We start from the raw sequence: 70,357 nt of genomic DNA, 5'->3' as shown, positions 1-70,357 counted from the left end.
ATAGCATCAATTTACATTTCTGCAAATTTCCTTAATGTTTGGCCTTCAGAAGCGGCTGGATTCTCGTCTCTGCTTTTGCGCTCAGCTCCGCGCGCCTGCAGGACGGCTCTGTGCGCTCGTGACTCAACCGCGCTGTGACCCATGTCACGTTACTCACACGCGTGTGCTCGTCTGGACCCCACGGACCAGGGAAACGGCCTCACGTGCCCCAGCGGACCCCACCTGGAGACGGAGAACGGCTGATTTACACGAAAGAGGCAGCAAAGAAAAAGAAAATAAGCCCAAAAGAGCGGAAGCCACGTGAACCAAACAGAACGCAAGCAGCGGAACTCCTGCCGGATCCGTCGGGATTCATAATAAACGTAAACGGGCCAGACTCTCCCGCGGCCCCGCTGGCCCTCCGTGGAACTGGGGAGCCGGGCGCCCGGGGGCCTGGTTGGGAGAGGGCCCCCCGATGCGCTCACCTCACGTATTCGCTGAGCCCGATGCTCTTGGCCCTGGGGACACACCGGACGGTTCCAACGCATCTCTGCCCCCCGATGCACCCTCTCTGGACAGTTGCCTGCTGGGCTCAGAGACCCTCTTCCTCCAAGTGTCCGCCAGCGTTTACTGGGTGCCTCCTGCACCCAGGGCCTGGGCTGGGCTCGCTGGGGCTGCTTCAATGAGCCTTCGATGAGCCCCGAATCCAGCAGAGGTGGATCTTAGGGTCCATCAGAATGTCCCACATGCTCCTTTTACTGATGGAAAACTGAGGCCCAGGGGTGGGGGTGAGAAGACCCCAAACAGAGACGCCGAACCCAGACCTGTGCTGGCCGAGGACACCGACCGGTCCCACATGTGAGCCCTGGGGATGCTGTTTTCAAAAACCATGTTAAGAGGGGGCGACGCTCCAGATTCGGCGCCTGAAGACCTGGTGGGACCCCCGAGAGCCGGCCTCCGAGGGGCATGGCCGAGCAACGGGAATATGTCACCTGCCATGTGACACCGAGAGGCTCCCGGGAGATGAGTGGGGCCAGCAAGGCGGGCAGGCCAGCACGTGAGGGTGGGGCCCCAAGACCCCTGTACCCGGAGGACAGGTCAGGGCTGGAGGCCCCGGGGCATTCTGGGCAGAGGACAAAGTGGACGTTTTGTGACAAAGCCCAGGTCCTGTGTGACGGCAGGATGCATTTCAACTGAGGCCCGGCCTCTCCTGAAACCAGAGATGCCCACCCAGCCTGGGGCTTCAGCCTGCTGACTCCAGGTTGGCCCGGGGTTCCCAGGTCAAATCCCAGGGTCTCTGATGTGCCGCCAGGGGGGCTGGGCGAGCCAGGAGCTGACGGGGAGGGGTGCTGCCCCACTCCCTCCTCCCTTCTGCGTCCGTCCTTCAATGTGCCAGCTCCCCTCTGGGGCTCAGACCTTGGTCCCAATTTCCTCTACGCTTTTTTATCACACACAGGGGATGGGTTGTCAAGGGCTCACCCGTGAAGGGCTCCTGAGCTCGGACCAGCTCAAGGTGCCCCCCATCCACCCTCAGACGCCAGGAGCCTCTAACTCAGGACCGGCAGGACCCAGCCGCATGGCGGTGGGGCTGTTCACCGTTCCTTACAAGACTCCTGGGTCGGGGTCCCCAGCTCCCTGCAGGCCGGAGCCACGTGTGTGCGTCCCCTTGAGCATCAGGACGTGCGCCATCCCGGTCCTCAGGCCCCGTGAGAGTGGCACCTGCGTGGAGTTTCTCCAGAGATGTCTGTGGCATCAAGGGCTGACCCGGCATCTCTGAGGGTCTGCATGCGCCCGTCTTTCTGGCTGAAGCAGACACAAACCACAGACGGAATGTCGTGTGGGCACCTGGTCTAGCAGAAAGCCACGATGCCCTTGAGAAGAGGCGCGGGGCTAGAACAATTTCAGGACGGGCTCGGCGGGTGGGGCCGGGCCTGGGGGAGCCGCCCGCCTGCGGGGCTGTGTGGCAGAGCAGAAGAAGCCAGGGCAAACCACGTCCTGGGGGATGCGGCCGTCTGAACCCGTTGCTGGAGCCGGTGTAGGACCCCAGAGCCGGTTGTCAAACATTCGGGAACTTTGCAGGCCGCTGTAAGACTGCTGGTGCGTCGACGTTGACCGCAGCGGGAGCATTTGAGGCGGAAACGGGCAGATCCTTCACATCAGGGCTTCTATTTGAGCGAAGGTTGCCGGCCCTCCGCGCCTTCCCGCCACGCCGGGAGCAAAAAGACGGAGCGGTCTTATGTGGTGTGGACTCAGCTGAGCTGCGGCCGCACCTGCTGTCTGTGGGGTCCTGGCTTGGACGCGGCCCCCAGGGAGGCCCGTGTGAGGCTGGAGGTGGAGGGGCCGTGGCCGTGCTCCCAGAAGGCCGTGTCCCCAGCTCTGGTGGCTCCTCGGCTCGTGGCAGCTGCACCCCCAATGCGCGGCGTCCTCCCCATGTGCGGGTCCGTGTCCCGTTTCTCCTCTTTGTAAGAACACCGGTCGTGCAGGGTCAGGGCACCCCAGTGACCTCATTTAACCTGGTGACCTCTGTAAAGACCCCGTCCCCACATAAGGTCACATTCTGAGGGTCTGGGGGTCAGGACTCCAACAGATCTCTTTGTGGGGGGTCACAGTTCAACTCCTGACAGCGGCTGGTGACTTTCTGGGACCCCAGCTCCCCTTCCTGGATCTTTGCCCCCCATCCCAATGGCTTGAGGTCTTACTCCCGCCACGGGGTCCCCATCCCTCGTACCCACAGCAGTTCCACTTCTCTGACTCGGCCCCCGCGGACAGAGCAGGCTTCCGCCCCCGCGTGCCAGCTGTGTGACTAAGGGAAAGCGAGGCAGCCTCTCTGAGCCCCGGTCTTCCCAGCTGGGAAGTGGGGCTGGACCCTGGGCTGGGGCCAGGAACGAAGAGAAGCGCTCAGTGCACAGAGCCCTGATCGGCACGTGTCCCCAGTCCCAGGAGGAGGGACACTTGTCACTCCAGAGTCCTTGCTAATTCCCCCGGGGTCTCTGGACTTGCAGATGCTCAGACGCGCTGTGTGGCCCCGATTGCACAAGTCGCTGGCTCTCGCCGCGTGGTGACAAAGTGCCGAGGTGGCTCCGGGTCACCTTGGTCGTGGGGAGGGTGTGATCAGCGTCTTTCTCGCCCACAGGAGGGAGGATCCTGCGGGGCCACTGAGAAGGGGGGTGGGCGCCTGTCTCGGGGCTGCTGTGGGGGGTCCCCGAGCCACCGGAGCCTCCGCCACGGGGCAAACGCACGACGACAGCCATGACGGCCAGCGCCTTCGGGACGGGACTCTGCCGGCCTCGTGCGTGGGATGTGGCCGTGACCAGCACCCGCACTTCACAGGTGGGGAAACTGAGGTCCATAGTTTTTGCAACTTGCCTGCCGTCACCCAGGACGTGAAGCCTGTCTGACCCCACGCTGGGACTCGCACCTGCGCACCGTGCGCCCCCCTACACCCACTGGGCTCTGATCCCGCAGAGAATCAGGCCGGCAGGCCCCCGCCATCCCGGGGTGCGGGACGTGCGACCTACCCAGAGGGGACGGATGCAGCCCCACTCCCCTCAGACACCCAGGATGCAGGCACGTCTCTCTAGTTGCCGCGGCTCCTGGCATACAGTCGGTGCTCCATAAGTGCTGATGGGAGTGAACTAAAGGGGGCAGAGGGCCTGGGGGGCGATGGAGGCCGGAGGGTGGGCTGGTCCTCTGGGGCTTGCGTGCGCCCCCGAGGTGGCCGTGGTTTGGCCCAGAGTAGCCACCCTGGCTCCCGGGTGCCCGTCTCCTCTGGCCGGGAAGGGCCCAATGCTGGGGGGCTGTGGATCCCACGTGAGATGTGTGAGATGAGGTCTGGGTGGGCTTCCGAGGCCTCTGGTGCACGGGGACAGGGATGAGCCCCGGGGAGCCCGTCTCAGCACCCCCCAGTGTGGCTTTGTGGATGCAGGCTGCACCCAACGAGGCTGCTGGGCCTTCCTCCCACCCCGTGGAGGTCCACCTGGCCCCCATCCCCAGGCTCCCTCGCAGATTCTCATGGCACCATGCTCCGGGCCCCCTCCCGCTGCCTCCCTGGCCCCCACACCCCCCCAGGGAGCTTCCTGCCCCTCCGACCTCTTCCAGGCACCTGCCTCTCGGAGCACCCGCCCTCGCACTCAGCTCCGGATGGCCTCTGTCCTGCGCTCTGCGTGGCTTCAGGTGGGAGGCGGGTGATGGAGGGGTCTCGGGGCGAGAGCCTCCTGGTGTCTCTCACATCCCAACCCTGGGGTCTGCTCCCAGCCCCCCGCAGGGTCAGGGCCTGTGGTCCAGGGAGACGGGGAGAGAGGCCCAGCACCGTGGAGAGGTCCCCCGGGCTCCCCCTCTGAGGAGACCGTCAGCTGGCAGCCCCGGCAAAGCAGGCCTTGGGGACGTCCCCTCTCCCTGCGGTCACAGGCACGGGTGACCCAGGCCCGTGGGGGCTCCCCGCTGACCCCTATGTCTGGACCTCGGCCGGTTCCCGGGCACTGAGGAGGCCGGGGGCTCGGGTGGGGTCTGCTGGACTCTGGACACTCTGCCTGGGCCTCCAGGGGGACCAGCCTGGGCCGGGTGGCTCCCATGGGGGGCGGGGGGCACCAGGGCCTCTCCGGTCTCTTGGTCCCTGGCCTAGCTCCTCTTGGCCCCAGAGGGATGCGCACGGAGAATGTCCCATCGACACAGGTGGGTGAAAATAACCCCAGAGCCCCATGGGAATTGGGGCCACACCTGGTCCTTGGACAATTATCCTAAAAGTCTGGCCCCAGTGTCCCCAAAATCCTGTGAACGCCCTTCCACCCAGGAGTTCACTCCCGTAGGAGCTGGCGGGGGGCAGAGGGGCTGAGGTGAGTGGACAAGGAGGAGGCATCTTCACTGTTTCTGCCTCGATCTGTCTGTCCGTCTGTCTGCCTGTCCGCCCTGCCTGCTGTAACAGAGACCACAGACAGGGCGGCTCACACAGCAGATACTCGTTTCTCATGGTCCTGGCGGCTGGACATCCAGGATCAGGGTGCCAGCCGACGCCGGGTCTGGCCAGAACCCCACTCCTGCCTCACAGATGGCTTCTCACTGTGTCCTCATGTGGCCGAGAGCAGAGAGCGAGCGAGCCCTCTGGGGTCCCTCACCAGGGCGCTGACCGCATCGCACGTGCCACCCCGTGCCCTTATCACCCTGGAGCCCCATCTCCCAGCACCATCACACGGGGTTAGGATTCGACGCGTGAATTCTGGGGACACGACAAGGTCTTTCCAAACAGGGAGTCTGGGGGAGGGGGCTCCTGGTTGTCCCCCTTCCCAGTCCTGTCCCCCAGACTCTCTGGGCAACTGTCAGCTTAGCGAGTGTCTGACTCCTGTTTAAATACGTCCTTGTTGACACCTGGCTGACCCAGAAAAAGAGAGGTCGGCGGCCGATCTGGGATGTGCGTGAACAGACGGAAGAAGAGAGAGGAAAAACGCAAGGCAGCAGCTCGAATTCCCATGAAAACTATTTTAAAAAGCCCTGGGTCTTCTGAATATTTCCCCAAACCCCAGCTATATTCTGGGGCTGGCAAGAGCTGTTCGGGTCTCATTAAGAGCGGCTAAGGGAAAATTCGGTCTAAAAGCTCCAGCCCGTGGCGGGCCGGGCTGTGTTCTCACTGAGCTTGGTCAGTCGGCGGACATGGGACCTCAGGGGTCTGTGACCCGCTGCAGCCCGCTTGTCCACAGGCGTGTGGTGTGGCCTGGTGTTCCGTGGCGCGTCGTGGTGAGCAGTGCTGAGCCGTGCCTGGCGTGGTGCTGCCTCAGGAGCCTTGCTGAGCCTCCGTTTTATCAGCTGAGGGCTTTGTCCAAAGGGTCTCTCGTTCTCTGATTCTAAAACTCCCTGCACCCCCGCCCCCAGCAGAATTTGACCGTTTAACCAAGCGTTGCCTCCTGGGCTGCAGTGTGGATGGAGTTGGCTCTCTGGCTTGTGCGCCTCCCCCCAGAGCACCCTCAGCCTCCTTTCCCAGAACCCCCACCACATGGTGGGGTTTCAAATACCTGTTTAATTGTCTGTTCTCCCCCTGTGCCCACCAAGACCCGCCCCAGCTCGGAAGCTGGTCCCCGGGAGCCTGCGCCGGGCCGGCCCGGTACCCCTGGGTGGATGGACCCCAGCTGGGGAGCCGGTCAGCCCTTCAGCTCTGCCAAGGAGCCTGAGCAGACCCACAGCCGGGGGCCGGGCGCTCTAGTCCTGTGGGCGAGCTCTGCGGGCTGGGCCTTTGCAGCAACGTGTGGCGTGGAGCCAGGACGGGGGCTCCCTTCCCAGCCACCGACGCCATGATGACGATGGCTCGGCCCGTCCCCAGAGCAGAGCCCCGGACACCCAGTGGGGTCTGCCGTACGGAGGGGTTCTGTGGGCCGGCCCCCTGGCCTGTCTCTAGGAGCCGTGTGGACCTTTCCCAGTTGGCCGGCACAGCACCGGGCCGTTCCGTCCGCAGCCGTGGCGTCCTTGTCTCACCTGCTCTCTGAGGCCTGTTGCTGGCCCCTGGGCTCCACCTCTGTGATGGTGCTGCTGCTGGGGGCGGGGTGGGCAATGGCCCCTTTGAGGTTCACCATCTGTGGACAGATGGACTGGCCTCTCCCCCGCGGCAGCTGCAGCCACACTGAAGGCCTGTGGCCGGCTGAGATCCCTTGACTGGCTGGCTCTGTGCACCGACCCTTGCACCAACCTGCCCAGGGTGGGGGGGGGGTGCCCCTGCTTGGGGCGTGGCCCAGTTGAGCCCCATATGATTCCACCCCAAATAAGTTACAATCGTCTCGTCACTCAATCAGGAGGCTGCCATCCTCCCGGCCTGGTGTAAAGCGGGGATCGAGGCGTCATTGGAAACCGCGGCCATTTTTTATTAATCAGTAACAGATACTTTCCGTCTACAAATCCCTGCACGGACCCTCCTGTGCCTGCAGCCACGCCCCTCAGGCCTCGATGTCTTCATTTGTCAGGGTGTCACCGCCGCCCCCCCAGCTGCCCACATGCAGACCTCCTGGCCTGGCGGAGCCCCCACACTGCGTTCCATCACCTGGACTCGAAAAGGAGGCAGGGCCAGGCTGGGGAGGCCAACTGTGCTGGGCGGCAGAGTGGCTGGTCATCAAGTGGCCCTGAGTGCGCAGACCCAGGGCAAAGGCCACCCCCACCGAGCTTCCCTGGGCTGCGTGGGTGGACACAGGTCGCCTAGCTGCCCATCACGCACAGGACACACGGGGACACGGACACACACACGCATGAACACACCAGGCTTGGGGTGATGACGTGGGCCACCCCACCCCCACCCGGCCCATCCTGACGTCCAGAAGTCGGGCTGGTGGCTCTCCGTGCCCATCCTGGCCTGCCAGCCTCCCCGGCTGTCTCCCTGGGGCTCCCGTGGGCTGAGACGGAGCCTGCGGCCCCGGCCTGGGTGCCCAGGAGTCCTGGAGGAGGCGCTGGCCTGTGTACGGGTTGGTCCTCAGGCTTCCGTCTGTCTGTCTGTCCTGGTGAGGAGAGCGAGCCATGCCCTGGCGCTGACCAGGAATTCATACTTCCGACGGCCGGGGCAGCTCCTACGGGAGAAGTGGGGCACGCCCGGCTCACGATGAATCCCAGGTGCGTTCCACCAAAACCTGCCTTGAAAACTCCTAATGGGGAGGATTAAACCCAGCCCCAGTGGACGCAGGGAGGGGCCCAGCTGGGCCAGCCTCACTCCTGGGGGCAGCGAGGGGAACCCCAGGCCTCCTTGCCTGTCACTCACCCTCCTGGGACCCTCCTCTCGCCCTCCAGACTCGAGCCTCAAAAATCTTAGCCAAAGTCAGTCAAGTGTTAAACGGGTCAGGAGACGGAGGAGGGAGGCAGTCCCCGTCTTATCTGATGCTGAAGAGGAGACCGCCTGACAGCGTGGGGCTCACACACCAGCTCGGAGAGCCTGGCTCCTTCGTGCACGAGGCAGAGGGAGGCGGGAGGAGCCAGCACAGGGTCCCCAGCCTGAGGGCCGGGGGGCGGGTGGGGCTTGCAGACCCTCCCTGTGGGGGGGGGGGCGAGTGGGCCACAGCGAGGAGCTAGCTGGGCTCCACGGGCTGCTGGCTAATCCCTGATAATTACCAGCCGGGACCTTCTCCCTTTTCTTCGCGCTTTGCAGTGGGACAGTCTTGAAAGCACCTCAGTGAGGCCTTCAAAGGTCCCGAGCGCATTCCGGGCCCTGGGAAACCCCATGGGCCCCTAATTGCCCAGCGGGGATTAGCAGGGCCCTGGGGGCCTCCTCCAGGTGAACACTCCTGCACCTGCCGGGACCGCCCGCCCGAGTGCTGGGCCGACTCTGAGCCTGGATTAGTCCAGGCCAATAGGTTAGTCTCTGGGGGCCTCAGAGGTGAGGATAATAGGGGCCTCACCGCCCCCCCCAGTGCCCAGACAGACAGACTCCAGACCAGACAGGGGGGTTAGGGTCTTCCGTGGGGTTGCTCCCCTCCCTTGTCCCCACCCATGGGCCTTTCCAGGGCCTGTGGTGCATCCTCTGGTCCCCGCTCACCTGTGTGCTGTCCCCCAGCCCTGCCTCACCCCCGCCTGCGCTCTCAGCCACAGGGCCTCCTACCCCTCCTCCGACTCGTCCCCTCCTCCCAGCTTCACCAGCTCAGGCTACAGGTTCGCAGCTCAGAGCCTCCCCCTCAACCCCCACAGCAGCCTGTTGTTCAGGAAGTGGCTCCAGGTCCCTGTCTGGAGGGGCCTCCCCACCAGCACTGCTGTCCCCACCTTCCCCATTACCTCACCCTGTTTTGCTTTGGAAAAACAATTGCAGGTGATCTTACCAGTCTGCTTGTTATTGTTTGTGCTATCTAGCACCTCTTTCTCTCTCTCTCTCTCTCCCTCGACTGGTTCCTGAGCTCCAGGAAGGCAGGAACTTGTCTGCCTCATCTTCTCTACCCCCCCTGCACCTGGAACAGCATCCAGCACGGAATAATCACTTGATGAATATTTGTTGGATGGATGGATGTTGGATGGTGGATGGATGAGTGGATGGATGGATGGTGGATGGATGGATGGATGGACGATGGAAGGATGGAGATGGGTGTGTGGATAGATGGATGGTGGGTGGATGGGTGGATGGATGGATGGATGGATGGATGGGTTGATGGATGGGTGGATGGATGGATGGACGATGGAAGGATGGAGATGGGTGTGTGGATAGATGGATGGTGGGTGGATGGGTGGATGGATGGATGGTGGATGGATGGGTGGAGGGATGGATGGACGATGGAAGGATGGAGATGGGTGGGTGGATAGAGATGGGTGGGTGGGTGGGAACTTGTCAGCTTTCCTGAGACTCCGGGCAGCAGAACTGAGACAGGGTGTGTGGGAGGAACCTTGAACTCTACCTTTGACTGTGAACACCACGAAAACTTCACCTTATTTTTGTGACCGGTGGAGCCCTTTGCAGTGGATTCAGGTTTCAGGATGAAGGAGAAGTAGAAATTCTCTCTTTTTTTAAAGAAATATTTAATTGTAGTAAAAAAAAAAATCTAACATAAAATATACCATCTTAACCATTTTATGTGTACGGTCAGTAGTTTAACTCTATGCACATTGCTGTGGGACACATCTCCAGAACGTTTCCATCTTGCAAGCATGAAACTCTGTCCCCATTGACCATTGACTCCGTCCGCGCCCCCAGCCTTTGGACCCACCATTCTACTTTCTTTCTCTATGAATTTGACTCCTCTAGGGACCTCATACACGTGGAATCCTGTAGTATTTGTCCTTTTGTGACTGGCTTATTTCACTTAACATAATGTCTCAACGTTCATCCACCTTGTAGCAGGGGTCCGAATTTCCTTCCTTTTCCGGGTTGAATAATATTCCACTGTATGGATGGACCCACACATTCATCAGTCGACGGGCACTTGGGTTGCTCGTGCCTCTTGGTTATCGTGAATAACGCTGCCATGAACAGGGTGTGCAAATATCTCTTTGGGATCCTGTCTGCAATTCTTCTGGGTATATACCCAGACGTGAGATTACTGGACCATAGGGTAATCCTACTTTTAATTTTCGAGGACCCTCCACCCTGTCGTCCACGGCGGCTGCACCGTTTTGCATTCCCACCAGCGGCGTGCAGGGTCCCGATCTCTCCACATCCTCATCAACACTTGTTATTTTCCCTTTTTTCCGTCACAGCCACCCTAACCTCACTGTGTTTTGATTGGAGTTTCTCTTGTGATCGGCGATGTGGAGCATCGTTTCGTGTGCCTGTCGGCCATCTGTGTGTCATCCTTGGAGAGCTGCGTCCTCCGGTCCTTGGCCTACTTCTCAACTGGGTTATCTGGTTTTTGCTGCTATCGGGTGGCAAGAGTTCTCTGTGTATTCCGGATATTAACTCCTTCGTAGATTTGCGGATGCGTTCTGCCGGCTGCCTTTTTGCTCTGTTGACTGTCACCTTCGCCGTGCAGAGTGTTTAAAGTTTGCTGTCTCCCCGTTTGTCTATTTTTGTTTCTGTTGCCTGTGGTTTTGGTGCGAGAAACCCTCTGCCTTTTATCCAGGGCGGCTGAGGATCCTGGCGGTCTCCCTCCTTCCTCTGGGAGGGTTCTTGTTAATAAGCAGACACTTAATTAGTTGGCACATTCCGTGTTTCCAAAATACCTTTCTTTCTTTTTTTTTTTTTCTTTTTTTGATCTTTGGAAAACCTTGGTAGTCAATGTGGGCCTTCGCCGCCTGCTCTCTCTGAAGACCCCCTGGGAGGATGTTTTGGCCCCACCAGAGACGGGGGGACGAGGTGTCGGGGGCCGGTTCCTCCTGGGGAAGAGGGATCAGGCCCAGGGCCAGTGGTGTGGAAACCCCCGTCCCCGGAGCTGTCGGGCACGGGCAGGTGGGGCGAATGCTGGGTGGTCTGGAGGTGGGAGGGAGAGTGGGCGAGGAGGCCCCAAGCCCAGGGGGTTCCAGGGTGAGGGGGTGGCCTGGCTGCCGGCCCAGCCCCCACCCTAACCCAGAGCTGCATCCTTTCAAAACACTAGCTGGTCGTCCACCCCTTTCCCCCTCTCCTGCCGGGTTCCAGAAGCTCAGACAGCTGGTTCTTGCCCCGTCGTGGGTCCTGGCACAGAGGGGGGCACTGGGGCTTCAAAGAACTCTAGGCTCCTGCTTCCTGGGGGCACAGGCACAGCCAGGGAGACAGGTGATCGGGGTGGGGCGGGCACAGCCCTGAAGGAGTGCGACCCCCTGTGCAGGTCGGGGATGTCGCAGGCCGAATGCCAGATTGTGAGAAGAGGAGGGGAAGCCAAGGCAGGTCTTGGAGCTCCTGCCGCATCCGCCGTGTTTGGTGTCAACCGGCCCTTGGATCCACCTTGTTTCCCTCCCCGCCGGCACTCGCTCCACCACCATTTGGGGAGCCCCAGGTAGATGCTGGCGGGGTCCCAGGTCCTGGGGTGGTGCCTGGAGGTGACGGCAGCTTCGGGAGGGTCCTGGACGTAAGTGGGTCCCAGGCCGTCTCGGGCGAGACCCGCTTTCGAACTTTACGAATTCTTTATCAAAGCGCCACGTGCAGATAAGCACACATCCTGTGGGTGCAGCGCCATCCTCTTTTTTCTTTTTTTAAACAAAATGAGCGCATCTGAGGAGCCAGCACCAGGTCAAGAAACAGCGTGACCCGCTGACCGGCGCCCAGAAAGAAGCCCCTGCAGCCCCCTCCCCTCGGAAGAGCATCTCCTGACCCCTCGTGAATCTTGGGAGGCCGAATTTCTTCCACTTGCTTGGGAGTCTTTTCTTGACGTGCAGTCGAGATGCAGCAAAACGCTCCCATCTCGGGAACCGTCGGACGGACCTTAAGAAACACGCGTGAACGCAGAGCATGCACGTCGCCCCCGAAGTTCCCTGGTGGCCTTCCCGGCCGCCACCGTCCCAAAGCGACCCTGAGCCGGTTTCCACGTTAGGAGTTCTTTTGGCCTCGGGGCCGTGCGCCTGGCCCCTTTCGAGCTTCCAATTCGTGCACCTGCTGCGTGCGTCCCAGCTTCTCTCTCGCCCTTGAGTCCCGATCCTCCGTGCGAATGGGTCCCGATGACCAACTCATCCCCTGTTTGGCGTCTCTGCTCAGCCCCGATTCTGCAAACGAAGCTGGTGCTGCGAACGCTCTCGTGCAAGCTTGTTGGCGGCTGCGCGTCCTCGTTTCTCCTGGTCACACACCTGGGCCTGGAAGGCAGGGATAAGAGGGGAAATGAGACTAACCACCTTTTTAAGGAAGCGCCAAGCAGTGTCTCCAAGTGGCTGCAGCGTTTTGCCCGCCTGATTCCCTCCATAAGTATTCCTGGACCTCACACCCCGGGGGGTGGGCCCTGGGTACAGGGTCCCGTCTTCTTGGAGTCAGCACCGTCCGTCCCCATGTCTGCTTCTTTCCGAGGCACTGTTATTTCTGAGCGTTTTGGGGTCTTCTTGCCCCACCGTGGCCACCACCGTGTTTTCAAACCACCCAGAGGTTTCAAAGTCGACATTCTGTAGTCCCTCGGTCGGGGTAGGGGGGGGGTGGTGTGCCTGGGGTCCTAAGGTCACAGTTTGAGGCTTTAGAGAGCACGGTCCACAATCCTGCCCACTCTTGTCTGCCCTGCAGGACCCCCGGTGTCCCTTGTCATCTGCAGCGTCCCCTGTGAGCTGCATGGGACCACCTCACCATCAATCTTCTACAAAGGGGTAAACTGAGGCCCAGAGAGGCTGCAAGACTTGCTCCAGGCCATCAAAGTGACGTCACGGATGTGCATCCGTCTGCCCTGTGCACATTCTGGGGGAGCCCCAGCTGCCTCTCTCCACCATCCCTCGGCTCAATCTGTGTGGGTTTCTTTGTGGGGGTGGCATCTTATTTTTGGGTCTGGCCATCCTCCCTTCCATATCGCTGGCTACACAATTGGTTCCGGGTGAGCCACTGGCCAGACTGATCTGCGACCTTCCAGGGACTTTCAGAGCCTCTGGAAAGATGTTGTCCCTGCCTCTGGGGTGGCGGGTAAGCCTGGACCTGAAGATGACAAGCTGCTCCCACCACAGGGAGAATTGGCCTGAGGATTAAGCCACCATTGGAGAAAAGCAAGCTGAGACCTGGAAAGAGACAGGGAGAAACCCATGGCACCACTTGGGCCCCTGGATCCAGCTGTGCCTGAAGCCCCACCTCCTGCAGGGATTCCCAGTTATGTCAGCCGATGGAGTCTTCTCCAGGTCAGCCTGTTGGAGCCGGTTTCTGGACTCGGCAGCTGGAAGCTCCTGATGAGCCAGCATGTCTGCAGCCGGGCGAGCGGCCCGAGTCCCTGGCTCACGCCTCGTCTCTTACTATCGTCTACGGCAGACGGGCCAGTCGGGCCAGCCCAGTGGTCTCTGGACACCAAGGCTTCTGGGTGGGCTGTGGTCCAGGGGAGTCAGAAGGGTGTGGAACTTCCTGTCCGCTCTGGGCTTGGGGCTCCCCTCCTCCTGTGGCCTCATTGTGACGATTCTGACACAGGGTTGGTGCACTTTATGTGAGTTTTGCTCCACTGAAAAGGAGGAAAAAAACAGCAGCGGTACCATAGTTTTCGTCTATCTCAACTTTGCTAAACTCATCATCTGTGGCTGGTTTACAGACATGTTGTCGGAGCGTGTCACACGTGTAAAGGGCTCATGCACAGGCCGCTGCACGGTGGACCACACGTGACCATCTGTCCAGGGCTTCTGCTCAGCGTTGCACACGTTCCCGTGTTGCTTGAATTGTTTCAAAATATATTAAACAGAATTCAATAAAATACTTAAACACATGACAAATGGGGAAATCCCAAAGGAAAAGGCCACCTCCGTTTAGATGGGGCTTGGTTTTCAGGTCTGAAAACCGAAATCTGGGCAGATAGCCCCGTCTTCCCGTAGACGACGCCCCGCAATTGGACACAAGCCTTCATCCACGTCAGCAGCCGTCTGAGGTGGGGAAACAGAAGCAAGAAATCCCAGGAACTAGGCTAGTCCCTTCGTGGTCAAGCACAGGCACGTATATGTGTGGACATGTGTGGACACACGCACATGTGTGTATGTGCGCGAGTGTCAAGATGGATGGCCGCCTCCAGCTTATCCTGAAAGGCTGGGAAGCAGAGCAGGGCCTTGCTTGTCCCACACCTCTGGTGTGCGCCATATATGGGGCCACTTTCCCCAAATTTGGAATGCAGACAGTGCGTTTGTCCCCGAGTGCCTGCACGAGGATCTTCCATGATGTTTCTCCCAAGATGCACAGGGTGTTCTGGGGGTCGGGGGGTCTCTGAAGCTCATCTTCATCCTCGGTGTGTGGCCACAGGGCCAACAGGCTTCAGTCCCAGCTTCTGGGTCTCCAGATCCCACAGTGACCTCTTCCTTCAGCCTGCCCTGTGTGGACTGGGCGTGCCAGCCCCTGATGTGGGGTCTGTGTGGGCAAACCACAGCCACAGCTTTGCTCTCTGCCAGAATGTTCTCTGCCAGTATGGTATATAGTTCCATGATTTCTTCCAGCAACGGTGTGCATTGATCAATAAAGTGATTAAAACCAATTTAGTCAAATTATGTCGCAAAATACTGATTCAAGTCCAATTCTCGTCTTGCTTCACCTTATGAAAAGTTTAGCAGTTTTTAAATACTATTGCAGAAAGATTAATTATTTAACGTTATGATGAAACTTTTCAGATATCAGCTTCAACGTGCACAAGGCACTATTAAAAATCTTTATAGACGATGTCCACCAAGAAATCTTACAGATGATGAGTACTGGATTTAAGAGCACAACAGCTCCTTGCCGTCAGAGTAACGTCCTCTTTCTTCAGAGGGGGACCTGAGAATGTCTGTGATCTGGCTCAGGGCTCTCCTTTTGTCCATTTCACTCATCCATCCATCCCCCCATCCATCTATCCCCCTATCCACCCATCCATCCATCCACCATCCATCCACCCATCCACCCATCCATCCATCCACCATCCATCCATCCATCCATCCACCCATCCATCCATCCACCATCCACCCATCCACCATCCATCATCCGTCCATCCATCCATCTATCCATTCATCCACCCTTCCTTTCTTCCCTATCTATCCATCCGTTCAGAAAACATTTACTGAGGACCTACTACATTTCAAGCTCTGGGCACAGAGGGTACATTTATATAAATTTCAAAGACAGGGAGCCACTGTCCATTTTCTGGGTATCAGAACAGGGGTTTCCTCCAGGGGGAGGGTCCTGAGGGGGAGAGGCACAAAGGGGCTCCTGGCTCCGGAAATGTCCCACCTCTTGATCTGGGTGGTGGTTACATGACTGTACTTATACGTAAAAGTCACTGAAATATACAGTTGAGATTTGTGCACTTTAAGTTACGCTTCAAATAAAACAAAATGAAAAGTATTCATAGACATGCTGTTCAGATGCTGTGAACTGCATGAGGCTGAAGCATATGAGATTCCAGCATTCACCCATTTTGCTGTGCAAACATGGCAATTTGCTATGGCTCAGCCAACAGCTCTTGCACAGGGCAGCCCTCTGAGGTCTCGGGCCGTGGTGTGTGCGTTTCCTCCGCTCCTTTCTCTCCTGGTGCCCCCTCCCCACCCCCAGCTAAGTCCTCCTCATCCTCCCAGGCTTGGAGTCCTCTGGGAAGACCCACCAAACCTGGGAGGGGTTTAGTTTCTTCCTTCCGGGTCCCCCCTCCCAGGGCCCATGAACATGGGGACATCGGTGACCTCTCCAGGGTGTCCCACTCTGGCCTGAGAGTGAGACCCCCATTTCTATCCTAAGCCCCCCTGCACCGAGCCGTCTTGTCTCCTCATGTTGTCCTTTCCCTGAGGGCAGGGCCCTGACCCCTCTGAGTCCACACATTCCCCGAGGGGCTGCCCGTTACACGTGATGCCAAGAGAGAAGGAAGGGAATTAAGTCAGGAAAACTACCTCCAATCTCAAGCCTCACACAGTGGGATGATCGTTTATTGAGCACCTACTGTGTGCCAGGTACAGATCTGAGTGCTGGGAAGATGGAAGAAAACACAGCTGACGAGGACCTCCCGCTCTGAGACCGCTCAGCTCCAGGGAAATGGAGGAACCACATTTCTTCTGCACAGTTAAATACATGTGTGAGGACTTCTGGCCAAGATGGATTGGAGAAGGGGCCAGGCTTAATCTCCTACCTAAAAACAGACAAAAGATATAAAACGATGGTTTTTAAGAACCTGGGCATGTGGTTGTGAAGGACAGTGATCTCTGAGAGACGGGGAGCTCATGGGGTGAGCCCACAAATGCCCAGCTGACTGTCTGGAGAGACTCTGGCCCATGGTGCAGGGGGAGAGAACTGAGCTGGAGAGATGGAGCAGAGGGCTTGGGGACATCGAGGTGGCTAGAGTTCTCGGGACATAGCACGCACCCAGAGAAGACTCTAGAAGTTTGCAGAGTCCTCCTTGAGTATTTGGGAGGTTGGGGCCTGTGACAAAACCACCCAAGGCAAGGAAAAGAAAAGCCTGAGTCAAGAATGAGCCTGTCTCCACCAGTCAGACTGGAACACCTCAGGATTCACGGTGCTGGGGGAAGCACGCAGAGGTCTGGCCCCGAGAGTGGAAAATATTACCAACAAGGGAAAGTGTACAACGTCTGGCACCCAACAAGAAGTCAGCAGCCATGCAAAGAAGAAGAAAAATGTAACTCGTAGGGAAGAGAAAAAAAAACAACCAATTGAAAGTGACACAGAGCTAACACGGGCGTTAGAAGTAGCAGACCAGGACGTTAAAGTAGCTATTAACGTTTATTCCGTGTGTGCAAAAAGTTAAATAGAGACACAGAAGAGACAGAAAGAGACCTAAAGTGAAACTTTTAGAAACAAAAAAGTACAATGTCTGAGATGAAAAATTCATTGGAGAGGAAAAATAAGGCAGATTAGACTTTGTAGAAGAAAAGGTTAGTGAACTTGAAGACACAGCAATAGAAACTATCCACAACGAAATATGCAGAAGAAAGAAATGCAAACGCACAACGTGTCAGTGAGCTTTGGGCCAATATACGTGTGACCCACTATATATCTGTCACTAGAGTCCCCGAAGGAGAGGAGAAAGCAGAAAAGGAGGGCAGACAAAATAGTTGAATAAATAACGGCTGAAAAATGTCCAAACTTGATGAAAGATATAAATAAATCTACAGCTCCAGGAAGCTCAGTGAGTCATAACCACGAGAAACGGGATGAAAAACCACACCCGGGCACAGAATGAACTGCTCAGAATTGGAGATGAATGAGAATCTTAAAAGCGACAAGAGGAGAAAAGACGCATTGTGTGCAGAGAAACAAATACAAGGGTGACCGCGGATTCTCGCTCGAAACACTGCGGCATCCTTAAATTATTGAGAGAAGAGACCTGGGAACCTGGAATTCCTTACTCAGTGAAAAACACCTTTTTTAAACAGGCAAAATAAAGGTTATTCAGACATAGAGAAGCTGAAAGATTCATCGCCAGCCGGCCCGTACTGCACGAAACGTTAAAGAGAGCCTTCCAGGCAGAAGGAAAATGGCATCAGATATAATACGGATCAAAAGAAAGGAATGAAAAGAATCATGCATTTACCAACGAAACAGGAAACACAGGGGTAAGTATATAAGCTTTATTGCTACTTAAATTTCCTTAAGGGGTGGCCCCGTGGCCGAGTGGTTAAGTCCGCACACTCCACTTCAGCGGCCCAGGGTTTCCCCGGTTTGGATCCTGGGCACGAACACGGCACCGCTCATCAGGCCACGCTGAGGCAGCGTCCCACACGCCACAACTAGAAGGACCCACAACTAAAATATACAGCTATGTACTGGGGGGCTTTGGGGAGAAGAAGAAGAAAAAAAAGAAGAAGAAGATTGGCAACAGATGTTAGCTCAGGTGCCAATCTTTAAAACAAAAAGAAAGAAAAAGTAATTGAGTTTTGGGAACAGCAGTGCGAGGAGTTTGGCAAAACCTTTTCCCAAGACAAACGTCTAATTAAATTGGCCAAAATGAGCAAAGACAATCAATCAAAGTTTCTGGCGACGGACCAAAGGGCTGACGGAAAATTGAGAGACAATTATTCCACAAAATCGATGGAACTTGGCACGCGCAGTGAGAGGCCGTGACGTCCGGGGTACGGGTTGCGCCCGGCCCCCCGTGGCCCTGAGCCACAGGAGAGCCCTTCCAGGGGGCTTGGTGGCTGAGTGGAAGCTCCCTGAGATGGAGGAGCCATTCCGTGTGGATCCAGCAGCCGGGAGCATCCGTGCATCCTGCCTCCCAGCCGGGAGCTGCAGGGGAGCTAAACCAAGCAGGGGTGGCAGCTGGCGGGGGCCCCTTCTCCCACCCCAGCGACGGCTCTGCAGGGAGGGGTCAGCAGGGAGGCTGGTGAAGGGCTGTCCTTGGGCTCAGCGGCAGAGCGGCAGCTCCGTAGCGTGCAAGAGCCATCCGGGGCGTCTTCAGTGCCCACTGCACATCGGCAGGTCCCATCCTGCTCAGCTCTGTGCTGTCGATGACCAGTCCTGGGCGGTGGGACCAGCCAGGGAGCCTGTTACTGCCCCCGCCTTGCCCGTAGCTCCTGCTCCCAGGGAGGGTCGGGGAGGGTGGCCAGTGAAGACTGAGTCCCTCCACCACCCAGATCCTGCCTGGGGGAGGGTCACAGCAAGCCTCAAAGGCTGCCAACCCCTTTCCCTCGCTGCCATTTGGATCAACTGATGCTCCAGGGCACGGTTGAAAACAATGCAGCAAGGAGCCAGCAACAAATTGGTGCGATACCAAGAGAGGCAGACAAGCCAGGAGTTTAATGGGGAGATTATAGAAAAAGACAATCAAAGAGTGCTCGGAGGAAACTCGCCTCGGCCTTGGTGGTCCGTGAGACAGTGTGCGGGCCCAGACCACACCCTCTGGGGGACGACAGACAGTGAACTGCCTTCAAGGGGGCTCAGACGTGGCACTTAGCAGACAGACTTTAGGGAAATCATCACAAATATGTTCAAGGAACTAAAGGAAACCATGTTGAAAGATTTAAAGGAAGGCGTGATGATAATGACTCGTAAAACAGAGACTATCGGTAAAGAGACAGAAATTACAAAAAGAACCAAATGGAAATTCTGGAGTTGAAAGTGTGATCATCAAAATGGGAAACTCACTAAGAGGCCTCACAGCAGGTCTGAGCTGGCAGAAGAAGGACTCAAGGAGCTCAAAGATGACCCACAGAGATTGTGTAACCTGAAGGAAAGAAAGAAGAAAGAATAAAGAAAACGAACAGAGCCAAGGAGAAACGGGGGACGCCATGAATCACAATATGCACACAGTGGGAGCGCTAGAAGGAGAGAAGAAAAATATCTGAAGAAATAATGGCTGAAAACTTCCCAAATTTGGTGAAAAACAGTAATCTATACCCAAGAAGCTTGACGGACTCCAAGTAGGATAAATGCAAAGAGATCTACAGCCAGACACATCAGGGGGCTGGCCCGGTGTCACAGCGGTTAAGTGCACATGTTCCACTTCCACAGCCCAGGATTCACTGGTTTGGATCCCGGGTGTGGACGTGGCACCGCTTGGCAAGCCATGCTGTGGCAGGCATCCTACATATAAAGTAGAGGAAGATGGGCATGCATGTTAGCTCAGGGCCACTCTTCCTCAGCAAAAAGAGGAGGATTGACAGTAGTTAGCTCAGGGCTAATCTTCCTCAAAAAAAAAAGGACAGTGTGACATTGGCGTCAAGAGAGACAGACGGAGGGAACAGAGTGGGGTTCAGAAGTAGACGCACACATGTGGACATGGGTCACCAGCAATGACGCAGACAATTCCGTGGAGAAAGGAGTCTTTTTAAACAATGGTGCTGGAGCAGCTGGATGTTTATATCTGTCTGTCTGTCTGTCTCTCTATATATCACCTATCCATCTATAATCTATCATCTATCTATCTAAAGAACTTTGGTCTATACATTACAGTATATACAAAAATCAACTCAAAATAGATCATAGACCTAAACGTAAAACTAAAAACTAGAAAACCTCTCAGAGAACACATGGAAGGAAAAGCTTTGTGACCTCTTTTAGATATGACCCCAAATCACAATCCACAAAAATAAAAAGTTGACAAATTGACTTCATCAAAAGTAAAAACCTTCTGCTCTTCAAAAGACGCTGCCAAGAGGATGAAGACAGTTACAGCCTGGATGAAATCTTTAAAAATCACCTACCCAACAGAGGACTTGTGTTCAGAATATATAAGATCATGGGGCCGGCCCGTGGCCTAGTGGTTAAGTTCGTGCGCTCCACTTCGGCGGCCCAGGGTTTTGCCGGTCCGGATCCTGGGCGTGGACATGGCACCGCTCATCAGGCCATGCTGAGGCGATGTCCCACATACCCCAACCAGAAGGATCCACAACCAAAATATACCACTATGTACTGGTGGGATTTGGGGAGAAGGAAAAAAAAAAAAAAAAAAGATTGGCATCAGATGTCAGATCAGGGCCAATCTTTAAAAAAAAGACAAAGAATATATAAAGTCTCTCAAAACTCGATAATAAACGCACAAACGACAAAAAAAAAAAAAAAAAGAAAAGACGATATACAGAAATGAGATAACCAGATGGCAAATAAGCACATGAAAACATGCCCGACAGCACTGGCCATCAGGGAAATAAAAATGAAGCCCACGAGACACCACCTCACGTTGATTGGTTGGTTAACGTTCAAGACGGACCCTAGGGAGTGTCAACGAGGATGCGGATAAACTGGATCTCTCATACACTGTTGGTGGGAATATTTAAAAAAACTCTTTCGAAAGCAGTCTGGCAGTTTTGTAAAAACTTACACATACACCTGCCGTGTGATCCAGCTGCTCCTCGATATTCACCCACAAGACAGGAAAACGCACATTCCTACAAAGACTTGTGCAAATGTTCTCAGCAGCTCTGTTCGGAATAGTCCAGAATTGGGAGTAACCCCAATACCTATCGACAGGTGAATGGATCACCACGTTCTGCTATGGTCACGTAGTGGAATAGTACTCAGCCATGAAAAGGAACAAAGCTGCCACATGGATGAATCTCAAAACAATTACGTTAAGTGGAAGAAGCCAGACAGAAAAGACTTTGCGTTACATGATTGCGTTTGTATAAAACTCTAGGAAGCAGAAACTAAAGTAACCTGGGGCGACAGATATGTTCATTATTTTATGGTGGTGATGGTTTCACAGGAAAATACATGCAAAAATAATAGATATACACCCATATGTCACGTATCAGTTTTACGCTTTAAATATGTGAGGTTTGTTGTACGATAATTATAACTCAATAAAGTTGTTTTTTAAGAAGCTAATAAATACTTAAAACTCATCACTCCCTAATTGTTTTACTACATTTTGCTGTTATGTATGCCACGGGCTGGCAAACCTCCTCTGTAAAGGGCCGGATCGTAAATATTTCAGGGTTTGGGGCCATAAGGTCTCTGACCATCATTCAACCCTGTAATTGTGGGAGAGCTGCCACACGTGACACCCGGGCGAGCGGGCACAGCTGCGTTCCCGTAAAACTTTGACAAACGGGTGCAAGTCTGGATTTGGCCTGCAGTTTGCAAACCCCCATCTGAGTTCGGAGGGTCTGTAGGGTGAGGGGGGCCTGTTCCTGAGTGTCTCCTCCCGCCTCTGCCCTCGGTGACATCACCTGTAGCTGCAAGTCAGCCACGTGGGGAGTAGCTGCACCCTGGAAACTGGCAGACATTACAGGTCAAGGCCTTTGCCCCACAGGCTGGTCCTCACACTGACCTGCACGGTCCCGCCTGGGGCGTCTGGGAAGAGGTTCTGTGAACAGAGAGGTGGGGAGCTGGGGTGCCGAACCTGGGGCCAGTGCCCACACAGGCTGCTTGGGGACCTTCTCCCCGAGGCCACGGCCCCACACAGCCCCCCTTGCTTGAGCCTTAAATTCTCTTCCTCAGCTTCCCTCGGGCATGTGTCCCCATGACCCACCAGGGGCACACGAGTCCCCTCAAAGGCCCCGGAGTTTGGGCTGGGGTTTGGGTCTCAGTCCCTCCCCCCTCCTCTGGCCAATGTGTGGTCCTGGGCAGAGGACGGTAGTCTCTGAGCCTCAGTTTCTTCCCCACCACGTGGATGACCGGAAGCCCATCTGGGGAAGGAGGGTCCTCGTCAGCCCACCAGCTTCTGCAAGTGTGAGCACCGCGGGGGGGTCAGGCTGGTCGTAACTGGGGTGTCAGCCTCGGGCCACAAGAGGCATCTCTTGATGAACACAGGCTCTTTGTGGAGGCTGCTGGGCGCCCCTGTCTTCCCCAGCCGCCTCCCCGCCCGAGGGAAGGCAGAGCACGGAGGGGTCTGGGGCTGCAGAGCTGCTGTGGGAGGGGAGGTAGCGCCCAGGGCGCACAGGTGGCGAGGGGAGGCCTGCCCCTCCCTGTTTTCCCCCAGCTCAGCCCTCGGGGGGCTCCGGGCTCCTCCAGGTGCACAGCCACCTCCCACCTGGCACTGGGGAGCAGGGGCCCCCGGGGGAGTCAGGCCCCCAGGGGAGTTGGACCCCCGGCAGAGAGGCCTGGGCCCCCAGGTGCAGCCCTGGAGGTGGCACCCCAGACCCTGGGGGCACAGCCTGTCAGGCCGTTGAGCAGGGTGGGCCACCCAGCCCCCAGGTGTCTGGTCCTCCGTCCGGGCCCTGGCGGGATGCACTGTCACACACACACATTCCACAGCGATGAGCGCACGCCCGGCTTCCCACAAGGGGAACCCGTCCTGACTTGTGGTGGCAGCTGGAAGCCCGTCCGTGGCCTTAAGGTTGGCATCCAGCCGCCCCGTGGCCTGCTGCCTCTCCAGCATCTGGAGTCGGGCCCCCGGGTGCCAGGCCGGTGTGACCCCCACTGTGTGGTGGGCCAGAGCTTGCCTTCAGGAGCTCCCTTAGTGGTGGGGGTGTGGGGGCCCCACTCTGGTCGGCTGATCCCCAGGGCCCCCTGGCTCTTCATGTCATGCAGACCCCACCCTGGGCTGGGACCCTCACCTCTGGAGGCCTTGCCCATGGCCTGACGCTCCTCCTGCACCACCCTCGCTCCACCTCAGTCAATAGCTCCTCACTGTCCTCATTGTCCACAGGTACATGCACCTCCCTGAGCTGACACTCGGGACCTGCCTGATGTGGCCCCAGGCCACCTACCCGCCGCCACCCTCAGACCCCCTGGCTCCGGGCCTGAGCTGTCAGCGGTTTTCTGCTCACAGGCGTCCTGTGCTGCCTCCATGTGACCCCTCCTCCAGGAAGCCCTCCGGAGCTCCTCCGTGGAAGGCGACCCAGCTCTCTCACTGAGGCCCCTGGAGGCTCCCAGCCCCCTTCCGTCCCTCACGGGACAGACGTCTCCCTGCTGAGTCCTGATTCAGTGCGGCCCCGGCCCTGCGGTGTGGTGGGGGCTGGGGTGTTGGCCCCGTGACTCAGCGCCAGCTGCAGCCCCCGAGCGGCAGTGGCCAGGCCTCCACCCCCCTTTCCCCGGCCAGCCGGGACCGGGACTCAGACCTCGGCCTTGCCACAGGATTCTATCTTTAACTCCAGGACGGCCAATTCCTCTCTATTTTGAGAGAAAAATTCCGCTCTGGAGTCTGGTTCAAAAGGTCCTCGCCCAGTCAGGCTAATTCCCGAGAGAAGCCGCTGGCCTTTGCCGTGGTCCCGAGGAGGGGAAACGGGGGCAGGAGGAGGAGGGAAGAGATGAGCGGGGAGGAGGGACCCAGAACCTCTCAGGGGCCGGGCCGCCTGGCTCACAGCCGGGAGGTGAGGACCCCCCAGCTTGGCCGGCCCCCTCTTTGGCCTCCTCCCGCCTCCCCTCTGCTCCGGCCACACCCGGCTTTTGTTGTCACACCTCTGGTTTGCTGTGTTCGCGCTTTTTGTAGAGAGAACCCCACCACATCCTGGCGTCTGGCTCCCGGCACCTGGTGTGAAGTTGGTGAAATTCACCCCCGTGCCGTGTGCAGCGCGGCCACTCGCCTCCCGCTGGGGTGCCGGCTCTGACGTAAGAAACGGTCCGTCCCTTCCCCTCCGCCTCCTCCACCCTCCACCCTGAGCCCTTCGCCGTCTCCACAGGTCCGTCTTTTTCCAAGAGTTCCTTTAAAAACGCCAGTCAGGCCGCGTCCGCCTGCTGCAGACCACTTTTCTGTCAGTTTGTGCGTCCGACCATTTTTATCAGGTGCCGTGTATTGATCGGCCGGGCCCTTCACCAAAGTCACCGAATGGCCACGAAGAGGTGGTCCCCGCTCTCCAGAAACTGGAGCCACGGAAGGAGCCGCCGTTAAACTGACAAACAGGCAGACGAATAAAGCAGCCCTTGACTGTGTCCTCCCCACCCAGGTCCACGGGCCTCGGGCCTGCCCCCCTCACAGCGGCACCGTGGGCGCCCAGAAGGAGCGTCCAGGGCGGGCTCAGCCGCCCCGATTGCATCGGGAGCTGAAATCAAGTTAAGACAAACAGGGAAGATGACCCCGCTCTCCGCAGGGCCCAGGACTGTCGGGGCCACAGAAAGCCTGGACTTCTGCCCCAGCGGGTGTGGGGCCTCAGGCAGGTGTCTGCACCTCTCTGAGCCTCAGTTTCCTTATCTGCGAATTAGGATTATTTCCCCTCCGGGGACAATGGTTTATGCTAAATGCCTCCGATGTCGCCTGAGGCATCTAGGTGCTCAAAAATGACGACTCTGTTTCTGGGTTCTTGATTGATGATATTTGCGGCTTGGTTTGAACAAATATTTGGGACAATTCCCAACCTTGAGGACAAGCCTGCGTGCCTGCCAAGTTGAGGCAGCTCCCCTCTATTCCTGACTGACCTCAGATTCTTGTTACGAACAGGTGTCGGGTTTTGTCAAAGGCATCGATGCCATTACAGCATTTTTCAATTTTATAGATTTTTCCAAGAACCAGCTGTATTTTCATTGATTTCTCAGCTGCTTTTCTCTTTTCCGTTTCACCGATTTCTGCTCTGACCTCGTTTGCTCTCTTCCCTCTGCGATAACTTCTCTCCTTCTAGTTTCTTGGAGCGGGAACTTGCTGGTGCTCTGAGGACCTCTCTCCGCGTGAGTATTTCGTGCTATAAATTCCCCACCGGGCGCCACTTTATCCAGACGGCGGATCTGACGTGTTGTATTTTCGTTTTTATTCACACCGTGGGCTTGCGTCTTTCACTGAATTTGAGGGGTTTCCATCCTCGCTGTTCAAATGCCCCCTTGGTCCCTCCCTCTCTGAAAACGCCACGGGTCTCTTGTCTTCGGTCCTCCTCAGCTTTTTCGGTCTCTTTTCTCCGTGTTCACTTGGGGTCAAGTCTATCCATTTGCGCCCGAGTTCACTGACTGCTCCTCTCTCTTCTCCATTTCTCTGCTGGGTCCACCCAGCGAGGTTTCATTCCCGTCACTTCCAGGTCTGTAATTTCCCTTTGGATGTTTTCTATCATTACTATCTCTTGGTTGAGATTTTCTATTTTTTCGTTTGTGTCGGGAGCCCTTGTAATTGCATTTTTTGGTAGCATTTTCACGGTGGTGGCAACGTTAAAACCCTTGTCAGACGGTTCCGACATCTTGCTCGTCCTGGGGTTGGCGTCAGCTGATCGGCTTTTCTCGTCTAAGTTGTGATTTCGATGCATCCTGGACATTTTGGCTCCGATCTTGGAGACTCGATCCTATTGAAACATTTTTTTCTCAGCGTGCAGTCCCCCCGTCCAGGCTCGGCACGTGGGTCTCGGCCCAGGCTGCGGGCCGCGGCTACAAGGATGTCTCAGCTTCAGAGCCTTTTGTGGTTATTTTGTTTTAAGTGGTTAATCGGATGCCGGGCATCCCTGGGTCTCCTGACAGGTCAGGGGCTTCCCCAGGCTGCCTGGGGGCTCTGGGTGGGGAAGGAAGTTTCTGACCTGGTGCTGGAACTGTTCTTGATGGGGTCCCCTTACTGGTGCCTGTGGGGACAGGGGCCCCAGGGGGGCGGGTAGGGCCCTGTTCCTTCTGGTCGGGCTCAGAAAGTGCAGGGCCTGCATCCTTGTCTTCCAGGCGGGGTTGGCAGGTGCCCTGTCTTATGTGGCCTCCGCTTCTGGGCCCTGAGCCCCCGTGCCCAGTCCTGGGCCCTGACCCCCATGTCCCTTCCTGGGCTGTGACCCCCCGTGTCCCTTCCTGAGCCCTGACACCCCGTGTCCATTCCTGGGCCCTGACCCCTGTGTCCAGTCCTGGCTCTTGACACCACCATGTCCCTTCCTGGCTCCTGACCCCCCTGTGACCCTTCCTGGGCCCTGACCCCCATGTCCATTCCTGGGCCCTGAACCCCCGTGTCCAGTCCTGGGACCTGAACCCCCGTGTCCAGTCCTGGCTCCTGACCCCCCGTGTCCAGTCCTGGCTCCTGACCCCCCGTGTCCAGTCCTGGCTCCTGATCCCCCCTGTCCACTCCTGGGCCCTGACCCCCATACACCTCTGACTGCCTGTCTGGATTCCTGGATTGGCCGTGTGTCTAGTGGGGAGGAGCAGGCAGAGCCGAGCCTCTTCTGTCTCATCTGGGCTGGACGTCTCCCGATTCCCCTTCAAGAGGATCCTGTGTAGACCCCCTTCTCTGTGCCTTAGTGTCCTCACCTGTCAGGGTCCATGCTCCTCTGGGCTGTTCCCAGGCACTGACATGAATGCTCACGGCCTACAAAGAGTGGGAGGCTGGGGGGACCTGACAGGTGGTCCCCGACATGCCATCTCTTCCAGCATCTCCACCCGCTAACTGGCTTATAGAAGCCCTGGACCCACAGGAAGTTCTGGAGGGTGGGTGGGAGGGCTGGACCGCGGCAGCTCCAAGGTGATGGGAGGTGGGACAAGGCTCATTCTGAGCTGGGTGGGGGTGATGAAGGGCCCCCTGCTGCCTCAGGGAACCCAGACCCCTGCCCCCAGCTCTAGTCTTCATTCAGCTCAGGGAGAAGAACCATCCTGGGAACAAAGGAGGGGCGGGGTGGGGGCTTCCAGGACCCCTGTGGGAGCTGAAGTTCAAACTTGGTGAGTGTGGCCAGATGCTGGACTCCCTCCCACCCCGCGCCCCCTGTCAGGGCTCCTGCAATGCACTCTGTGTGGGGCCGCCCTCCCTTCCCACACCTGGTACCTTCACCCGGCTGACTGACTGTGGAGTCCTGCCCCCCAGGCCTCCTCAGGGGCCCCCCCGCATGGCTGTGTGCCAATGCCCAGGGGCTACAATCCCCAAGGGGCAGGAACAATGGGGCCGCAGGTGAAGCCCTCTCCCCGCTGGTCCCCGGGTGAGTGTGGGTCCCACGGGGCTAACAATCGGCTGCTTTCTGGGGAAGCTGCTTCCTGCTCCGGAGCTCACCACCTGCTCTCCTTTGTCCCTCTCGCCCTCCTCCTGCCCTCCACCACGGGGAGGACATGCAGAGGGTCCCGGAGGAGGACGAGGGGAGGGCCCATGGGGAGGACGAGCGGAGGGCCCATGGGGAGGACGAGGGGAGGGCCCATGAGGGGGACGAGGGGAGGGCCCATGGGGAGGACGAGGGGAGGGTCCATGGGGAGGACGAGGGGAGGGCCCATGGGGAGGACGAGGGGAGGGTCCATGGGGAGGACGAGGGGAGGGTCCATGAGGGGGATGAGGGGAGGGCCCATGAGGGGGATGAGGGGAGGGCCCATGGGGAGGACGAGGGGAGGGCCCATGGGGAGGACGAGGGGAGGGTCCATGAGGGGGATGAGGGGAGGGCCCATGAGGGGGACGAGGGGAGGGCCCATGGGGAGGACGAGGGGAGGGTCCATGAGGGGGACGAGGGGAGGGCCCATGGGGAGGATGAGGGGAGGGCCCATGAGGGGGACGAGGGGAGGGCCCATGGGGAGGACGAGGGGAGGGTCCATGGGGAGGACGAGCGGAGGGCCCATGGGGAGGACGAGGGGAGGGTCCATGAGGGGGACGAGGGGAGGGCCCATGGGGAGGACGAGGGGAGGGCCCATGGGGAGGACATGCAGAGGGTCCATGGGGAGGATGAGGGGAGAGTCCATGGGGAGGACGAGGGGAGGGCCCATGAGGGGGACGAGGGGAGGGCCCATGGGGAGGACGAGGGGAGGGTCCATGGGGAGGACGAGGGGAGGGCCCATGAGGAGGACGAGGGGAGGGCCCATGGGGAGGACGAGGGGAGGGCCCATGAGGGGGACGAGGGGAGGGCCCATGGGGAGGACGAGGGGAGGGTCCATGGGGAGGACGAGGGGAGGGCCCATGAGGAGGACGAGGGGAGGGCCCATGGGGAGGACGAGGGGAGGGCCCATGGGGAGGACGAGGGGAGGGCCCATGGGGAGGACGAGGGGAGGGTCCATGAGGGGGACGAGGGGAGGGCCCATGGGGAGGACGAGGGGAGGGCCCATGGGGAGGACGAGGGGAGGGTCCATGAGGGGATGAGGAGAGGGTCCTGGAGGAGGACGAGGGGAGGGTCCATGAGGGGGACGAGGGGAGGGTCCATGAGGGGATGAGGGGAGGGTCCTGGAGGAGGACGAGGGGAGGGTCCATGAGGGGGACAAGGGGAGGGCCCATGGGGAGGACGAGGGGAGGGTCCATGGGGAGGATGAGGGGAGAGTCCATGGGGAGGACGAGGGGAGGGCCCATGGGGAGGACATGCAGAGGGTCCATGGGGAGGATGAGGGGAGAGTCCATGGGGAGGACGAGGGGAGGGCCCATGGGGAGGATGAGGGGAGAGTCCATGGGGAGGATGAGGGGAGGGCCCATGGGGAGGATGAGGGGAGGGCCCATGGGGAGGATGAGGGGAGGGCCCATGGGGAGGATGAGGGGAGGGCCCATGGGGAGGACGAGGGGAGGGCCCATGGGGAGGACGAGGGGAGGGTCCATGGGGAGGACGAGGGGAGGGCCCATGGGGAGGACGAGGTGAGGGCCCATGGGGAGGACGAGGGGAGGGTCCATGGGGAGGATGAGGGGAGGGTCCATGGGGAGGACGAGGGGAGGGTCCCGGGGGGTGGCCATGCTCATGGGAGGGCCCCCTGCCTGGCCTCTCTCCTCCATTCCTGGGCCGCATGCAGGGGAACGTGCGATGGAAGCACCATCAGCCTCATGGAACAGACGGGAACGCTGCTGGACAGTTCCCGTCCGAGGTCTCACGCCGGCCACTGGGAATGACCACCCAGAGATGCTGGTCCTCTCGGTGCCCCAGCCCTTGTTCGGTCTGCTGGGAACTGGGGCAGCTCTCGGGCGGGTCGCTTTCCTCCGACCTTACAGACCAGGACACCCCCATTCCGAGGGTGCCGACACCGTGGGGCTGTGGCCAGGACTGGACGAGCTCCTCGCCTGAGAGGACCACTAGGGCTCCTCCTCCAGGGACCTTTTGAGGCCCATTTCACAGACGGGTGGACGGAGGCCCAGAGCGGCTGGCAGAGGGGCCGGCGCAGGGCCGGGGTCCGTCCAGGTCTATGCCGGGAGTGTCCTCTGTGAACCCTCGTGAGGAGGGCTGTGAGAGGGCAGTCCTGGCCGCCCTTGTCCCCCCACACAAAGGTGCCCCTTCCTGCCCTGTCCCCAAGGTCAGAGGTCAGACCTGCTGAGTCACTGCCCACAGACCCCACCTGGAGGCCCCTCCCCACGTCCTCTGGCCGCCTCCACCTGGGGTGGCCCTGGTGTGGACCGAAGGCCCCACCCACATTCTCGGCTGAGCCAGGAGACGGACGGGGTGGCCGGTCCCCCCTGGGCCTCCCCCCGTCCTTGAGCCCCGCTGGTGGCCTTGCTCTCCTCCAGGCTGACGGTGGCACCAGGGGCCCAGCTGGGTGGGAGACAGCCCTGCAGCCCCTCCTTTGAGGGGGGGCCTGGCTTCCAGCTCCTGCCTCATCCCTGAGGACACAGGCGGCCTGGTCCGTCATCCTGGCCCTCACCTGCTCCGAGAGGCCAGAGAGACCGTCCTGGTCCGGCCATCTGTTTCCTGCTCCTTTGAGAAGGCCGTCCCGCCCTGGCCCCAGGGCAGAAGCCTCTTATCTCTGTCTCATGCCAAGCTGGGTCCTGGCCAGGGATGCCTGGCTTCACCCCTCTGCAGGCCGGGCTGTTTGGCTCCTGAGCTTCCAGCCAGTGGGACCTCCACCCTCTGGCTTCTGCCTCGGGCCCCTCCCTCTCATCCTCATTGTCTCACCAGGAGCCGGGTGTGGGCCCCCGGAGCCCTGGGACCTCAGCGCTGACCTCTGTTCCTGATGTGGAGCCCGCAACAAGGACGCCTCCGCCCTACATGCTCAGAGAGCATGGAGGCTCCCCGGCCTGGGAACCGGGGATGGGATGGCGTCACAGAGGAGGAAACTGAGGCGGGAGAGGGGAGAGCGCGGTGCCCAAGGTCACACCAGAGCTGGTGAGGGCCCCACTCAGACCCCGGCCTCCCGCTCCAGGCCTGGAAGCGACTGTTTCCTCTCGGGCGTTTGGAACACCAGTCTGCAAGGACAGCCCCCGACGTGGCTGAGCTGGGGATGCAGAGCCCTCGCGGAAGAGGCCCCAGCAACGCTGACAGCCAGAAGGTGACAGTGCGCCTGGACCCGAGCCGTGAGGGGTGAGTGTGTTTACCCGGCTGTGGGCAGTGGGGAGACGGTCTAGGTTGGCACGGCCCAGCGGACTTCCCGTCTTGATGGAATGTTCAACATCTGTGCCGTCCAGGACAGTAGCCACCGGCCAGATGCAACCTGGGGACACCGGAAACGGGCTCTTTAATTTTATTGAGTTTTAATTAACTTACATTTCAGTAGACACAGACGGCTATGGCTGCCGTCCTGGGAGAGCCATGTGCCAGGACGCCGGGCACCTCTGAGAAGCGGGGGCGAAGGTGGTCGGACAGCAGAGTGGATGGCGAGGGGCAGGAGGAGGCTGGCAGATCTCTCGATTTCTGTGGTGTGTCTTTGGGTTTTTCAGCTCCAGGGGCTGCGGGTTGGCTGCAGTTTGCAACCCCGAGAGGATGAGCTTCTCCAACCGCCCCCAGATCCAGGGGGCCCCATCCTCGCTCCCTCCCCAGAGGACGTCAGGAAGAGGCTGGACATTCCCAAGGGCCGGCCCCTCAGTGAGGGCTCCCCAGGAAACAGACCAGCAGATTCTGTCCAGGCCTCTAGGATCTGGACAAAGCCACTCATCCAGATGCACCCTCCAGAGACGCCCCAAACAATGTTGGACCAAATGTCTGGGCCTCTGCGGCCCCTCAGGTTGATGCATAAAATCAACCGTCATGGCAGGGGCCTCGTTCTGCACACGTGCAGGATGCCCTGGGCGTGTCGGCCAGGGAGCTACCTCTGCCCACGGCCCTGGGCCTTGGGATCCCGGTCTCAAACCTTCTACTTTGGCCATGCCTGATCTAGCAAAGAGTGGACCCAAAGACACTCTGTCCAGAGGCCGCCCCAGGACTGAGGACCAGCGTAACCAGGCTTCCAGTCTCCGGATGGACAGTAGGACCCTCTCTCTGTGGCAGGATTTGGACTCAGGATCCTGAAGAATTGCCAGTGAGCGGAGCTGATGGAAGGAAGGTGAGGGCCTCCTTCGAGGCTGAGACACAAGGGAGCAGAAAAGAGGGGGAGCAGAGGCCAGGAACAGAGGGGGAGCGCCACGTACAGAGGGAGGCAGGGATCCTCTGAGAGACCTGGGGACGCCACGGACGAGTGATGGTGCTCCAGCCTCGGCTCTGACCCGACCCTCATGGCCATTTTCCCACCATAATGGGAGAAGGTCCCTGACAACCACTGGGTGCCAAGATCTGCCAGAAGCTTCAGGTGAGAGTCCACTGTGAGGGGACGGAGACTGGCATTGAGGGGACACAAAAAGGAACTAAGGCCAGCTGGGGTCATGTGCTGCGGGTAAGCCAGACCCCCAAGAGCCACTCACAGGGCATCCTTGGCCAGGCTGGAGGGCACCGCCCTGACCACTGCCCACTCTCCCCACGGTGGACCCCTCATCTGCACCATGGCCTGTCTGCACCATGGCCTCGTCTCCCCAGGGCCAAGGGCACTGCTGACTGTCTCTGTCTGCCACAGCAAAGGGGATGAGGACCATCTTTGCAGGGCTGCCTCCAGAGTCGGACGAGTACTCATGTTGTGATTATTAGCGGCAGAAAAAGCTGTGCTTGACCCCAAATTCTCCTCTGCGAAGCCTGGTCTTCCATTTCTCAGGTGGAACTTTCCCTAATGCCGTGCACAGGGATGGACACACAGCAGGCACACAGGAAACATTACTGAGCTACAGCAGAGCATCCAAGTCTGTCTGCCTTTACGTTTCCTGAAGCTCAACTTCATCAAGAAGTTATCCGCCCACCACCCATCCATCCACCAACCATCCATCCACTCACCATCCCCCCTTCCACCCATCCACCCATCCATCCACCCACCATCCATCCATCCATCCATCCACCATCCATCATCCATCCATCCATCCATCCACCATCCACCATCCATCCATCCACCCACCATCCATCCATCCATCCATCCATCCACCATCCATCCATCCACCATCCATCCATCCATCCATCCATCCACCATCCATCCACCCACCATCCACCATCCATCATCCACCCATCCATCCACTCACCCATCCACCATCCATCCATCCATCCACCCACCATCCACCCATCCATCCACCCACCATCCACCCATCCACCCACCATCCATCCACCAAACATCCATCCACCCACCATCCATCCACCATCCATCATCCACCATCCATCCATCCATCCACCATCCATCCATCCATCCACCCACCATCCACCCATCCATCCATCCACCATCCATCCATCCATCCACCCACCATCCACCCATCCATCCATCATCCACCATCCATCCATCCACCAACCATCCATCCACCCACCATCCACCCATCCATCCATCCACCAACCATCCATCCATCCATCCACCAACCATCCATCCACCAACCATCCATCCATCCACCCAACCATCCATCCACCCACCATCCACCCATCCATCCATCATCCACCATCCATCCATCCACCAACCATCCATCCACCCACCATCCATCCACCAAACATCCATCCACCCACCATCCATCCATCCATCCATCCACCCAACCATCCATCCATCCATCCATCCACCAACCATCCATCCATCCATCCATCCATCCAACATCCACCCAACCACCCACCATCCATCCATCCACCAACCATCCATCCACCAACCATCCATCCATCCACCCACCATCCATCCACCCACCGTCCATCCACCAACCGTCCATCCAACCATCCATCCACCCAACCATCCATCCACCCACCATCCATCCATCCATTCATCCATCCACCATCCACCCAACCACCCACCATCCATCCATCCATCCATCCACCAACCATCCATCCACCAACCATCCATCCATCCACCAACCATCCACCCACCATCCATCCACCCAACCATCCATCCATTATCCATCCATCCACCATCCATCCACCCACCATCCATCCACCCAACCATCCATCCATTACCCATCCATCCACCATCCATCCACCCACCATCCATCCACCCAACCATCCATCTACCCACCCGTCCATCCATCAACCCATCCGTCCACTCACCCATCCATCCATCCACCATCCACCAACCATCCATCCACCCACCCATCCATCCACTCACCCATCCACCCATCCATCCATCCAGCCAGCCACCGGTCTATCCATCCATCCATCCACCTACCATCCATCCACCCAACCATCCATCCATCCACCCGTCCATCCATCAACCCGTCCATCCACCCACCCATCCATCCACTCACCCATCCACCCACCATCCATCCACCCATCCATCCATCCACCCATCCATCCATCCATCCATTCATCCATCAACCCATCCATCCACCCACCCGTCCATCCACCATCCATCCATCCACCCATCCAACCACCCATACACCCATCCACCCATTCACCCATCCACCCATCCATCCACCCACATGTCCACCCACCCATCCACCCATCCACCCATCCATCAACATGTCCACCAATCCATCCACCTGTCCACCTATCCATCCACCCATCCTTCAACCCATTCACCCACCCACTCACCCACATAGCCCCTAGCGAGCACCTGTGTGCACTATCTCTGATAAGGTGAGCCTCATAACAGGCTATTGGCCCACTACTCAGACGAAGAAGCTGAGGCTCATCTAGGGGAGGCGACTTGTCAAGGCTGCACAAGTTTTCTGATCCTGAGCTCTGTGAGCTCCACTCTTGCTGGGATAGTTGGCACACATCCCATCTCCTCTGCTGTCTGGTTGTTCCCTAGCAGCTGGGCATTGTGTCCCAGGCCCTCCAAGCTGCAGGAGTCTCCCTGTGTCCCCATAGCCCAAGCACTGGGCTGGTCGCTGAGCAGACATGAGACCGTAACCTAAGTCACCAGCTCAGGGACCCCGTCTCCCACAGAGGCCCCATCCTGGCCTGCAGCTGAAGCTGAGCAGCGAGATGGTGCAGAGCGGATGTCAAGCCAGGAATTCCCGGGATGCATCAAGTGGGGGCTGCCTGCGAGTGGGGGGCGGTGGAGGAGGCTGCAGGCCGACATGTCCCAGCTCGCGTGATGCCTGCCTGGCTGGGCAGCCACCCTCCAGCTCCGACAAGCTGCCGCCTGCCTCAGCCTCCCTTCCTCCCTCCTGAATTCTGCCTGAGCCGCCCGGAGGGGCCTTCACTCCTGCTCCCACGGACTCTCCTCCCTCTCCTCGTTCCATTTCCAGCTGGAGAAAAAAGAAAGCCTCTTCCTGTGAAGCTGCCAGCCGCCAGCGAGGGCAGCCTGCCTCCCTGGGGCTCCCGCCAGCTGCCCCCAGGAGCTCCCCACTCCTGGGGGCTTTCCACAGCCGTAAAATTCCCTTTCCGGGCCGTCCCCTCCGGACCTCCACGTCTCCTCTATCGCTCTCCAGATCGGCCCTCACCTCCTGTCATTTCTGGCCACATGTCGCTCCTCTGGGTCTGTGCTTCACCGTTCCCACGCCAGGCCGTCCTCCCCCCTCTCTGCCCGGCCATCTCCCCTCCATCCTCCCAGGCCCCATTTCGATGCCGCTTCCCCTGGGAAGACACTTGGCCTCGAGTCAGCAGGCGGCGGGAGGCGTCACAGGCTCCTGAGAGCGGGGAGATGTCAGGGGGACGGTGGGGGCCCAGGAGGGAGGCCGGCTGCCAGCTGGGTCCCCCCCTCGGCCCGGCCCCGTGTGCCTCTCCATCTCCAGGGAGCACCCCTGGCCTCCTGTGCTCTCCTCTGCTCTCCAGGCTGGGCACACCTGGCTTTCGGAGGACGGGAAGCTGCTCCTCGCCCGCCCTCCGGCTGCGGTTTTCCCACGGCCCCAGGAAGCGGTTTTCAGGCAGGGCACTAAGGCGTCAGCGAACTTCAACTGAACCTTCACCTCTTAACTCAAGACGTCCCACCATCTTCACAGGAAAGGCCTTCTCCAGCTCTAAATACTTTTGGGGGTTGCACCCTCCGGGGCTTCTCTGAGATGCCCACCACGGGGCCTCAATTTCCCCCTCCGTGAATCGGGCGAGTCCTGCCCGCTGCCCCCCGCCCATCGTGCACTCGGCATTGAGGGTCCCTGGGGACCTTCAGTAGATGACGTTGGTGACTCTTGCACCTCAAGGTTCTGTCTGAGCTTTGACCTTATCGAGCAAAGGGCTAGAATCCACCTTCTTTCAGTGGAAACAGACCCCAGGTTTTGGATGCTGAGGGTCAGAGTGGTCGGATCACCCAGCTGGCGGGTGGCAGCCAGCTGGCGGGACACTGGTGGCTGGGTGTAGGGCCCGTCTCAGCCGGGCTGATTCCTAGGGGCCGCGTGGCAGGAACACGGCTCTGCTTTGGTTCCCAAGGCCCCTGGGAGCCTTTTGGGTGGCCCCAGCCTGGTTGGTGTCGGTGCACACACGGCGGGTCCCTTTGCGGGATTTCTGCCTCTGGGCCCGCTCGGTGGTGTGCTCCAGCCTCGTCCAGCCAGAGGGAGCCAGGTCGGGGCTGCTGGGGGCCGTGCAACCAGCCGTCGGAGGGTCCACACACCCATCCCACCCTCCTCCTTAACTCACCGATCACGCATGCATTCTGGCTGGCATGAGGCAGACCCAGTACTTTCTCCCCAAAATTAGCAACTCCGGTCGTCACGATCTATCCAGAGACCCAGACAAGTGGCGAGGGTCTCGCTGCAGTTGGAGCAGGTGTGTCCACCCTCTGTCCCTCGGCCCCACCTCGTCCCCAGCACCTGTGGGGCTGCAGGGAGACCCTCCCCTCCTGCCCTCACCCACAAGCATCATCCTGCTGTGGGGGTGCTGGATGGTCTTTTGACCCTCGGGCCAAGCTTAGCGTTTGGGGGTTGGGGCTGAAATAGAAGCCTGAAGTCTGAGTTGGGGTAATTTGTTTCCATGCTTTTCTCCCCCATCAGACGTGTTCCCTGGGGTGGGAACTGTGTCCCTGTTTGCACCTGTGGGCACAGGCAGCCAGTGAATGAAGGATGGATAAGTGAGTGAATGAAGGATGGGTGAGTGAATGAGCGACTGAGTGAGAGCCTGGGGCTCTGCACACCGCCTCTGGTCCCTGGGATGGCACAGTGCGCTCTCCACAAAGCATCGTCCAACAGCCCCCACGAGTGCAGGTGGAAAGATGTAAAAATATAAAACTTTAGCAGAAACGTGAGCGGCAGGGAGCCGATGGCAGGCCAGCCTTGGGGCGGGGCCCTCACTGTTCTGAGATGAGCAGGTTTGTGAGGCGGCCTCCCAGGCTGAGTGGGAACTGAGGACACAGGAGGAGCCGGGAACCAGGCCCTTAAAGGAAAAAGAAGGTGCTCTGGGGCCCCCAGAGCCCAAGCGGGGAGTCCCCCCACACTCCTGGGAGAGGAATATGCTGTTCGCTCATTCGACTGTCGTTCCTGCATCTCGCTCATCGGAGAAGACGCCAGACCCTCCGAACTTCGAAAAACATCACTGGAGCTGTTTTCTGCAATTTTGGGGTAAAGCACGTTCACAATTCCCAGACTGGTGAGCACGGCCAGAAGTTTGTGCTTTCTTAAGAACCGGAGATAAAACGCACCCCAGTTGTTAAGCCTCAGAGAGCAGGGTGCCCCCCTACCCCCCAGCAAGGGCATCCCGACCACAGAGCTTCCCCAAACGCTGGAATTGCTCCATGTCCGGCAGCCGCCCTGGCGGCCAGCAGCAGGTGTCTGATGCCAGGACGGGCAGCCGTGTCATGGTCCCAAATGCAGATCAAAGTGGATGGACGGATGGGCGCGACCCCAGCGGAGTGTTTGTTCCCCACAGTAAGGGCAGCCGGCTGGGGGCTCAGCACAAAAAGCCCGGGCGACGAGGTCTTTACTTGATTTGGGAAAGGTGGCCAGGCCTCGGATGGGGGCACAGGGCATCCTGGGGCCGCTGTTGTGCCGCAGAGACACTTGTCACCCATGAAACAGCAGATCAGCAATTTCCTGTTCTAGTTTTACTGCACTGGCCAAGGGCGTCTGGTTCGGAAATGCTTTCTCCCTTTGGAGCCGCCAGGCCGCACTTGAAAGGTGGTCGGGCCCAGAGGGGGACGTTCACGGCCTCACGGCCTTCTGAGATGCTGATAAGGGATCAAAACCCATTGAAGAAGCTGGTGGAGGTGGGGCCGTGATTCTCTGGTTGGAAGTGGGGAGAGCCGACCCTGGGTGGCTATTTGGGGATCCTGGTCTAAGCCCCCCGGCTTGGAGGCTGGACAAGGCGGCAGCGGGGGCTGAGTGAGAAGCGGGGCTGCTGTGGGTCCTCTGCCCTGGAGGAGAGAGCAGACGGAGGAGAATTCTGCCCTGCACCTTCAGGGCTGCCCCCCGACACAGGCCACGGCTGGAGACAGATCTGAGAGGGGGTGAGGCGCCCGGCTCCTGAGTCATCCTGGAGGCCAGGCCCTCAGCCCACAAGGCCCCCTCTGACTGCAGAGTTTGGTTAACAGGACCGTCAGCCATGGGCCCAGAGATGCCCGCCAGGGTCAACGGGAGGCTGGGTGGAGTCCATCCCCTGAGACCTGCGGCTTCTTTCACTTTTGGTGAAAATTGCAGGGGTTCCCGGGTGACCTCCTCCAAGGGGGTGACAGCCGTTTAGACGGGACCACGTGCCTGTCTGCTGTTCTGGACGAGGATGGCATAGACGCCCTCACAGGGGCAGCCCTGAGGACGATGGACAGTTCAGTGGCCCCGGAGGGTGAGGGGGGTGGGAAGTCCAGGCTGGCTTTGAAAGGGGAGGCCCCTCATGTGCCTGTGGGGTGGGGGCCATGGCTTCCAGGACAACAGGGTCCCCTGTGTGGGAGCTGCAGACCCCAAGGCTGGGCCGGGAGGGTCCAGGCTGTGGTGGGTGGAGGTGCGTCTGCTGTGACGGGACCCCAGCGAGTTGAGTCCCACTCGAAGGAGGGGCCCACGTTCCTCGAGCAGAACGTCTGTGCGACGGCCCATCTGTGAGAGAAGTGATGCTCAAACTCAGTATCAGGGCTGCGTCCCCCATCCCTCTCCTCTGTCTTCTGTTGGGTTCGTAAGGCCTTCTGCGGACAAATCGTTGGACATTGATGTCTTTGGACAAATAAAAAGAAAAAGAAACTTCCGCCTTCTCTGTGCAAAGACCCCGTTTATGGCGGAGGAGCTCGTGGGGAAAATGTTATCGGGGTGGGTTGCATGTTGGGGCTGCTTGGAGGGGCTGGGTGAGCTGAAAGCGTGCCCACCACACGTGAATGTGCATGCACACGCACCTCATGACGATTGCCCCCAGATCCATAAGCACACACATGCATGTGCGCACATGTGGACATGAGCACATGCATGCTTGTGTGCACGTGCATACACATGCATGCTCACACACATGCACACATGCATCTCGTGACAATTCCCCCCAGATCCATAAGCCTGCAGCTATTTCTTGATTCCGAGGGGCCCCCTGAGAGGACCACAGTGGGAACCTTTTCCTGCAGAAAGGGAAGCAGGCCCAGGAGGGAGGCTAGCTTGCTAAAGTCACAGCAAGGAAGCAACAGCTGAAATGAAGCCGGGCTCAGGGTTCCCTGCCCAGCCCCCTCCCCGCTGCAGGGTGGACACGGATTCTGGAATGTTCCCTCCAGGTGTGAGTGGCCGCAGACCCCGAGAGAAACTACTCCGATGGCAGACTCAGCTGCACGGCCATCAGTCATTTCTTGAGACAGCCGACCACTCCGTCAGCTCTCGGCTACTACAGGACGGTGGGGACGGCCACCCATTTTCAGGCCACCAGAGATGCGGTCTTGGGAGGTGACGGCGGGGGCCTGGGTTCAAATCCATCGCCCGCCTGTTCCTTGGGGATCTTTCCTGCAGAGAGAGTTGCAGCAACTCGGCCTCAAGAGCTGTTACGTGACACGAGGGGCCTGTGGGCTGGGAGGTGCCTGGGGCGTGTGGCTGCCCGCTGGTGTCACTGTCACCTGGTGTCGGCTCGCAGAGCGGGGTCCGTGCTGAGGCAGGTTGGGGGCTCATTCCATGCAGAACCTCCGGGTCCCAGCCTGGGAGGCGACCTTGCTCCTCCGTGGGTGGTGCCAGGAGGGTGGGCTGTTCCCTGGTAGTCCTGAGAGCCAGACCTGGTCTTCCCGGGAGGAAGAGAGTGGGGGACCCCCCCAAGTGCCTCCCAAGTCCGCGTTCCTCCTGGAGAGAGAGCTCGGCAACTTGACCCTGAACCAGGGAGGACCGGGTTCAGGGAGCAGCTCGGGAGAAGGAGGGGGGTCCCTCTCCGTCCTCCCTTGGATGGTGGGACCGGGGTGGGGGGTGCAGCTGGCGGAGGGAAGGACGAAGCCACCCTCCCCGATTTACAGGTTTTACCCCCATTTTACAGGAGGGGAAACTGAGGCCGTCAGACTAAGCCACACAGCTAACAGGGGACTCATGGTGTCTGATGAGCCGATCGCTGTGGTGTCTGTCGCATCAGTGCCTTTGTCCTCCGGAGGCCTGGGTGGGAGTGTGGTGGCTCAGAGGACCCCTCCCTGAGTGGACAGCTCAGTGCCCGACCCTGGTCCACGGGTGTCACCTTCACAGACTCAGGAGGAAACTCCCGAAACCATAATAAGCGTGCGCAGCCCGAGCACGATGTTCAGGTTTTGCTCCGGCACCTGCTGTGTGCAGGCCCTTCAGGTGAAAGTCAGAAATGTCAGTCGTGGTCCTCGTCCTCCAGGAAACGAACATTTCTTAGGGGAAATACAATCAACAGAGGGGCAGGGACCAAACGCCCCTCACGTCTCCCCCGACGTCCTCCCGTGTTCCCATCCGTCTGTCCATGTGCACCTGCCGAGCGGCCTGTGTTCTGTGCGATAATTGTCTGCGTCAGTTTCTCTCCCTGCAGCTGGGAGCCTAGAAACGAGGGGATTCACTTGTGGGCACGTTTTGAGGTTAAAGGTTAAACCCCAGAACCCTTTGGGAAAAAGTGAGATGTGTCTGGCGCCTAGAAGACCACTGCCAGGGCGGGCGTGTGGGTGATGGGGGCGGCCCCACTCTGCCCCGTGGAACGTGCCCGGTTCTCTCGCCCCAGGATGGACACTCCACTGGGATGTGGCTTCCTTCAGGACGGCCAACGAGGCATTTGTGCCCCTGATCGTGGGGGGCCCCCAGTGGTCAAGCTGTCGGGCCCTCGGTCACAGAGTTTGGGGGGCATTCTGCTCCGACTCAGTGCTTCTCCAAGCACAACCTCGAAGCATGCGGCTGCCGCCTGCCGGAGCGACTGCAGCCCCGTCTTAAAGGGCGCGTGGGAAGGGCACGGGGTCCTGAAGCTCTTCCGGTGCGAGCGAGTCGTACGAGCCACGTGCAAACCCAGGATCCGCAGAGGAAGAGAGTCACAGAGCCGACCAGCTAAAAATCGAAAACTTCCCTGTGGAAAGACAACCACGAAAAAGACAAAACACAGACGAGGGGGTGGGAGAAAATGGATCCCACAAAGAGTTAACCCCAGTCATTAAAAAAGCATCTACAAATCAGTAAAAGAAAGAAAAGAAATAATAGAACGGGCACAAACGATTCACTGACGAGGATGGATACCCCACTGGAAACTCATATTCATTTTACAAGCTCCCATCTCTGCCTGTTAGCTCAGGGCTGATCTTCCTCAAAAAACAAAAAAAACGAAGGGCAGACTTCAGGGCTGGGGAGGAGGCAGAGAAGGGACCTCTCACGCTGATACGGGGTGTGTGAATTGAGTCCGCCCTCCCAGGGGGACTGAAAACACACACGCTCGGTGCTTCCACCGTGGCATCTGTGTACTGAGAGCCTCACACGCTGTGCCAGGGGTTGTGTTCATGGACCATCTCTGCCCAGGAACCCGGCAAAGGGAGAAAACCAGAGCAAATTAGGAGCCCGTCCACATGGGGATGGCTGAACAATCTGCCGCACTCTACAGAAAGGAATACTACACGGCTGATAAAAAGAACGAATGGGCCTGTATCTGTCGACCCAGAATGTCGTCAATGACATATTCCTGAATTTTACACCAGGCCTCAGAACGGCAGCTTTATAACAGAACGGCAGCTTTATAACTTCATCCCATTTATAAATAAACGTGTGTGTGTTTGTGTAAAAGCTGCACGTGCCCGGAGTCATGGTCAGTCCGCATCGCGCACTGTTGGTAGTGTGGCTGGCTACGGAGCGCTGAGGGGAATAACGTTTCCTCGAGACGTTGGGGCGTCATTTGCCCCTTGACCTCCGGCTCCCCTGTTGCCGCCAGGGGTCCAGAGCCGCATAATTGCTCATCCTCCGTGTGCACCTGGCTTCCAGGTTGGCTCTTGTTTCCCAAACCTCCGAGATCAGAAACCACGTCTCAGGTCGTGGCCGGGACCCCGAGGCGTCCTTCAGTTCCAGAAATTTTCCTGAATTGTTTTTTCGGTGACTTCCTTCCCTCCGTTTTCTCTATTTTCCTTTCCTAAGCTCCCAGTTGGATCTTGGATGTCCTGACTGGGTCGCCCCCTCCCTCCGAATTCCCCGCTGTCCGTGGTCCCCGCTCTCAGCCACGCCAGCATCTCAGGGACGGGGGACCCCAGAACAAATCTCCCGGCTCCCGCTGGGGTCGGGGGGTTCCCGGGGGTGCAGTGTGGGGACACACAGACTCTCCCAGACCACCTTCCTGACGGCACCTGGGCCCCCACCCCGGCCTTCAGTGGTTCTGCAGGCCGACCGGCCACAGCACGACGGAGCCGGGGGCTGCTCTCTCCCTGGAACCAGCTTGGCTTTTTAAAGGGTTCGCTTCCAAACAAAGAGCCCATTTGTTCCTTTCTGCACGGGTGGGGCGGTGGGGGGGGTGGGCTTTGTGTCCAGGTGGGCCCGGCCCAGCCGCTTTATGACCTCGCGACCTTGGCCGGCCCTCCCGGAATCTCGCCTCCTTATCTGCTCTGGGTGCAGGACTCCCACCTGGCCGGGCTGCTGTGGGGCGCAGGGAGATAACGGCCATAAAGCGCCCGCGGGCTCGGCACGCAGCTGGGGCAGCTGAGAGCGCCTTTGTGTCTTATCTGCGAGGAGCGAGGGGCGAGGGGTGAGGGACGCCCGCCGACGGGGCCGCACTCGCGTTCCGCCCCGGGGACCGGCAGGGCGCGGGCTGGGTCCCCAGGAATGCACCGTCCCCCACGCCCGGGGGCTGATCCCCCGCCCCCGACGGGCCACCTGCAGCCCAGAGAGGCGGCCTCTCGGGGGTGGGGCTGGGCTGTCAGCGCCGGGAGGGGCCGCCCGTCCCACAAGACCAGGCCTGTGCGCCAGCCGCATCCGGAATCCGGCAGGAGCAGCTGCTTGTCTCCTCTTGTCCAGGAATGCCCTCCGTCCTCCCGGAGTCGTCGCCCCCGGGCCCCTTTCCCGCCTCGCGACCTCGTTTCGGGCATGACAGTGGGCGGTGACCCCGTCCTTGCCCAGCTTCCGGGAGGACACGGGCGGTCGGCAGACCCAGGTGTCTGGGGGCGAACCCATCATCCCCAAAGCCGTGTGGGAGGACGCCCCGGGGTCTCCCTGGTTGGGGGGGCGGCGTCTGGGCTCAGGGTTTGCAGCCAAGCTGCCCGTGGATTCTGAACAGTGTCCAGCCGAATAAAACAAAACCAGGTCTCTTAGCAGCTAGGGGAGCCCGGGACGCGAGGGCCAGCCCCAGACGGCGTTCGGAGAGTTTCTCTGAGCACAGGCCCGGGATGTGCGCGGACTACCCACCCACGGGGCCCGGGAGACGCTGTGGGCTGTGCTGACCTCGTGGGTCACCGAGACTGCGGCCGAGGGGCGCTGACAAGTTCTCCTCTTTCTACCCTCCCGGTGACGTCCGGTGTGGGAGGGACAGCCCCAGTGTCAGGCGGCAGACGGGACAAAGATTGGGTAGACCCTCGGGGAAAGGGGGCCGCGTGGGGGCACCGGCCTCAATCTTGGTGCCGTGGGAGGTGGAGGAGGCAGGTCTGCCGCCCAGAGGTCCCAATTCTGCAGCCTGGGTGGCGTGGGTCCCGCTGTGGCTGCTGACCCCATGGCCTTCTCTTCAGGGCAAATGGGAGGAAACTGACCCATCTTCCCACTGTGCCTCAGGTCTGTAGTGCTTACGACAGGCCTCTCTGGGCCTCAGTTTCCCCTCCTGTTCAATGAGGTGATCACCCAGTGCCTTCCTCCCCAAGGCCTGTGATCTGTCTAATAACCACCCCCAGAGGATTCTGGTGTCTGCAGGTCATTGAGTCGGTTCCTCTGCTGGGAGCCCGTGAACCGGGACCGACTTTATCCTGAGTCCTCTCAGCTCCTCTGGTCACTCGTTCTGGAAGCAGCAGCTGACCATCAATGTTGGCCCCGGAGCTCCCACCTTCCAGAGGGGTCGGAGCTGAGGTTTCAGCCGAGAGGCAGACGGTCTTCAGCCCCATCCCTCCGCCCACTGTGTGAGTGACCGCAGGCTGCTGGGCCGGCCCTGCGTCTCAGGAGGTGGTTCGGCCAGCAGGACAGCCTGGCTCCTCCACAGATGGACTCGACTCCACGGCCCACCCACCGTGGCACAGCGAGGCTCCAGGCCGGGTCCCGGGGCTCCCACCCTCCTGCGGGTGTCAGTCCAGCCGTGGTCAGTGGGCCGACAGCCCAGGGTTTTCGGCCTCGGCTCCCCACTCATGCCAGCCCCCCAGACCCTCTCCCGCCCTCCAGGGCTTGTGTACCATCTCTGATCCTTCCACTCCCAGCCAAAACGCTTCTCTCTCCCTCCTCCAAGGCCCCGGCCGGTTTGCAGGTAAGTCATTCATTTCTCTGGAGGAGGCGAAGTTCTCAACAGGCCCCCCAGCCAGCAGCAGCAGCGTCACCAGGAATTCATTAGAAAAGCACATTCGAGGCCTTGAACAATCCCTGCAAGTGATTCTGACCCAAGTTCGAGACCCGCAGCCCACAGAGACTCTCTGTAGAGAGCTGGGGTGAGGCCCTGCAAATAAAGGAAACATCACGGTGGTTCCAAGTGACCGCCTGCTGCGCTGAGGGCCAGCGTGTGGGAGGCCCGGTTTTTCCCACCTCATCTCGGTGGATCCTGAAAACAGTCCCACAAGGTCAGGAGGTCGGCTCCCGTTTTACAGATGTGGGAACGAGGCTCACAGAGACTGTAGACTCACACGGCCCAGGGCCAGCAGCCCACAGTCTGTGCAGCCTCAGCCCCCGAGCCGCCGGGAAGGGCAGAACCACAGAGCAGCGGACGCGAGCCCACGTGCTCAGGCACCTTCTTTCTGAGCTCAGAAGTTCCAGATTTTCCTAAATGGAAACTCAGAGTTCTGTGAGCCAAAAACTCGCAGCGACAGTAAAAAGGGCAGATTAAATGGGCGCAGTATTTTCAGCCACGACAAGGAGTCAACGTTTTAATCGAGTGAAGACAGACCCGATGATGGTAAAAAGTGCTGAGATCCCGAAAGGGAAGGACTCAGAGGACAGGAATGGATGCTTTCCCCGAGGAGTAGCCGAGCGGATGGGCAGGTGGAGGGCAGCCCCAGAGATCTGGGGAGCGCGGGGTGAGACGGAGTGTCGGTCAGACGCATGAGGTGCCTGGCTCTCTCCTCGGCTGGTGGGTTGTGTATGTTGAAGCCTTGGCTGCCTGATCTGTGAAATGGGCCTACGGTCTCTAGAGTGACAACTGGGGGCGGGGGGTGAGGGCTCCCATATGAGTTTTAGGGATGGTGTTGGGCATGTGGTGACGTCCCCTGTATCATCGTAACTCCGCACAGATCAGAAGAATCCCTGAGATGTGTCGAGTCAGAAAGCATGGGGCGGCTGGATGGTGGACCCACGTTCCATGGCCGACACATAGAGGACGAGAACCCGTAGGAGCGGCCGGCTCATCACGTCCTCTGTGCCCAGAGCAGGACGAATGCTTTTCTTCTTTCCCGCCCACATTTAAAAGTGTAGCTGCATCAAGTGTATTTTTGTGCTTTTATCTGAGTGTAACACACTCGGTGACGGATGCAAAGTGGGCTGATGTTAACTGTACAGATTGGCGAATTTTTGCAACATACAGCCCATTTCCAGACCCCACAAAGCGGCCCCAAGGGCCCCCCCAATCAGCACCCCGGCCCCGAGGGACCATGATTCTGACCTCTGGGCCAGCACCAGAGGGAGGAAAACAGGACACGGGCAGGAAGCTGAGGATGATCCCCTCCATCTGCACCCGGTCCCAGTCCTGCTGGCTTCCATCTCGAGTCCCATGTAAGTGAAACCACACGGCTCATGCCCTTCAGGGTCTGGCTTCTTTCATTACACACAACGCCTGTGACACTCACTCTTGTGACGTGAATTCATAGCTTGCTCTTTTTCAGGGGTGTGTACTATTCCTTGGAGTGGATGAACCACGGCTCGGTGGCCCACTCCCTGGAGAGGGACATTCGGGTAGTCTGACTCTCGGCTGTTGTGAATAAGCAGAGATGAGTGCCGTGGAGGACGCGCAAGCTCGGTTCCCTGGTGTCCATGCTGGGAACGTGACTGCTCAGCTTTCGTAGAATTAGACAGTTTTCCAAAGTGGCTGCATCGATTTGCACCCTTACTGGCAATGCACAAGAGTCTTCACATGTTACTTTTATGTATTTAAAATTAAAAATCTTCTGGTTCAGAAAACTTCAGGCTCAAATGTCTTCCCTGGTGATTTTCACCAATATATTCAAGCAACAGATAATCCAGGGAACAGCAGAGGAAGACACACTCTCTGACTCATCTTAAGAAGCTAATAGACCCTGACAACAAAGCTGGTGAAAAATAGTACAGCAAGGAAAAGCCCTAGAGAAGATCATCAAACTCAAGAAGGTGGGAGAGGGGACCCGACATTATGACCAAGTCGTGTTTATCGGGAGATAAACTAGTGGTTTATTTCTGACAAAAATCAATCAAACCAGTCGTCCATCTGGACAGACTGAAGGAGGGGATCCTTGATCACGTCCACAGATGAGGTGAGAAAAATCAATAAAAGGCATAAAGATTGGAAAGGAAGAAACAAAACCTTCAACACCCCAGAGGGCACAACCACGGGTGTTGAAAGGGCTGGAAAAACATCGAGATACGTGATCAAAGTTAACAGGAGACCTGGGAAGTTTGCTGGACACAAAATCAGCAGATAAAAACCAGTTGCTTCTCCATATGCCGGCGACAAACTGAAATTGAGACAGCACATCATTTTCAAAGGCAGGAAAATAGGAAACACACGGGAAAGACACAAGATGTGTAAGATTTTCACGGAGGAAATTGATCTTAAAAAAACTCTGTCGAGACGCATTCAATAAGATTCTAAAATTTATGCTAAAATGCAAAGGTGGGAGATAGTTAAGCCGCCCGTGAAGAGCGAGGGAGAGAACCGGCCTTGTGTGATACTGAGGCTTATTGTAGAGTTTTAATCCTCATGACCAGGTGGTGCGATGCGGGAACAGAGCAGAGCGGTGGAACAGAACAGCGAGCTCAGAGACAGGCCCACAGGCGCAGGCGTCCATATGTGACAGGCCTGTTGATGGCAGTTCCTCGTGCCCAGTGCATCGTGTCTGGCTGTGAAGAACAAACTACAAGGCACACCAAAAGGCAAAAAAAACCATTTGAACAGAGAGAACAAGCACCCGGCATGGCAAGGACGTGGAATTACCAGACCAGGAATTTAAACAACTATGATGAATATGCTCAGGGCTCTAACGGGAAAGTAGACCGCACGCAAGAAGAGACGGTCAGTGTGAGCAGGGAGAGGGGAATCCTAAGAAAGACCCAAAAAGAAATGCAGGAGATGAAGAATGTCACAGAAACAAAGAATGCCTTTGACGGGCTCATGAGCAGACTGGACACGGCCGAGGAAAGAGCCTCTGAGCTGGAGGACGTGCCAACAGAATGCCTGAAAACGGGAAAGCAGAGAGAACAGAGACTGAAAAAACGCAGAAGAGAATGCAAAGGACTGTGGGAAACTACAAAGGGCACAACATGTGTTTAATGGGAATTCCAGAAGAAGAAGAGAGAGAAACAGAAGAAACATGAGAATTAGTAACAACTGAGAATTTCCCCCAAATTAATGTCAGACTCCAAACCACAGATCCAGGAAGCTCATAGAACACCAAGTGGGATAAACACTCAAACACCCACACCCAGGCGTATTATCTTCAAACTACAGAAAATCAAAGATAACGAAAAAATCCAGAAAGAAGCCAGAGGAAGGAACACGTTGCCTACAGGAGAACAAAGCACCGTGTCCAGCTTCTTCTCGGAAACCACGCGAGCAAGAAGAGGGTAGAGTGAAATATGGCAAGTGTCGAGAGAGAAAAACTACCAACTAGAATTCTGTACGCTGTGAAATTATCCTGCAAGAGGGAAGGAGAAATAAAGACTTTCTCAGACAAACAGAATTCAAGGGAATTTGCTGCTGGTAGACCCGCCTTCAAGAAATACAGAGGGCAGAGGGCAGAGGGCAGAGGGCAGCCCCTTAGAGAGAAGGAAAGTGACGTAGGTCAGAAGCTCAGGTCTCTGCAAAGAACAGAAGAGCACGGAAGACGGAACGATTGAAGGTAAAATAAACACTCTTGTCTGCTTTTTTTTTATTCACTCCACAAACGTTTCTCATGCTCTAGTGAAATCTTGGTTGTCACGTCATCAGATGAGCAGAAAGAAAGCAGGGAGTGGAAACATCAGCCTCCTCATTGTGTTTACAATAACGCAAGAAAAAACGAACACAGTGACGCTCGAGGACGTGGAGTAATGACGAAAAGAGAGGGTCCGGTAGAGGAAATTCAGACTCGAAAGAATTCGCTCGTGTGATTTCTCATCAATCGTTTTCCTTCTTCTTAACCCATCTTACAGACATCGGTTTGTGCAAAACAGTAACGGCGACAATGCGTCCAATTTGGACGCTTACGTGTGCGTCTCACGTGGATAAACGCCTGTGGATGCCGACGTGTGAGATGAGCGGCAGCGACGACACGAGGGTGGGAGGGGCGATCAGGGTTGTGTTGTCATCACGAGGTATCCCGCGACCCGCGAGGTATTTGAAAGTGGAGCTGGATCGGCTGCGAATTATACCGCAAACTCGGGTCACCCTCTAAAAAAGAAGGATCATCGGGATTCTAAGAAAGGAGAGAAGACGGAATCACGCAAGAAACTCAGTTAAAACCACAAAAGGCAGAAAAAGAGTGGGAGCCAGAAACAGAGACAGAGACCAAGGAAAAGGAATGGAAAACAGGAGCGGCCGTGGTGGCCGTCAGCCCCGCTCTGTCCATCGTCCCTCGGACACCCAGGGTCTGAAAGCAGCAGTCGACACAGAGATGCTCAGAGTGATCGAATGCCAGACCCAACCCCAGGCCGTTGACAAGAAACCACGTTAAACGCGGAGACACCTGCGGGCTGACAGTAAAGGGTGGAGACGGACACACAGTGCCGACCGAGCATCGGGGGACGAGGGTCCCTTCACTTCAGACCTCAGGCGTCAGAGACAAAGGCCGCCAGGGGCAGAGGGCGCGATGCCGCCGTAAAGGGGTGGTGAAGCCAGAGGGTCTGACCACACCCGGGGCCGGCCGGGGACGGAGTCCGCATGCCCTGCCGGGTCAGGGGTCACCCGGCACCAGCATTTTGGGAAGGCTGAGCGAGCACACCCCACGCCCGGCCGCCCCGCTCGGTGTCTGTCTCGGAGAAACTCTCGTGCGGCGGACTCGGGGCCTTTGCAAGACTGTTTGTGGGGGTGTCAATTATAAGGCAAGAAACTGGAGACGACCCAGCTGTGCCCGTGGGCAGCGTGAACAAGGTGCCGCGTACCCGCACAGCGATGCCACGTGGCGCAGAACACCGGCGGGAAGGACTCTCCCAGCCGAGGACGTGGAAGCTGAGAAAGGGCACGGCCAACCCAGGAGAGAGCTGCACAGAGAGCAGGACGGGGGCCCTGCCCAGGATGCCGAGGGGCAGCGTGTGGCGGGGGCTCATCTGCGTCTTCATCTGGGGGTGCAAACCGGGGGTCTCAGCGTGGTTGTGCACGATCCACACACAGCCCGAATTCACTCGGCTGCAGCGTGATGTGGTTTCCAAGCTTTAGAAGACAACAGGGCAGGAAGGAGCAGATCTTATTTTGGGCCCGGCCACCACCTCCCCTTTCTCCCACGCCCACCCGGCCTCCCCGGCGAGGTTGGCACTGACTTTGGCTGCTGCGTGCAGGCGGGCCGCCCACCCCGGATGCCGTTTGCAGGTGGTCGGGGTCTGAGTCCAAACGCAGCCCAGGGCGGATGCCCACTGAGCTCTGCAGAGTAAGCAGACCCTCCGGGAAGTGGCCTGGCCGCCGGGTCGTGCCCACACCCGTCCTGTGGCCTCCGGGGGGCAGTGTCTCCACCTGCGGGGCCTCACCGGCCCCAAATGTGTCAGGAAAATGCACTCACCTGGGTCGCGGGCCGAGTGCGGAGTGGACAAGCTGCGTGTGCCCTGGCTGCCCGGTGGTCTGGGGCTCTACCCGCCACCCTGACCCTGTGCCTCTTGGGCACCCTCTGGTCACAGATCGAGACCACGGGAGCCAGTCCATGGGGTCTTGGGGGCGGGACAGCCTGGGGTGGGCTGTGTGTTCATCCTGGAGCAAAGTGTTTAACTCAGAGAAAAAATAGCTCCAGACGTCCTTGAGAAAACAGGCTTTGGGAGGTAGGCTGGCGGGGGGCAGCGCCACTGCCTGCCTGCTGGGTGACCTCGGGCAGACACGGCAGCCTCTCTGGGCCTCGGTTTTCCCGTCTGTACAAGGAAGGGGTCAGCTCCATCCCTGAGCCTTTGCAAGGCTGACACCTCTGACCTGAGTGTCTGCTCCTGGCCGGAGACGGGGCTGTCCTCGCCTCTCTGCCCAGGGCGGGGGCCAGATGGGGGGGGATCCTTGGGCCCTGGAGGCTCCTTGGGATTTTTCCCTTAAGAAGCTTTTTCCAGACACACTAGGTTGCCCTGAGGGGTTCCCAGGAAGCCCTTCGGAGGACATGGGGCCCGGCGTCCGGTCCAACCTGACCTGCTCCCCACGTATGGTGGGTGGGGCCCCCAAATGGCAGTGGACCGAGGGAGGGCCCCGTCTTCCCTGGGTCGTGCTGTGGACTGAATCAGGGCCCCCAGTTCGTAGGTTGAAGTCCTTCCCCCTGACTGTATTTGGAGATGGGGCTTTTAGGAGGCAACTAAGCTTAAACGGGGTCAGGGCGGGACCCTGATCCCGTAGGAAGAGGAAGAGAGGCCGCTCTCTCCACGGGCACAGGCAGAGAGGCCACGTGACCCCCGAGAAAGCCCCAAATGCAAGCTCCAGACACATGGCGCCACACTGAGCGGTGAGGCCAGACCACTGAGGGCCGCCCGGGGTCCGGCCATCACGAAAATGCACCAAGATTTTTGCGGAAGGTCCTCCCGGGGAGCGAGGGAGGGAGTCACGGCGCCTCCGCCAAGACCTTCTCCGTGAAGTTCTGTTTCATTCGCTTCTCCAGGTCCAGACAGGAAGGTCTTTGTTGCTAAGACGTTCCTCCTTCCAGTGGAGGACGGAGGCACCAGGAGCCCGGTCAAGCATTGTTCCCTCCAAGAGGACGGGGCTGGAGGTCGTGTCTCCAGAAGGGCTTTCCCGGTCGCGAGTGGCGGTCGGCGCTCTCCGACGAGGGCGGTGACTCTGCCGCCCGTCTGCAAGCCAGCAGCATGTCCGGGGCACGGCCGAGTGGGGGCTGGAGATGGCGTGGGCACCTGGCCCCGGGCTGTGAGCACAGCCGGCGAGGAGCCGTCCACTGCCCGGGGCTGCCGGGGTCTCGGGGAGGCGGCTCAGAGAGGGGACCCGGAGGGGCCTGAGCGAGCATCTGACGGGACTCACAGCCCAGGCAGGAGGGTCAGGGGTCGGAGAGGGCCCGGAACTGACTCGGGGAGTTCTGACAATTCCGGAGCCCAGGTCACAGCCCCGTCCCGGCTAAGTCAGCACGTCTGGGGGTGGGAGCCTGGCAGAGCCTCGCTAAAGATCCGGGCGACTCCAGGGAGCAGCGAAGACGCAGACTCCCGGGGTGGTGCTCCTTGTGCTGACCAGGAGGGGCTAGCAAGAGGGGGCTGGAATTGCAACCAGTGCACCAGATTCCTGGGCTGGCACTCTTGACCTCTAGCCTGTTCTTGACCTCTCCTCTGCTCTTGACCTCTCTGCTGCCGTGTGAAACAGAGGCCAGGATGCACCCCCTCAGCCCAGCCCTGAGGGACACAGGGAAACACGAGCTGCAGAAGAAGCTGCCGGAACCATGAGAGCTCGGAGACCCTTGCAACTTTGCTCGGGCTCTGGGACAGAGGGCAGAATGGAGCTGCAAAGAGGGGCTCAGAGCAACAGGCCCCCAAGGGTTGGGGCAGCCCCAGGGTGGGGACGGACGGTGGCCGTGCATGTGGGGCAGGTCCCCCTTTCTGGAGCACCTTATTGACCTCAGAATTTGCTCTTCTCTGGAGACAACAGGGGCGCAAAACTTTCCTGGCCAGGACTTAAGTGCACACCCAGAGGAATTCGGGGCCGTGCTTCTTAAGGATGGAAGCCCTCACCAAGGCCCCACTTGTCAAGCCCTACTGTGTGCAGGCCTTGGCACTAAGGGTCTTCCCTGGGCATCTCCCGGGACCCTCCTGTGAGTCATTGAGGCTGGCGTCATGGGGCCTCCGTGGTCCAGAGGAGGCGACGTGGGCCCTGGTGAGCCTGGGAGGGTGCCAGGCCCGGGCACAGCAGACATCTCGTCCTGTGGTGACCGAATGCGCCACACGCTCCCTCCTGGCATCCACTCCCCACAATTCGCATCAGCCTGGAAGGGATGCCGGGGAGCTTGCCGACTCTGGAGTTGGTCCTGTCGGGCTTTCCCACGAGCGCTGTGCCCACACCCTGGGATCGTGAGCCGCTGGACCAGCAGCCAGATGCCCCCGGCTCCCTACTGGCTCCCGTTTGCCCCTGTGCGATTCAGAATCTCCCAGATTCCTCGGAAATGGACCCGTGACCAGCGGCAGCACAGAGAGCAGATGGCAGGGGGCAGAGGCAGAGGGCAGAGGGCAGAGAGCAGGGAGCAGAGGAACGGCCTTATCTGAGCCACTTCCTTTGCCAGGCTGGGAGCTGAGAGCCTGTTAGGTGGGATCACGGACATCCTGGCTATGTTGCTGCTCCAGCCGTGGGGACCCCCAGCGGCTCCACCTTCCTCTGTCCACCTTGCAAGTTCTTTGTGGCCTTGAATGGAAACACTCCCCGACCTGGGGCCCTTCTACCTGGGAGCCTCTCTCCGAGCTGCTGCCTCTGGCTCCCACTTCATCTCAGAGCCCGTCACCAAACCCAGGCTTGCAGAGGTCCGGCCAGGCCCCCTCAAGACCGAGTCCACGGGCCCCGGGGGCTAGATGGCGCTCCCCCACCCTTCCAGCTGGGGGCCCAGCCTCGCAGGAGGGGCAGGCGAGGGGTGCTGGGGCCCCCATTCTTAGATCCTTGGCTGACTGACTCAGAATCTGAGTCGCTACCCTTGGCAAAGACCCCTGAGGCTGGAGCAGTGGGGACAAACAACGAGAAGCCCGCCCTCCAGGATGGGGGCACCGGGAGCCTCTCTCAGCTCCATGCCAGCTCGGCCTCCGTCCGTGGTCCCCAACCCGACACAGGCTGCCAGCCGCGTGCTAGCATACGAGGGGCAGGGAGACCCACGGAGGCCACCAGCCGTTGCTCTCGTGCTTGATTTGGGTTCAGTCGAAACAGGAGCACCGAGCTCCTGCCGATGCAACTGTGGGGACCGGAAATTGCTTCTCTCAAGTCCCACGAGAGAGCCGTGGACGAGGTGCCCCCCTTGCTGACCCGCCCAGACGCTCAGGGGCCACAGCCCCATGGGCCTCCACACCCACCCCTCCTTCTTGGGGCTCACGCGGACCTTGGCCGACATTCTAGGAGGCGGTGGACACGGGGTCGGCCCCGGGGGTGATGACTGCTGTTCCCCTGGTCACCTCGAGGAGCCGAGGGTCCAGAAGGAATCAGGACCCCCCACCTCTGACCAGGGCAGGGCAGGGGCATGAGATGCACGAGGACCTTCCTGGCTTGGCCGAGTGGCCGCCTGGACGGGTGTCTTTACGGAGACGTCACTGAGGACCCTTTCCAGGCCGTTCAGTTCCCTGGTGAGTTTGCAGGTGCCATGCGAGCCTCGGAGGGCACAGCGGGGGCAGCGTCCTCAGGGCCGACAGCCTCCACGCCCTGCGCTTCCGACACCGTGGGCGAGTGATTGACCCCCCGGTGTCTGTCTCCCGGCCCCCGGGACCCCCATACGAGAGGCTCTGATCGTAAAGACTCGTACAAACCGCAGAGCGTAAATCACAATTTTGCTGTAAATTGGAACGAAGAGAAATGATTCCTGTGGATATAATTTCGCTGAAATGAAAGAAAACTAATTGGAAACTGTGTGATTTCAAGGTTAGACGAGAGACCCAGGATTCATTATACTGAATTAATGGAGTTTGCTCCAGAAAACACTTTCTGCACGTCTGCACTGTCTGCACACACGTGTGCCCTCACTGTGCACACGCACACACTCTGCTCACATGCCCTGTCCGGGGCCGGCTAAGCTCTCGCTCTCTCACTGGAACGTGTCTCCTTTGGGGAAAGAGCCAGGCGTCTGGGGTCAGAGGGACCTGGTCTGCATGGGGCGTCTCGAGTCCTTGTCATGTCCCCTGATTTCCTCTGTGCGAACCCGCAAGCTGTTTCTTTCCTAAGAATTTATCCATTTCGTCTCAAATTACCGTTTCATGGGTGTAAACTATAATCACATTATTATTATTAATTATTATTATTATATTATTTTATATTGTATCACAATAATGTAACTCGATTGGCATAAAGTATAAAAGGGTACCTGGCGGGCACCTGCACCTGCCCAGGGCCCCTGCCAGTGCCGTGTCCAAGGGCCTGGTCCCCCGGGGAGAGTCTGCCCAGGCCCCTGTCGGCTGCTCCCGGTGGCTCAGCCCTTCCTCTCAGGGCCTCTGGGTTGCTGACTGACTTCCAGCCTGTTCCAGGAGGTCGGCTGCCCTCGAGGTTTCCGGGAAGTTCCCGCAGAGCCCACCTAGGGGGCAGGACTAGGCTCCCCTCCCCTTCCCTCCATGGGGGCCTCTCCCCGCCTTGCGAGTGACTGTGGCCCGGCCTCTTCGGCCTCTCCGGGACAGGACCGCTGGGCTCCCCCCAGCCTCACCTTCTACTAGCTGTGTGGCCCGGGGCGCAGGCTGAGCTCTCTGCCAGGGGCTAGGGCGGCCTGGGGTCCCTCCGGGCACTGATCTCTGGGAATCCTGGCCCAGCTCTGTCATCGTGATGCTCAGAGGGGCGGGGGTGGGGCTCTCCCGACTTACCCGCGAGGCTGAGCCGCGTCCCCCTCGCCTGAGGGAGGCCAGAGCTCTGCCCAGCTGGCCACCGCCCTCTGTCACCACGTGTGTGGCCATCTGAGTCACCGTGCCTCCCACTCGAACGGAGTGTCCAGCCCGGAGGGCAGGGACAGGGTCGTCCGGGTCACCACTGGTCCCCAGCCAGGCCAGTCTGGGGTGGGGCTGGCCACGCTGGGGCCCCTGGAATGATTAACTTGGGCGCCTCTGGGCCCTGCTGGCCCTGGGTGGGGTGTCCAGCGTCCCCCAGCCGGGGACGCCTGTCTCATCTCCCGGCCTCTCCGGTTTCAGCCTGTGTTTGTTCTGACATTAGCCGGGGTTTATCTCCTGCTCTCGGCGTGTCAACAAAACCCAGACGCCGTGGGGAGTCCCTCTGGGGCCCTGGGCCCCCTGGGGCGGGCGAGGGGTCACGGGACCAAGGGGTCCTCTCTGCCTGGAACCAGAGCTCCAGAGGGTCCGAGGGTCGGCCGGGGCCGCCCTGCTTGGTTCTGGGGCTTCGTTTTGGGTGTGGCGCCTGAAACAGGCAGGTAAGGCTCCATCCACGCCGTTTCAGACGCAGCCGGGCGGGCTGGCGGAATGGAGGCCCCATTGCGTCCTCACAGTGCAGCCTGGGCGCTGGTGGCCGGGGCTCCCTCTCCAGCGGAGCTGGGCCTGTGGGTCTGATTCAGATTATTCTCACTCCTGGGGGTTGGACAGCAAAGTTGCTTTATTCCCAAAAAGAACTTTCTGGAAAGAGCTTCCCCACCCCCGTCTTTCTTGGCTGAGCCTCTGAGCTTGGGGCCTGCTCATCAGGGTGCGAGCGATGAGGTTTGGCGTTTGGGAAGGGCGGCTGAAGTCCTAGGACGCAGACCGAGGGGACACGTCCACTCTCTGCACCCGGGTCCCGACCCGAGGGAGCCCACGTCGCTGCCCGCTTGTCCCTGTGCTGGGCCCCCAGACCAGGCCCCGGGAAGGGTGGACTCCCAAACCACCAGGTGCCATCGGAAGTCCGATTAGATTCTCCAGGGCTGGAAACGCAAATATTGATTGAAGTCGGAAGCCTTAAGCCATGGGTGTGAGATATGACGTCTCCTCCAGCACCTGTTTCTGGACAGAGCTGGGCAGCACGTGACGGTCCCCGTGCCCTGGCACCGCCAAGCGAGGCCGATAGGAGCAACCGCGCGGGGCCCGGGGTCGGGACAGAGTGTGCGGCCTGGTGGGCGTGTGCCGAGCAGGGTCCCGGCCTGTGGGACTCACCAAGCCCGGTTGGCCCAGTCCGAGCTGGCCGGCAGGCGCAGGACCAAACAGCTGCCCGGCCCCCAGAACTTATCTTGAGTCAATAGGACGCCAGGCGGCTGTGGGGCTTGTTGACAGGGCGCGAGACAAGAGCGGCTTTCAGCCCATGGCCCGGCCTCCAGTGAGCTCAGCTGCTCCACAGCCGGGGCCAGGGACCGGCCCATGTCCCCGCTGGTCCAGGAGGGGGAGGCGGGGCCAGGGCCCTGGGTGCTGGGGGTGCTGCTGGGAGCAGGTGCCACCGAGAGGGGGAACCAGTGGGTTGGCCACAGCCCCCCCAGAGGACGCCGTTCTGCCCGCAGCAAATAAGGTTTCTAGAAAATAAGTTTGAGGGTCAAAGAAGTCAGGGGGTCCTTAGAGTAAGTGAGAGCACGGGGACCCCACATGTCTGGAGTTCTGGGGGCAGCAGAGGACATGTGCCGTGGGAACACATCTGGGGTGGACCCGCAGGTGGAGTGGACGTTGTCCCCGCTTCTGGGTCCTGTGCCGTCTCCCCGGGCGGCTCTGGCCCCAAGGACAGTGGTTGAGGACTATTGTCCACTTACCCGGCCAGGTGGGCTGGGGCTTCTCACACTGGTGCCCGGGGCCTTTGCAAACACAGCGTCTGACTCGGGATGCCGGGGGCCGGGGTCCCGCGTCCCCCAGGCTCCTGGTGCTGGTGCGGCTGGCACCTCGGGACGTGACGGCCTCCGTCCCCTCAGCCGCTGTGACAGCAGAGTCAGACGAGCGGCTTATAAACCACAGATACTTGTTTCTCAGTCTGGAGGCTGGACGTCCGGGATCAAGGCCGGAAGATCCCGCGTCTGGTGCGGCCCCTCCCGGGTTTGTGGACGGCGCGTCTGTGCTGCATCCTTGCATGGGGCCTCTTCTTACAAGGGCACTAACCCCACTCAGGGGTCCCCACCCGCACGCCCTGATCCCCTCCCCAAACACTGCCCAATACCACCGCGTGGGGTCAGGATTGCATGTGTGAATTTGGGGGGACACATGTGTACCTGTGACCTTATTCAGAAACGGGGGTCTCTGTGCACGTAACTCGTTGTGAACCAAGGAGGAGAAACCACCTAGATGGAGTTGGCCCTGAGTCACAGGACGGCAATCCTCGTCAGAAGCAGGGGCCCAAGGGTGGGGGGCAAGGCTGCCTTGAGGCTCAGGAGGAGCCCACCTGCGACCCCGATCGCAGACTTTGGCCTTCAGAACCGCGAGAACGCATTCCTGTAGACTCCGGGGACCCCAGCACCCGGAATCCCGCAGACCCCGTCTCTGGAGCCCATCCGGGGCTCCGGGTCCTCAGACAACTTCGGGGACGTCGCTGTCATCCTCTCGTTTGGCCCAATGCCCGGCTCCCGCCCTACAATCTGGGATGGGGAGCAGGGCGGACGGCCCATTTCTCACCAGCAGGATGTGTTCGTTTAGGGGGCACAGCTGGGGTCCCCCCACGGCCCCTCGCCTGCCTCCGAGGTCGCCTGCAGTGCTCGGGCTCTGGGACCAGGGATGCGGCCCCGCCCCACAGAGCACCCTCCAGGGCCACAGACGGACAGACGGACACCCAGCATGAGCGTCTCCACTGTCATCCCTCGGGGGACGGTCCCTCGGGGTCATCCGCCTGGAGCTGCGTGTCAGGGGGTTATCAGATGACACCCTCATCCCATGCTCCTGCCCCCATGTCTGACCAGAGACCTCGTCGTGGCTCTGATGTGGGACCGTCCCCCAGGACCCTGACGTGGGGCCAGACGAGGTCTCAGGGCTGCATCTGGGCTCCCCCGGGCGGACGGTGGCCCACGTGGCGGCAGACTCTGGACATTTCCCAGAGCTGACGAGGGACAGACAGACGTGGGCTCCCTCCCATGTGGCTGGAGCAGCCGGGTCGAGGGGCCACACGTGGAGCCGGGCGGGGGAGCGTCCTTGGTCACCCAAGTGGCTACTGTTTGCTCCGGCTGTGCTGGGAGTTTCCGCGAGGGCGCGAAGGGCTCTACCTAGGAATGTCCTCGAGAACAGGGACCCACTGAGAGCTGAGAGGCAGGAGGCATCTCACTCCAAACCCTCCCACCACCCACGGCCCTCTCTTGCAGAGAGGGAAACTGAGGCTGGGAGAGGACTTGCCCTGGGTGACGGGGACCACGGCCAGGAGAGCCCAAGGGGACTCCCGGGGAAGCAGCCTGCCCCCCGTCCTCAGCCAGTACGCGCTCCAGACACTGCTTGCGGTCCCCACGCCCCTGACGAGGCCTGTGCCCCCTGAGACCCGGGAGGTGAGCAGGCGAGCGGGGTCTCCCAGGATCGGCGCTCCGTCGTGAGGGGGCTCCCGGGTGGCGCAGGCCCCAGCAGCACACATGCGTCCACACGTGTGTCATGGGCATGTCTGGCCCCAGAGGCCCCCGCATCCGTGTAGCTGCATCAAGCTGTCAGTGGGGACCACCAGACGTCGAGGCGGGGACCCCAGAGGGTGGGGCCTCAATGCGTCAGGAGGACCCTTAGCCACTTAGGCCGTAAATGTGATCAACACTCCAGCTCCTGGGCCCTCAGCGTGTTCCTGGCATGAGCGGGTCCCCAGGCAGTGGGGTGTTGGCTCGTCAATGCTCCCCACAAGCCTCCCCTTCTCTCCTGCCCCCTAAGGCTCCTCCAAATAAACCACTTGCACCCAAACCCTTGCCTCAGGCTCTGCTTTTGGGGAAGCCAGACTAAGGGAGCATGTCCATTTACATGTGTGATCACGTGTGCACACACACACACGTTAGGCTCACACGTGCTGGCGGTGGGCTGGAAGGCACCCCCCAAAAGAGACGTCCACGTCTTCACCTTGGAACCCAGGGTTGTCACCTCAGGTGACAGAAGGGGCTTTGCTGGTGTGTGAAGGGATGGAGCTGAGGGGGTCGCCCCGGGTTATCGGCGGGCCCTGAAGGGTCAGCAGAGAGGAACGTGGTGAAGACCCGCCAACCACAGCCACAGGGTCCACACTGGAGAGTCCCTGAGATATGCAGACAGGTGACACAGGGTCACAGCGAGGGTGGCAGCTTGGTGACGCCATTACTCTGCCCAGCGCCTGGCAGCACCTTCCCCCTGCGGCCGTGTCCAGGGCTGCAGCCACACGGGGCCTCTGGGGCCTCAGGAGCCAGGGTGGGAACAAGGGGCTCCGGCTCCGAGGTGGGCGCCTCCAGTCAGGATGGGCGGGTGCAGCTCCGCTGTCCCCAGGGCCACCCCCTCTCTGGTCCCCTGTTGTGGGATGAATTTCAGGTCCCCCAGCGCTGGTTGCCCTGGTGACAGTGCAGGTGACAGTGCCTCCCTATCCCTCTTCCTGTTGTTGCTCTGAGCCTGTGTGCGTGTGTGCATGTGTGTGTACATGCATGCATGTGTGCATGCACACATATGTGCCTCTGGTCAAGGGTCCCAGTTTGCATACATGCGTGGATACCATTCCTGGGAGCTTGTGGGCATGAGCTCCTGGCTGTGTGTGTGTGTGTGCAAGTGTCTGCATGCGTGTGTGGACTTGTGTATACATGCATACATGCGTGGAGGTGTGTATCCACGTGTGTGGACACCTGTACACACTCACATGTGTGTCTGCATGAGCGTGGGCACCTGTATGCACACACACGTGTGTGTCTGCGTGCACATGGACACCTGTATGCACGTACATGTGTGTCTATGTGCGCGTGGACACCTGTATACGTGTACATGTGTGTCTGTGTGTGTGTGGACACCTGTACGCATGCACACATGTGTGTGCGCGTCTGCACGCGTGTGTGGACCGGGTGGGGGAAGTGCATTTTCCTGGAGATCCGCACTTGACAGGCTGCCAAGCCGCCTCCATTGTCATGTCAACCAAATATTTGCGGCCCCCACGCCCAGGAGCCCCGAGCACGCCGTCTCCTCCCGGCTCGCAAAGCCAGCCAGACTCGCAACCGCCAGGCAGATTTCAACTCCCTTTTTTTAGCCTCCGAGTGGAAAAAAAACAAGCAAACGGGGATCTGCTGATCCCAGGCCGCCTCCTCTTCGGGAGAATTTAATTTCGGAGCTTTGATCTGATACCAGGACCCAGAGGACTTGTTATTCCCAAATAATGAGCCGAATGTTTGTGCTCCGAGCCTGAACTTTTCTGGTTTGGGGAAAAATACGACTTCCCACAGAAGTCCTTTGATGCGGCCAGTGGTGTTGTCCACACGGGATGAAAAGGCCTTTCAGCCGCACGGAGGGCAGCGGGGCAGCCGGGGCCCGAGGCTGTGGTGTCGGCCGCAGGACAACGCTGCGCCCGGCCGGGCCCACGTGGCCGCACCTGGGGGGTGTGGGCCAGGACTGGAGAGGCCTCGTGGACCCATCGTGCCTCCCTGGGGGTCCTCGCCCTCGCTGAGCTCCACCTGCTAGACGGGCAGGGATGTGCGGGGTTGGAGAGCTGCCCCTGAGGCTGGGACGGGCGGGGCATCCGGGACAAATCTGGACCCACGGCTGTTGCTTTGGGGGTTTCTGGGGGGAACTCCTCCCACCGAGTTGGTGCCGCTGCCCACCGTGGGGGACCCCTGCTGCCAAGGGGGCTGGAAGCAGGGACGGGCTGCGAGGTGCTGTGGCCTCTCTCGGGGGGCTGAGGAAGGCGTCCTGCTCGCAGACGGGACCGAGGCAGAAGTCAAGGTGCAGCCCCCTTGGGGCAGGGCCGGGTGAGCAGGAACAGAACGGGCCCGGCGCCCCAGCCCTCTCCCCGTGCCCCACAGCTGGGGGCTCTTGTTGGAGCCCACCACCTGCCCTTTCATCCACGGCGGTCAAGGCCCCAGGGGGCGCGTGGGAGAGGAGTTGTCCGTCCTCCTGCAGAATGTGGGCTGCGTCAGCCCTGCCCCTGGGGCAGCACTTTCCCCGGGAAAGGATCCTTCCAGGTGAGCCTGGGCCCCTCCCCGCCCAGCCCCAGGGTGACCGCACACTTCAGGTGGTGTTTCCCCAGACAGGCTGCAGCCGCATCGTCCCCAGAGGTCAGGAGGCAAACATCCTGAGTCATCCGCCAGATAACGAGCTCCTAGGCAGCCTGGAAAACCCGCCCCGCTGTTTCTCGCAGCTCCTGCCTTGAACCTGCTCCCGCCCCGTCTGCTGGAGATTGAGGCCAGGCCGGTGGAGGCTGGGGCTCCGACCATCCCGGGAGCACGCCCGGCCATGCACTTTCTGTGTGAGGCGTCCCAGGCGGGGACCCACGGGGGGAGGGATTGGGACACACCTCAGAGGGAAATTAGACAATTCAATTCACAGGTCACAGAGTCACATGGTTCAGAATTCCAGGCTGGTCTGGAAACGCCGTCGGGCTCTGGGGCGTGTGAATCTCGAGTCGAGGAGAGGCCGTCCTTCGGGGCCATGTGGGGGCCGCAGCCATGCACCAGGACCCCCAGCTCCCGTCTTTGCGGCTCTGGCACCACAGGCCCCACCGGTTCCACTCTGAGCACTTCTCCTCTCTGGGGTCTCGCCCCGAGTGCCTGGCTGTGCGTGGAGACCCCACCCCGATGTCGTCCTCCTGCCCCCACGAGGGTGTGGAGGCTGCGCTGAGCCACTCCCAGTCGGCTGGCTTCTTGGCGTCTCTGTTCACCAGTCACGAGGCTGCGTCTGCGTCTGCTCCTCCGCGGGATCCAGTGGGATCCCAGCTCTCTGATGCGTCTGTTCAGGCAGAAGTTTGACATGACCTGTCAATCAAAACTCAAGCCAGACTCTTTGTCCTTTTTAAAAACTGCATTTCATTTTATGGGCCTGTTATGATCATTTAACAATTTCCTATCGTTGGGCTGTTGGGGCGTCATGAACAGCGACTTGGGGAGCGGCTTGTGCCGAGACCACCCCACCTGCATGCAGCCGTGCGTCCAGGGCGGGCAGAGCCACTGGACCACGGGGCAGGCGTCCATGATGCTCATCGAGGGCGTGGAGCCTGCCCTCACTCCTGCTCCCATTTTTCCACAAGTTTGACGTCACAGGACGTCGTCCAACATTCTGCTCTTTGCCGGTGTGACTGGCGGCCAGCTGGGGTCTCCATTTAGTTTTAATTTGCCTTTCTCTTGTTACGAGAGTGAGCAAGCATCTCTCTGTATGTGAAAAAGCCCCTACTTGCATTTTCTCCCATCTCTGTTAGGATGCTGGCCTCCATCTTGTTGTTTTGTAGGAGCTCTTTACATATGTGGGGAATCAGCTCGTTGCTCTGTGTATAATTATTAATCTCTTTTCCCAGGCGCCTATCTTTTAACTCTGCCTGTGGCATCTCAACGTTCCTTCACCTTTCTCCTGTGCCTTTCCCATTATGCTAATTCCGAGATATCCTTCAGTTTTTGCTGCTGCTGAAGTATGTTGTTGAATTGCTCTGTCTGGTCACTGAGGCCAGGACCCTCGGTGATTCTAAATAGAGTCACCCAACCAACGGGGCAAATGATGGGTGTGTACTGGGCAGCGACTCAGAATTCTAGACGTTTCCTGAGGGAGGAGGCCCCGCTGGGGGTGGAGGGGTCGCTGGGATAGGAGATTCTGTGCTTCTGCTACGTTGTTCAGAGTCTGCTGATACAGAGACGGGCCACAGAGACGCTCATCAGACTCTGACAGGCGGGTGAGCCAGGACGGGAAGGACCACGTGTGTCTCGGGAAAAAGCTGCTTTGTCCTCCGCACCTGAGGCCGGACCACCTGGGCGAGCAGCTGACCGGCCGGGAGGGGAGGCTGCCCATCGGGAACCTGGGCGCCCGACGCCAACAGTCAACGTCCAAACAAGATGAACACGAAAATGCTGTCCTCTCCAGTGCTTCAAGGGCCGTGCTGACATAAAGCAGGGACTCTGTCCCCACCCCTGGCAGGACCCCAGCCTGGGCCACGCTCCTGGCTGCCGGCACTGGGGGCGGTGGGCCTGGGACCTCAGCTGCCAGTCAGGCCTCTCGCTCTGCCAGGCCCCTCCCGGCAGCAGGTGGGGCCTTGTAAACACGGGGTTGCCACCTCAGGGCGCAGTGGGGAGACGGAGTGAGCTGGGATTCTAGAGGGTCCTGTTGAGCTGTCGGGTCCCCCACCTGGAGTCCTGCCCGACCCTGACTGTCCGGTTGGGAGGCCCCATCGAGACCGGTTTCAGATGGAGCTCCTGTCGCCTTCAACCGAAAGCATCTTGCTTTTAAAAATATGTTTCTCTACTCAGGACGGAAGAGCATCCTTGAGGTGGGCCCGGCCGCATTGTCCGGATTCCACCCCGGCTCTGACCCTCCGTGGCTGTGTGGCCTCCAACCGCCCAACCACCCTCTCTGTGCTCCATCTCCAAAGGGCTCATCCCGGCATCCACCTCAGAGCCGCCTGAGGTTGGACCGACCAGTTTGTGTCACCTGCTTGGGACAGCGCCTGGCTCAGCTGGTCGTCGCCTGGTGGGAGTCCTTTGTGGCCGGGCTGCGCCCCCCTTTACAGCTCCTGGGCATCCAGGTGTGGACAGAATCCTCTTTCTTTGGCCCTTGGAGCAGACGCCCCTCCATTCGGCTGAGCCCCTAGGAACCCTGTAGCCCATCGCTCCTCGAGGTCCTCCCGTCCCCACGTCCACCCCCTGCTGGACCGCTGCCCGTCTGTCGTGAGTGCAGGCAGAGAAAACGCCCACCCCTGCCCGTGCACCCATCCGGCAGGCAGCCCCTGGTCCCTGTGCTTGTGCCCCGGGTGAGCCAGGCAGGCGCATGCAGCCCGCGGTCTTGCTGGGAGCAGACGGTGCCCAAGAAAATCAACACCGAAGTGTAATTACAATGATGCCACCATGGAGGGACGCGAACAGGGTGCCGGGGCGGGGGGGCAGCAGGAGGCGAGGGGTGGGTATTTCCCCAGAGACCCGGGTCTGGGGTCCTCTCTGAGCCGCGGAGGAGGAGGGGAAGGCGGCCATGTGCAGCCGGAGGGAGCACATGTCAGGTGGTGGGAAGAGAAGGAAGTAGGAGCCTGGCCGGAAAGAACGTGGGGTTTCCAGGAGCCGACCCGCTACCGAGGCAGGGAAGGTGGACGCCCACGTCAGGCCCAGCCCCAGCGAGAGCCCTGAACCTCCTCACTGTCTCGGCCGGAACAAGACGACGGTCTGCGTGGCTGTGCCCGACAGGACACGCCCGCCAGGCCAGCCGGGACACAGTCAGCAAAACGAGACCGGCAGGGAATTCCACCGAGACGGACGTCTCTCAGAGCTCGTGGCTCACACAGCGGCCTGAGGATTCCTGCGGCCTCGCGAGCCGGCCCGTCAGACAGGGTTTCCCCTGAGTTACCGTGTGCTGGGAAATGACCTAAGAACATTCCAGCTTGTTACTGATTGATTTCGTTTGATGTGGGAGGCGGCGCGGAGTTTTAATAAGGGCGACGGTAATTGCAGACCCACGGAAGCTTCCAGAATCACCAATTGCTTTTCAGGCTGTTTTAAAAGCGCAGGCCGCAGGCTGCACGCCCAGCTCTCCCGGGCTGGTGATCAGGCTGAAGCTGCCGCTTAAGGTAAACATGGGGCCCCTGTTGACTAAAGTCGCGGCATCAGGGGCCTATCGGGGCCTGCGTGTGGGGCCGGCTGTTCCCCCATAAATCTCCAGCCCAGAGGTGTCCTCGCCTCCCACCACAAGGCGGAGGTTTAGCCTGTGCGTTCTTGAGGCTCGGGAAGGAGAAAACAAAGAGAGAAAACTCCAAAATCTCCAAAGCCGGAGGACCCCCGTGCCACCTGCTCTGCCCTTTCCACGGGAGCAACAACAGCCAGGCAGCTGAGCTGGAGTGCCGTGTCCCGGGTGTGTGAATGGCAGATACTAACTGGTGTGCCCGCAGTTTCACGTGGGAGTGAGCACAGGCCTCTCTCTGAACTGCCCAGGGGCAAGCCACGTTCGCGGGCAGTGGCCACTTCCAGGGATCTGTGGGGGCTCAGCCGTAAGTGCCAGCCGGCTGGTGGGCAGGGCAGTGGGCTGGCTGGACTGGTGGCACAGAGCACATCGGACGGACGGCCACCCAACGCCTGGAGCATCCAGGAAAACAGGTTCAGAGACGGAAACCAGCTGGAGCTGCAGGCAAGGGGAAGGAGATCAGTCAGTGAGAGAAAAGCTGGACCAAACTGCCTTAACCCAGAGAGGCCTGACTGGCTCATGGTCCTGGGAGTTCCTGAGCAGAGCAGGTTTCAGGATTGGTTTGATCCAGTGGCTCAACAATGCCGTCAAGGCCAAGCCCTCAATTGCTTTCCATCTCTGCCTTCTGCATAGTCGGCCTCATTCCAAAGCCAGTTCTCCCTCGTGGGCACAAAATAGCTGCTCCAGTTCCAGCCTTCACGTCCAAACACCACCCCACCTGGAAGGAGGGAGACTGTGTCTGTCTGTGCCAGCAGTCCACATGGGGAATCACCCTGATGGACCCCTCAGGTTACACGTCCATCCTTCAACAGGTGCACGTGGCCAGGGGAGAGGAAGACGATGGACGGGAGTGAATTGTGGCCCCACTTGGAAGACAGCGTGTGAGCAGCTTGGCCCCAAGTGCATGGGCTGTAAGCACTGGGAGTGGGGAGGGAGGACGGACGTTGGGTGGGCACCCCCGAGTGCCCGACAGTAGAGGTGGGCCTGCTTGCCTGCTGGGGGAAGGCTTGGGCTTTATTTCCAAGAAGATCAGAGCTGGAGATGCCCGAGGGCGGGAGGGAGGGACGCCCGGGTAGGGCAGTGTCCCCAGCTCCCCAGGCAGGAGTAGGGGCTCCTGCCAGGGCCCAGGCACGAGGCCCAGAGGCAGGACTCGGTGTGCAGGTGGGGTGGTGGGGGCACAGGAGGAGGGCCCAGTGTGACGGGGAATCTGCCGTTCCCACTGCTAACCAGACACCCCAACGCCTCCTCTGTCCTCATGGCCAGTCGGCAGCGGGGGGTGGGGAGGTGGGGGTGGGGCGTTCCTGCCTTCCCCATTTTGCAGATGTGGAAACCAAGGCACAGAAAGGGCAGGCTTCAAGATCGCCCGGCCAGGAAACAGCTGTCGTCAGGATTCAACTCCAGTGTGATCCTCAGTCTGGAGGGCGGCTCCTCCCGGAGGGACCCCTGGTGTCCTGAATGCTCCCGAGAGCCGGGGCCGATGTGTCACCGGTTTCCTGGTGGATTAACAGGTTCAAGCAAACCTTCGATCAATACACTTTATGTTCGTATGAGAGTCACGGTTCTGCCTTCTAACAACGATCCTGCGATACCCCTGGCCATGAGGGGAGGGGTCTGGGGCTCCTGAGGGGCAGGGCTGGGGGACCTGGGGACGGCTCCTGGAAAGACAGTGGGGACGCTGACCCCATGGATGGCTCACGTGGGGCTGCCACGCTCTGCCCTGCATCTCCCTCCTGATGCCCCCCAACCCGCAGGCCCTCCCCCAGCACATGAGGCCGGTGGGTCACAGCTGGGACCGCCCTGCACCCCACTCTGCAGCTGTTGGTGTCCTGCACACACAGGTGCCGCTGCCCCTCAAGACTCCTGGCAAATTCACTCTTACTCTGACTACAGTGTTAGTGGCTGACCACGGCTTTCCGGAACATTTCTGTGAGCACGCCTTTAAAACCAGAGGACACTGCAACAAGCCCCTGACCAGGATCTTGGGGCATAACCCCAGACAGCCCTACCCAGGTTCAAAATTCCTTCCACATTCCTGTTTTTTAAATAGGATTTCACGGAAATTCTGCATTCTATGCCGCAGGACATCTGTGTTTGTTTTAACAAAACACGAGGTTAGAATCAGTCTGTGGATTTCCAAACTCTGCGACTCCCTCAAAGGGGCACCTGGGGGAACCAGTCTGAGACCTTCCTAGGGTCCCCCTCAAGGGCAGCGGCCCAAGGCCCCCTCCTGGCCACAGCTAAGGGCCCCGGCCTGGGGTCTGAGCAAGACCCCTCCTCAGACAGGATGGGAGAGAATCAGGAGACTGACTCTGAGTTCACTCAGAGACCCCAAGAGGGTGTCTGGGGATGGACGGGGTGGTGGTGGGGTGGTGGCACACGAGGCAAGCAGGAGCTGGACACCTGGGTCTGAATCCTGCGTCTACACCTCAGAGCCAGTCGTCTGGAGAGTCCACTGCACAGTTGTCCTCTGCTTCCACCCGCACCAGATCACAGGGAGGAGCTGGGGAGGAAGCGGGAGGAGCTCGGCCTGCCAGAGGGCCCACCTGGGCCCAGGTCAGAGCCCACTTAGGCCAAGGGTCAGGGCCCACTTGGGGCTGGGATCAGAGCCCACCTAGCCACAGATCAGGACCCTCTGGGCGCGGGTGGTCCCTGTGTCCCAGCCCTGGCTGCAGTTGCCCTGGGTGTGAGAGGGTGACCAGCACCGAGGCTCCATGGGGGTGTCCACGAGGGGCCGGCTCACACCACGGGACCCAGCACGGGCAGGAGGGCTCGGCCGACCGGCCTGCGGTTTCTCGGTTTGTGCCCCGGATGCTCGGGGAGACGTCGGGCGTTTCTCTAGGGTCAGCACCCTCCTCTGCGAACTGAGTCCTGGCAATGATCACCTGAGAAGGGGCGTCGGGGCCTTAGAGAAGGGCTGGTGTAGACAAGCCAGCGGCCCCCAGGCCCCAGCCCATCGCCCACTGCCCCGAGTTCCTTTCAGGATGTCGTGGGGACACCCGGACCCCAAGCCTGGGCACCTTTCAATCTGTGGGGGCGGGGACTCCTCAGGGGGCGGGGCCTTGCCTGGGCGGGGCGGGGCCTGGGCGGGGCCACAAGGGATAGGGGCGGAGCCTGGGTGTGGGGCGTGGCCTGTGCTTGGGCTGGGCGGGGCCTGGGGTGGGGCGTTGCCTGCGCGTGGGGCGGGGCCTGTGCTTGGGCTGGGCGGGGCCTGGGGTGGGGCGTGGCCTGAGCGCGGGGCGGGGCCTGGGCGGCCCATCCCCGCCCCCTGCGTACGCAGCTCCGCGCACCGGGCGGTCCCTGGCGCTCTGCTGCCACCTGGTGGCGCGGCGCGGGCGTGCAGCCCGGGCCTCACCTGCGGGAGATGCAGGTGCGCGGCGGTCCCTGGAAGGCGGCGGAGCAGGGGAGCTTTCAGGCACCCTGCGTGGGGACGCAGGAGGTGGGTGGGGAGAGGATGAGGACTAAGGAGAAGCCGCCCACCCCGCACAGTCCGGCCGGGCTCGGCTTCCGTGCCCAGAGGGGCCCTGACAGGTGCACCTGCGCTGCGCCTGGAGCTCTGGGAAGGGCTGTGCACCGGCCTGCCGCTCCCCTCCGTTTACAGCTGGGGAAACTGAGGCTTGACAGGTGGCAGTGGCGCTCCCTGTGTGCAGTCCTCTGTGTTCGCGTCCAGCTCCTGCTGCGTGCCATCTCTGTTCTGGGGCACGCAAAGAGATGAGGTGAGAGATCTGGTCTGTGGATGGAGCCTGACGTCTAGTGGGGAAGACGGACAAACAGGAAACAAACCCCCCAAAATTGTAATCTAGTTCATGCACCACAACCTCACAAAGCATAATAGCACCTTATCTCCCAGAGCAGGGAGTGTCGTCTAAAACACAGTGAAAGTGTTGGGTTGTTGCTTGGGGGCCCAGAAGCCCACTGGATGGGGTGGCATTTGCGTGGGGACGTGAATGAGGACAAGGAGTGGAGTTCCTTCCAGTCCAGGGGACAGTGGTCCAAAGGCCCTGGGGCAGGAACAGCCGGGAGGCTGGAGCCTACTGACTGGGGGAGAGCAGGGTGGAGAAATGGGGTGAGGAGGGCAGACCTTTGGCCTTGGGGGACCTCGTGGGGCCTCGTCGGGCTGCGTACAGAGGTGAGCTGTGTTCTAGGTGCACAGAAGGCTGGTGGGGATCCGGGGGTGCACAGGGCTGGGCATGGTGGGGTTCCAGAAGCCCCACTCTGGCTGCAGGTGGGAAAACAGCTGGACTGTGGGGGAAGTGGTGGGACGCCTGCTGTCTTCACATGAGCGAGGGGGCGACCGGCCCAAGGGCCCAGGGGAGAGGCTGTAGGAAGTGGCTGCGTTGGGCATAAAGGCTGAAGTTGTTGCTGTGGGATGTAGGCGAGGCAGGATCAAGGCCACCTCCCAGGTGTCAGGCCCGAATCAGCCACAGGTGTGATGGGAACAGGGCCAGGTGACGTTTTCTAATAGCCCCACGTTTCAGCCCCGTGTTACCTCGCACGTATTATCTCGTTTATTTAGCACAATAGCCCAGGGCGTTCCGGCCTTATCTCGCTTGATTGGCACAACAGCCCTGTGAGTCAGGATTATGGCCCCTTTTTCAGGCATAAGGAAGCTGAGGCTTGGAGAGTGACATGCTTGCCCTCTCTGTGGCAGTGGCGGGCCGAGCGGGGGTCTCGTCCTGCCATGGGCTGTGTGTGAGCAATTTTAAAATTAGAATCTAGTCCACATAACAGAATTCTAAAGTGTGCAGTTCAGTGGGTTTTTGGACCTTTGCAATGTGGAACAACCATCACCACCATCTTGTTCCAGTGCATTTTCATCACCTCAAAAAGAAACCCCGTACCCATTAGCAGTCACTCCCAATTCTCCCCTTCCCCCTTCCCTGTGCAGCTTCCTATTTGCTCTCTGCGTCCATGGATGGGCCCGTTTCCCGGTTTTCATATAAGTGGAATCACAGGGTACATGGCCTGTTGTGACCGGCTTCTTTCACTCAGCATGTTTTCGACACTCTTCCACGTCGGAGCAGGTGTCAGCACTTCGTTCCTTTTTAGGGCTGAGTAATATTCCACCGTCTGGATGAGCCATGTGTCATTCACCAGTTCACCCACTTGTGGACATTTGGGTTATTTCTACTTTTTGGCCATTTTTTGAAGAATTACCAACCAGTTTCTGAGGTAGCTGACTTTTTATTCCACCAACAATACCCGAGGGCTCCAATTCCTCCACATCCTCAACGCTTGTTATTTTCCTTTTTTTTAAAAAAAAATTATAGCCGTCCTAGTGGGTGTGACGTGGTGTCTCATTGAGGCTTTGGTTCCGTTTCCCTCCAGACTGATGACCTGGAGCATCTTCTCGCGCCCTCCTTGGCTACTTGTCTGTCTTCTTTGGAGAAACATCTGTGCCAATCCTTCGCCTGTTTTCAAACCGAATTATTTGTCTTTTTATTGTGGAGTCCTAATTCAGATTGTGAATACTCCTGCCTCTGCAGCAGCTCGGGACGCAGTGGCCTCCGGCAAAGACAGACTGTCTGGGTGGTAAGTCCTTCCTCTGTGCCGCAGCCGCGGTGGGACAGCGGGTGCAACTTGTGGACACAAATGGGGGCAGGAGGAGGCAGTGGCTGGCACCCCCTGCTCCTCACTCCTCTCCTTTGCCTTCTGCAGGCCTGGGCACGGCCGGTGCCCCCAAGCCTGACCCACCCTTGTCCCCTCCTCCAGGGCCCGACCTTTGTAACCGGGGCCCCCAGGCCTCACCTTCTCCCCGTGGAGCTTCCAGTGCTCCTGGCTGCCCTGCTCCCTCCTGGAACCTCCTGGAACCAGGGAGGACGGCAGCTCCCAGCATGAAGCGCCTGGGGCGGGCGAGGGCTGAGGACGCGGGATCTGCAGCTGCACCAGGGGGCATGACCCCCGCCAGCAGGGGTCAGAGGACGGAGCCCAGGCAGGTGGGGGGCTCCTCTGAGATCCTAGACACGTAAGAACTC

The 70,357-nt window shown here is 59.5% G+C and overlaps 1 long non-coding RNA gene across 1 annotated transcript; it reads left to right on the top strand.

The window, feature by feature from the left end:
* The first annotated feature begins 63,761 nt into the window (after window positions 1-63,761).
* Window positions 63,762-66,503, top strand: LOC139074942 (uncharacterized). Its single transcript, XR_011524971.1, has 3 exons — window positions 63,762-64,275; window positions 65,198-65,893; window positions 66,224-66,503. It is a non-coding gene; the product is annotated as an uncharacterized lncRNA (long non-coding RNA).
* The last annotated feature ends 3,854 nt before the right edge of the window (window positions 66,504-70,357 follow it).

The sequence above is a fragment of the Equus przewalskii genome, chromosome 12, assembly GCF_037783145.1.
Source record: "Equus przewalskii isolate Varuska chromosome 12, EquPr2, whole genome shotgun sequence".
In the NCBI taxonomy this organism is placed as follows: domain Eukaryota; kingdom Metazoa; phylum Chordata; class Mammalia; order Perissodactyla; family Equidae; genus Equus; species Equus przewalskii.
The sequence above is the reverse complement of the archived record's forward strand: the minus strand, read 5'-3'. Positions and strand labels throughout refer to the sequence as shown.